The 72089-nt window shown below is 42.0% G+C and overlaps 1 protein-coding gene and 1 long non-coding RNA gene across 2 annotated transcripts; both read left to right on the forward strand.

Annotated features, from left to right (window-relative positions):
• The first annotated feature begins 33633 nt into the window (after positions 1 to 33633).
• Positions 33634 to 36306, forward strand: LOC133796718 (uncharacterized). Its single transcript, XM_062234366.1, has 2 exons — positions 33634 to 34103; positions 35870 to 36306. The coding sequence occupies exons 1-2, from the start codon at positions 33849 to 33851 to the stop codon at positions 36134 to 36136; spliced, it is 522 nt and encodes a 173-aa protein (XP_062090350.1). The 5' UTR covers positions 33634 to 33848; the 3' UTR covers positions 36137 to 36306.
• Positions 36307 to 36855: 549 nt separating this feature from the next.
• Positions 36856 to 48887, forward strand: LOC133796727 (uncharacterized). Its single transcript, XR_009875532.1, has 2 exons — positions 36856 to 37209; positions 48396 to 48887. It is a non-coding gene; the product is annotated as an uncharacterized LOC133796727 (long non-coding RNA).
• The last annotated feature ends 23202 nt before the right edge of the window (positions 48888 to 72089 follow it).

Consider the following 72089-nt stretch of genomic DNA (forward strand, 5'->3'; position numbering starts at 1 on the left):
TGTTAGATTAACCCCATAAGATTTCTAGATCTACTTCTTCACATGCATATATATATTGAATCAAGGACATGAACAGAAAAATTACCTCAGGTCCTTCCTTGCTGCTATCTTTTCGTATGGCTAAATCCTCGAGATCTCACACCAAGATCTTCCAAAATGTTCTCAGGCACACAAAGAATGAGTGTGGGCTCGCTATACAAATAATAGGCAATAACGATTTATCAGATGTTCTCAACACATGAGATCTGATAAAGTTTGGACCTAGGTTTTGTGAAGAACAATGACTTTAGTTTTTGTCACTGTTCTCTTTCTTTGAGAGAGATTCCTAGATATTTTTCTATCCCTGAAAAGTTACGTTCTGTGAAAAACTGATATCCAATATTTAATAATATCCAATATATTAAAATATTTGTTATTTTAAACAAATTCAAAATAACTGATCAGTTATCAGATTTTTGTTTAAATAATAATATTGTAATCATATTAAAATATCTCATTATTTATTTAATATTTAAATAACTAAAATTGTGGAATCAAGAGACTGAGTAAACTCTCTTATGCGTGTAGCACAGTGCCTGTGCACTGTGCCACACGTGTACCACATGCCTGTGATGGCATGTGATGTTTCCCAATTTTTGTTATTATTTAAATACCAAAAATCCCAAAAATAAATTAATTCAAAATTAATTATATTTTTGTTAAATCAAATAATTAATTAATTCTTAATTAATTAATTACACATAATTAAACAATAATTATGTTTGATACATAGAAAAATATTTTACTTATCACATAAGTCCTTTTTGCCCATTTTTTGTATTTGCCTTTGACAGTGATTGTTTGAGCCAAGTCGGGGACCATGGACCTATAACATTAAGCTCCAATAAATTGAAACTAAATAATTAAACTCTTTAATTATAATAGTTAATTTATTAATTTTGATATTACTCCACTATAAATTCAGAATTGCACTCTTTATGTTATAGATATACTTTTATAGAAATCTTTTTCTTAAGTCGTCCATTGATATAACCATTTTACAATAGTTCAACCCTCTAATTAATTAGTTCATAAATTAAAATGGGAGAATTACCATTTAACCTTTCTAATTTACTTCTTATTCCTTAAGTTCCATTAATTCACTAGTGAATAATTAATCTATAATCTAATTATAGATTTGAGCTCAAAATCATTCAGTTCCAGAATTAACCCTTAAGGGAACTAATATACGATTCGTTAGGAAAGATTAGATTCCGTATTGTTGATACATTTTCCCAGCCATCCATGATATTAAATCTCCAAAACAAAAGTCATTAGCCTCATTCTTTGAAGAGACCTTAACGAATGAATCAAAAGATTTAATAAACATGAACAGGAGTTCATGAACACTCAAGATTTAGGTTGATCTATAAATGATCATTAGTTATGATATGAATTACAAGTCTTTATTATTAAATGGTTTTTGGATAAAGACTTTAATTCATATCGGTCCATGTCATATATAATCATATTATATAAAGCACATTTACCAAGATGTCTTCCCACATCAATAATCCGAATCTATATTATTTGTATCATTATGATACTCAGTAAACCGTACTTACAACTCCAATTAAAGATTTCCATAACTTTAATTTGTTGTTGTTGACTGATTTTATTCATTCATGTGATCTTAATTCTCTCGTACTAATACAATATCACATCCTCAATAATGAATATGGAATTTTTCTGATATTTACAAAACTATTCAAACAATAATTTAACAATCTAAATATAACAATAATAATAAACCATTGTATTTATTTATTCACAGAAAAAAAAAATTGTCTTTACATGCTTTTAGGACACACTCCTAACAGTATTGTGCAATAAGGTTTGGATTTGAGGCTTCGAACAACAAAGCAAAGTATGAAGCACTTTTGGCTGGCTTGCAGTAGCCCAAGGAATTAAAGGTAATGCATTTACACATTTGTAGTGACTCACAACTAGTAGTGTTACAAGTGAGAGGTGAGTACCAAGCGAGAGCCTCAAAGATGGTTGCATACCTGACAAGAGTAAATGACTATTTGGATCATTTGGAGAGATATACCATATAGGAAATCCCAAGGGAGAAGAATTCCCATTCTGATGCCCTTGTAAAGTTGGCCTCCACCAAGGATGGAGATACGCTTGAGTCTGTCCCTGTGGAATACTTATCCTAGCTGAGTATCACTGAAGCAGAGGTTCACATGGTCAGCACCCCCACGGAGTCATGGATCGACCCAATTATGAGATACCTAAAGGATGGAGCTCTGCTAGCAGACAAGAAAGAAGCTTGGAAGCTGGCGTACAAAGCCACCCGTTACACCCTAGTGGATGAGGTCCTATGCAAGAGGGGCTTCTCTGTCCTGCTCCTGTGATTTATTGGGGAGAAGGAAGCAATGAAGGTTCTATATAAGATACACGAAGGCAAGTGCGGAAACCATCCAGGTGGGAATCCACGGCCAAGAAGGCCATGTGACAAGGGTATTACTGGCCATCCATGGAGAAGGATGCCAATGACTTCACAAGAAAGTGTGACAAGTGCCAAAGACACACAAACTACCCCTGACAGCCCCCAATTGAGCTGGTTAGCATGACTAGCCCTTGGCCTTTTGCTGTTTGGGGGATAGACTTGATTAGTGCGCTCCTCGTAGGCAGAGGAGGAGCAAAGTACGCAGTTGTAGGGATGGATTATTTCACCAAGTGGGTTGAAGAAAAACCTCTGGTCAAAATAACGGCCAAGCAAACTGTCACCTTTATTAATAGGTCCATCACCTGTAGGTATGGAATACCCTATAAGATCATATTCGATAACGACACTCAATTTGAAGGAGGGTTGTTCGAGGAATACTATGAGAAGAGATGCATAAGGAAAAGTTTTTCTGCTGTGGTACACCCACAAGCCAATGGGCAAGTGGAATCCATTAACAAGGTCCTCAAGAAAACCTAAAAACAAAGTTAGAAAAGTTGAAGGGAGCTTAGGTTGATGAGCTACCCAATGTACTTTGGGCTTACAGAACCACGCCGTGTTTTACTACCGGGGAGACCCATTTTGCCTTAGCATACAGGTGCGAGGTTGTTCTCCTAGTGGAAATGAAGATCAGTTCTTTTAGGGTACAAACTTACGATGACCAAGCCAACCATATAGCATTGGCTGAAAATTTAGACCTACTGCAAGAAAGAAGACAGAGGGCCTAGCTGAGGTTGGCAACATACCAAGAGTGAGCTGAGAGGTACTACAACTCTAGGGTGCAAGAAATGACATTCATGGTAGGAGACCTAGTGTTGAGGAAATTCCTCCCTAATACCCATGACCTGGGGGCAGGTGTGCTGGGGGTAAACTGGGAAGGACCCTAACAGGTCGCCCATATGATACTTCTTAACACCTACAAGTTAGCACATCTGGATGACACCGTTGTACCCCGAGCATGGAATGCGGAACACCTCAAGAGATACTACCAGTAAGACTTTCACATCCAATGCAAGAATATTTGTACTTTGTTTTTTCACTTTATGTTAGTTTTAGTAGTCAAAAATCAAAGAGGTTGCCCATATAACATTATAGTAGATGCAATGTTGCCATACGTGCCTTTGTAATCTTCTTGCTATCAATGAAAGTGTTTCCTATCTTGCATATTACATTCCTTCTCTATGCAAGCACTTATATAACAAATATCCACACATGGTCAAAGTCTATGTTGGGAGCGAAATGATCAAAGCGCTCAATGGAATGAATCCCACCAAGCACTTGGGGGTAGGACAGAAGGCATATATATTGCAAAAAAAAAAAAAAAACTTACAAGGCATCTCTTGAGTTCATAAGGGTTAGCTACCCTTATGGATATCAAGGGAGCCAAAAGGCTCTATAGGGATAACCTTGCGACAAAGGCTAGATACCTCCACAAGGGGTACGGTCTCAATGAGGACATCTGCTGATAAGCCTAGAGCATTTCTTGAATTCATAGGGATTAGCTATCCTTATGGATGCCAAGGGAGCCAAAAGGTTCTACAAGGACAACCTCGTGATAGGCTAATACCTCCACAAGTGGTAAGGCCTCAAGGAGGACGTCCACCAATAAGCCTAGAGAGGCCACCAAGTCATCTAGCCAAAAAGTGTCCGACAAGAGACTCTTGGGAAAAGAAGTCAAAAGATTTCACAAGGACAATCTCCTAATAAAGGCTAATACCTCCATGAGGGGTAAGGCCTCAACAAGAGCATCCACCAATAAGCCTAGAGCAACCACCAAGTCATCTAGTCAAAAAAGGTCCTAAAAGAGACCCTTGTAAAAATAGTACTATGAATAACGACGAGAAGAACGCTTCTCATACAAAATAACAAGCACGCATAAAGAATATAAAAGGATTACAAGAACCCAAAGGGGTAAGATGTCCTTACAAATATAGTCAAGGTGCACCAAAAAGACTATCATTGTCAGTATGAGGAAGACATAAGGAATTCATCAAAAAAAAGGGACTTATCAAAGTCCCTTACGCATGATAACCAAAAAAGGATGACAAAGGCTCAAATGGCCAATACATCCTCACAGTCAATACAAAAATAAGCAATGACCTAGAGATAAAGAGTTCTACATATAATCAAAGACATAAAGAAGTTTCATATAAAAGAAAAAATATAGAGGGTTACACAATAGCAATAAATATATATAAATAAGCTTTAGAGAGGGGCCTATGGGTTTCCACCCTGACCTTTCCACTCATCAATCTTCTCGGTCACATACTCTCTAAAGGGGGATAGGTTGACATCAGGATTAGTCCTCCACACGGCATGCAATGTGCACTTGACTATGCCATTGTCAACATTTACTAGCTCAGCCTCAAGATCGTTAATCTTCTCGTTCAAGGTATGAACATTGGCTTTGAGCCTGGTGTTGGACCGAGAGGTTGACGTGGCCTTGGCCAGTGCAGCATCCCTCTAGCGGACCACCTCAGCCAGCTAACCCTCCAAGTCACTGGCCCATGCGGTCAACTCATATTTTTCTGCCTTGGCCAAGGAAAGGTCCTTCATCACTCCCTTAAGCTCGAACTGTAACCATTGCATGGATGAGGAGCTCGAGGCGTCAAAATGGTGACCCAAGATGGAAGCTTAAGTAAAAACAAAGAAACAAAACAAAACATCAATGATCGAGCGATATCAAAACTAAAAAACATACATTAAGTGTTTTGACAAGCACCTTCATCAAGGCTAGCATATCGGCCTCACCCAACTTGGCATCTGGAATGCCATACATAGACCCCCATTCACCTTTGAAAATATTCCCCATGTAATGGCTCATGGCCTCTCCATACTGGGTCGCTAAAGGATGCCCCTGGAAAGTGGAAGCATGGGCTCGGCACGGGGAGACATGTATACCTATTGATGCATGCCTAGATAAGGAAGGGGACCGGGAAGGTCCTAATCCGTAAATGGAGGCACGGGGAGCGAAGGAGCATGGAGTCACCTCTTTAGGAAGCGAGGCACTCGTGGACGCCTATCTCAAATGCGCCCCAAATTGTGGAAGAGCATCATCAAATGAAGGTAGGAAAAAATTCCTCTTCGAAATAGGAGGAGCTGGAGGAGGGGAGGTGAAGGCAAACTCTCCACCTACTATTGGTGACGGGATCTGGGAAGTGACATCGTCTGTTCATCCATCGCTGGCAACCTTTCCGACCTCGTCAGCCAAGGATCTTAAACAGGAATAGTTCTCGTACTCTACCCCAACCTCATCTTTTGTGTCCATCAAGTCACCCTTTGAGTAGTAATAGTCTTCATCATCATCATCATCATCATCATCATCATCATCATCGTCTTCTATGTTCTTCGGGATGGTATACTTTGATGAGATGAAGCACAAGGAAATGGCTCGGTCTAGAGATAGCAACTTGGACGAATAGAGATTTCCCTCGGTGAAAAGGTTGCAAGCCTATTTGAATGAATTCGGCACAGCCAGGACCTTTGCCACACATTCGCGGGCTGCCAGACTCAAAGTGTGGCCAACAACCCCTTCAAGACCTATGGTCAAGGAAAATAAATAAGTATAGGAAAAGAAATAAGTATAGTAAGGAAAACATGAGGAGAGGGATAAAGACAAGTAAAAAATAACATAAAAAAATTAATATATGTATATATGGAGGTAAAAAAGGCTTGCTTGATGTGTTGAAACGCGTATGTTGGGTAGATACGCTGTTGGTGAAGAAAATATCGCTCTTCCACGAACCCTTATTATAAATGGAACCCTCCACGAGGGAATACCTTGTGAGAGCCACAACTTTCTGGAGTTAATAGAAGCTCTAGGTTGTTGGGTTCGCCCTCAGAGTAAACAGATGATGGACCTCATTCATGGAGGGCCCCTGAAAATGCACTTGCTTGTATAACACATACAAAAACCTCAGCACAACCCAAAAGGTGGGTGACAGCTGAAGAGGTGCTAGATCGAAATAGTCAAGTATCTTAACAAAGAAGGGGTGAAGTGGCAAGATCCCTCCAAACTTGATCACTAAGTCACTGAAAGCTACAAGCTCCTTTGGCAACTCAGATACATGGTCGTTACGAGATGGTTCCTAACTAGACAGAAACAACAGGCGATTTGTGAATGACCGATTTCATCAACCCCCTAGAAGGCCCTCTACATGTCCTACGTCTACCCGCATATTGCTTGACCCTATGACGTTTGGCTGTGGATGGAAGAAGAAATGACAGAAGGGTCGTGGAGAAAAACTCAGGTTCAAGTGGATCACAATCAGCACCCCCATGGGCAGAACCCACAGCACCTGGGGCTCCATCGCCATAGGAAGATGGAGGTTTAGGTGGCAGGTTTTCCTCTAGGCAAGTGATTTCGACTATGCAATCTTGAAGGGTTGATTTTAGTTGGACGACATATGTTTCTTGCCATGGGGAGAAACCTAAACCCCCATCGCTAGTGACATATTTGAGTTCACTCTCAAGGCCCGATGCCTTTTGCTTGAGGTAGGATAACCTTTGCAGGTAAAGCATTCTCACACTCACATTTGTAGAGGGTTTGCAAGCACTGGCCTCAGAGTTGGAAGATGACAACTTGATAGGCTCAACATCAGGCAGGACTTTGAAAGACCGTCCAAGCGGCATAGGCAAGCTAAGTCTCGATAACGTGTGTGCATGAAGACAGCCCTACATCTACAACATGAGTGTAATTGGTGTAAGATAAGGACCCATGTATACGCGCCTAACACACCATGAGAATAAGGAACTCTTAAGGAAAAGTTACATACTAACCTATGGCAAATGTGAATATGGAAAAATTATCCCAAAAGAATCACACACTAAGCCGCTAAGTTCTGCCTTGCTACGCCCAAGGGTAGGGTGCACAAGACACCCCGATGTATGATCCTCACATAGGTACACAAGGCACCCCCACCTAAGGGCCTCGCTATGTGAGGTCGAGGGCATGCGAGCATCCCTATGCAAGGCCAAATTCCTAAGGGATGTCAATAGATTAAAGGTCTCGTTATGCGAGGCCATGTGCATTTAAAACACTTGTCCCGAAAGTCGAGCGCCTAAACACCGCCGAGGGACTTAAGGGTCTTGCTATGTGAGTGTGTCCCTATGCAAAGGCATAGACGCAACCTTTGGATGTAAGCTATGCGGGGCTGGACAAACACAAGACACCCTGATGAATGGCCAGCCACCAAGATACATGAAGGAGTGAGGGCCACCTACTGCGGGCCTTGTAGGAGCATGGGCCTCGCATAGTAAGGCCCGACTCGCCAGGCGCCAAGGTGTGCCCCTGATGCGTGTAAGGGCGTCTGAGCCTCTCGTGCCTTATGTCGCGAGCTTAGCACAAGGATTCCTAATAAACGCCTTAATATAGGGAATACGAGGTTTGCATTAAGGAACCTATACTACCCCATTGAAGAACCCATAAGTTCTTCAACACTTAGTAGAAAATAACAATACTTAGAACAAAGGCATATTTTGATGACCTGAGAACCACCATCGTGTACGAGGTACATGGACGAGTACGGGATGTACGAACCTGAGAAGGTCAAAGGCTGGACCCCGAAATTGTATCTGAAAAGTGGTGGAGGTACAAATTCGTATGAAGAGGGGTGACATTAGCTGCATCCTCTGACCATGTACCAAGGCCAACACCACAACCCTTTGCACCACTACAACCTGTGCCACTACCCTGACAGCGTACCTGTGTACTATCTTGTCCCCCGGGACCACTATGTATCAAGGGCCATTAGAGCCCCACTATAAGTAGATCCTCACCCGTAAGACAAAAAGGTTGGAATATTCATGGTATACAAAGGCAGTTAAGTAATATAAGTGTTTTCCTCCATAGTTACTATTCTACACTCTTCTTTTTCAAGCTTATCATAAGTTTTATTTACTTAGTTTTACTAATACCCTTTGAGTTTTTTGACCTTCTATCGTTGGCGATTTCTCACTGTCAACAACCCATACTCTCATATAAAAGATAGGAAAAGTGTGCATATACCATTGGAAAAAGGAAGCATATCGAGATGTGTACGAATGAGACCTTGGGTATGTGAGGGAAGGCCTTATAGTGCGTGGAAATGGACTCCTGGATATGCACGAGATGAATCCTCGAGTGGGCAAGGTGGACCTTTAGATGCACGAAGATGAATCCTCAAGTGTGCAGGGGCGGCACTTTGGATGTGCGAAAATGAATCCTCAAGTGTGCAAGGGTGGACCTGTGGAAGTGCAAAGACGACCTTCTAAGTGAAAACACCTTACGCTCCCTGCAATACAGGCATGGGACAAGGAAGAATAAGTAAAAAAAAAAAGGAAATTTAAAAGGGGCAAAAATTACTTCAAGAGTGCTTCTATGGAGGATAGAACCTCGGAGCCCTTAGAAATATCTTCAAAGAGATACCACTAGGCTAAGTAACTTTTGGTGTGAAAAAATGAATCTAAACCTTGAGTATTTATAAGGTGGGCCAAGACTTCCTAGCCTTTGAATTAAATCTAGGGTGAATGGAGGAGATCAAAAGCATTGGAAACTTTAGGGTATGCACCTAAAAATGATTGGCCCCTACTTGATTACAAGAATGCACTTGGATCACCACCCTAGAAATTTGGTTTTTGTCTTTCTTTACACACTACAAAGTAACACACCGACCAAATGTATTTTATGAATCTCCATACACTACAAGGTAAGGAAACTCCCTTAAGTCTTCCATATTTCTATACATGAAGCAAGTCGAAGGCAAAATTTTTGTATATTTCATAAGAAGAACATATTAAAGAGTTTACAAGAACACTTGAAAGTGTACTCATAGACTCGGGGGCAAGTGTGAATGTGGGAATTTTTCCCTTGGGAAGTCCCATCAAGAGGACCCCTCATTACAAAGGAAGTTTAAAGACCATGAAACACATGCTAGCAGAATGCTGCCTCTAGACATGCCTCACTATGCGAGGCATGTCCCTCTATGCAAAGCCACACTTGTTGACACAGACGCGAGGTGCTAGAGGATTTGAGTAGCTCCTAGGCGACATGGGCACAAGGTATCCTCGAGGTGATCCTTGCACAAGGCTTGTAATGTCCCAATTCGACTAATAAGGCTTAATGTATTGATTAGCGTTCTGGGATGGCAATAATTGATTTAATTGTGTTATTACGTGTTTAATTGTGATATATGCGTGTGTCAGTACGTGATTACTCGAATTAAATGATTAAATGACTAGATATGCATTTTTAGGTGAATTAAATATGGGCCTGTTTTTGTTAATAAGGGCATATTAGTAATTTTGGCCCGTTGAGGGCATAAATGCGATTATGTGTGTGTATTGTGCTTAAAGCCATAGTATTGTGGAGATATATCTGTGATGTGTGGTTAGAGACAGTTCTAGGGAGCGGATTAGCAGAATAGTCACAACGGGGTCGAATACCCGACTCGGGGTGACCTAGGGGTATTTTGGGAATGTAGCACGTGTTCGGGGTTACTGGGTAACGGGTAGTTATTTAGCAGTTATTTAGGTTTGTCGGGATTAATTGGGGATTTATAGGACTACTCAAGGAATTAGCAGGTGTTGATGACAAGAATACATCAATGATATAAGGATGGAAAACTCAAAGCTTGTTACGAAAACTGCGTAGATAGAACTTAGGAAAAACTTAAGAAAGAAAGATGTAGAACAACAATGGAGGAAAATACCGTATATTGCTTCACTATCTCTGTATACAATGTGTTGACCCTCGATTTGGTCAACTGACACGGAGTCAAATGCTTGATGTGACTAGATATGTTGAAATAGATTTAATAGCAAAAACAGTAAAGGACACACAAAGTTATAGTGGTTCAGCCCCACGAAAATGGTAATGACCTACGTCCACTTAAGTTATTATTGATATGAGTTCTCAAAGGAGTGATCAAAGAACTAGGATTTTCTGAGTTTCACAGACCTGAGAGAGATGAACAATACAAGTGTAAAATAATAGCTCTAATTCTCTTATGAAGCGCAAACTTAAAATCAGCCAAAAACTCCTCTCCCTTGAGCTATTTCTCTCTATTTATAGGCTCAAGGAGGATTACATGAATCAGTTACAGATATTCTTTCCTAAATAATCGGATCATCATGGATCATGGGAGAGAATCTCGGATATGATTACAATTGTACAAAATTATCTCTAAATATATGGAGTATACGACCAGGCTGGTCGTATAAAAGCTTCAAATGTTACGCCAAGGGAATCTCACTAGTCGATGGTCGAATGGACCTTCTGCCAGGTGTCAGCCATGTGCTAAAAAAGTCTGCCACGTCACCCATGCCTGTTTTTTGGATAACACAATGACTTTTCCAACCCCTTGGTTTGAGGGGTCAAAGTTTATTTATAGATGGGCTCTAATGGCCTCTGATACAAGGTGGTCCCAAGGGACAAGATCATACATTGGTACCCAATCAGAGTAGTGGTGCATGGTGTAAAGGAGCAGAGGATCGTGGTGTCGGTTGTCGATACATTGTCAAAGATGGGTAGATCATGCTAACACTCCTCGTATGAATTCGTACCACCACCACTTGTCGGATTTTGATGTCAAAATCACGCCTCTGCCTCCCTCAGGGTCATACACCTCGTACTTGTTCACGTGCCTAATGGTCCTTCTGACGTTTCTACAATATACCTTGGCTCATGGATTTCTAATATTTTGCTAAGTGTGGGACATCCTTTCTAATTCTCCTTAGTTGGGAGGCCCGGCATGGATAGTATGCGAGAGGCAATGAAGCCCTCACTAAGCGAGGCTCTCCTCAATACCCCAACACTAGGGCCACAAGGCCCTCGCACAGTCTTGCGCATAGGTGAGGTAGCTGCATTCGGAGCAACACGACGAGGTGCTGGGACTCCGCGTGGTATCCGGGGGTGCACGAGCCTTCTCGGAAGCCTTCACTAAGCGAGCCTTCAACGTGGTTCTTGGCCTTGCTATGCGAGGCTCTCCCTTTCCATGTGAGGCTCTCCGCGTGTTGCGACACCAAGGAACCCAGGCCCTCGCATGACCTTCTGCGTGAGCGTACTGTCGTCGACACACAGCCTCGTGCATGGGCGGTGTAGCTGTGCGAGACACTTAGACTCCACGAGACACACGGATGGCATGCAGCATGTTGGGCCTCGCTATATGAGGTCGTTGGACTATGCGAGGCACTACATGAGGCCCTCTACGTATGCTAGGCCCTTTTCTCGGGTGCCTTTCTTCTTTAATGATTTTCCTGTATTCACACTTTCCCCCAAGTCTATGAGCATTCTTTTAAGTGTGTTCCTTAACTCTTTCATATGTTCTTTACGTGATATGAATGACATTTATGCTTTGTTTTGCTTGAAGGGGCGTGATATCTTGGAGTGAATGAGGAAACACAAAATGGACCTTGGTGGTGTGTTTCTTTGTAGTTCATAAAGAAACACAAAAACCAACTAATTTTGGTGGTGATCCAAGTATATCCTTAAGATGTGATGAGGACCAATCATTTCTAAGCTCGGATCCCAAGGCTACCAAAGCTCTTGATCTCCACCATTCATCTAGATTTGATCCAAGGGCTAGGAAGTCTTGACTTTCCTTATAAATACCCCAATACTTGGACTCACCTCTTCACACCAAAACTTGCTTCATCTAGTGGTATCTCCTTCAAGCTATATCTATGACCTCCAAGGTTCTATCCCTAACAGAGGTATCTTTGAGGTGAATTTTGCCCCTTTTTCATTTATTCATTTTTTTTTACTTATTCTCTCTCATACCAGGTTTGCATTGTAGGGGTGCAAGGCATTCTCTCGCTGCTAAAGGTCCGTTCTTACTTGTCGCTCAGTCCTTCTTCACACGCCTAAAAGCCTGTCCTCGCACATCTGTGGATTCACATATACGCACCCAGGTATACCTTCTTTCCCAAATGATATACATGTCTCCTTTATATTTTATATGAGGGTAGGGCCATAGGTTGGTATGTACCTATTCCTTTAAGGTTTTTCCCCCTTTTATTTTTACGGCTCATTAGGCACATATGGATGGGTCCTTTTCTTACACCCTTTACACTTATGTTGTAGATATAGGGTTGTCTTCACACACAAGTCATCGATTCTTAGCTTACCTATGGCGTCTGGACAGTGTTTTAAAGATCCGCTTGGTGTTGAATTTATCGAGTTGTCATCCTCCGACTTTGAGGCCGACGTCCACAAACCCTCTCTAAGTGGGGGTGTGTGAATGCTCTACCTACAGAGGTTATCCTACCTTAGGTAGAAGGCATGGAGCCTTGAGAATGAACTCGAATCTATTACTAGTGACAAGGGTATAGGTTTCTCCCCTGACATGAAACGTATGTCTCACAGCTAAAATCAACCCTTCAAGATTGTATAGCCAAAATCGCATGCCTGGAGGAAAACTTGCCACCTGAACCTCCATCTTTCTATGGTGATGAATCCTCAAGCTATGGGGGTCCTGCCCGTGGGGGTGGTGATTGTGATCCATTTGAACCTGAGTTTCTTTCTATGCTTTTTCCCACATTTCCTCGTCTGTCCCCAGTCGTACATCATAGGGTCAACCAATGTGCGGGTAAACATAAGACATGTAGAAGGCCCTCTAGGGGGTTGATAAAGTCAGTCGCACACAAACTTTATGTTGTCTCTGCTCAGGTACCAAACATGCTAAGGGGAATCTTTGACGATTCTGAGGACGCGGGCATCGTATCTACTCTTACCCAGGTTAAGCTTTCCAACACGCTGAAGGCCCACCAATTGTGGTCGGACATCAACTTCATCATTCCATCTCGCAATGACCATGCATCTGAGCCACCGGAGGGGCTTGTTGCTTTTAGCAACTAAATAATCAAGTCAGGTGGGGTCTTGCCACTTCACCCTTCTTTGTTAAGTTACTCAACTATTTTGAGTTGGCACCCCTCCAACTGTCTCCCAACTCTTGGGTTGTGCTTTGTTGACGCGGTTCTTCGCCAATTGGTAATTAAGAGAAGAAGAGAAAGGGATTAGTGCTTAGGTTGAACCGAAACAGATATATGATCTTAGAAAATGGAATGGTGACTCAAAATACGTTTTTTGAGTGGTTCAAAGGTTAAAATCATTCTACTCCACTAGTCAGTATTATTGCTATATACTGGGTATTTGATTACAGGGTATTTTTTACAATCGAGAATCCAACCCCTATTAACTCCCAAGGTCTCCATATTTATAGGAGAGGGGACCTGGGAGTTGGTAAGAAGGTCATCCCGTGACCTTCTTACCTATCATGTCCAACTTTGTGACATTCATGATTAATTCCTAAACCTGACACATAAGTGTGGTCAAATCAATAGGTAAGGGGATAATGGGTCGCACGGCCCAAACTAGTCGTGGGAGTCTGAATACGCACGTTCCTGCTGCGTGTCTGAGAAGTCAGTGATATATCAAACACGTGATGTCTGATATATGCACGTTTACCTTGCGTGGTTGACTTTATAAGAGGTCACAGCCTCCACATCCAGCTCGCACCACGAGCTGGATGCTTACCTCGACCCGCGGCCTTCAGGGTCGAGACTCAGTCCTTTGAGAAATCTTAGTGGACCCTTAGTTTACCTCGAGCTAAAGAGGTAGGGCCTCACGATGGCAGCTCCGGTTTCGGGGAGGTCCACATGGTAGTCATGATTAGGTCGTATCTCAGCTCGTTAATTAGCCCGTGGGAAAATCAGGGCGTACATCTGCCCCCCAAGCCTTTGCTTGTGGTACACGACGTCGTGTAGGGCCACAGTAGGGGCTTTTAGGCTTCCCCATGAACTCTTCATATTCCACATTCTACGCAGGCGCCGAATACGTGGAACATCGTGGTTGGTGACGGTACGTCTTCCGAGAACCGCATTAAATGGCCTAGCCTATGCCCAGCCGTCGTTTCATCTTTCGAGTGGAGGGCCTTGGATCCCACATCAGGGCAATCCAATGGCCCTCTTCACATGACCCTTCACGCATATGAAAAGGGGTGGCCACCTTACGCATGGGCCACCCGTTCATTTGCAATTTTTCAGAAATTTTTCCCTTCTTCTATCTTCATCTTCAAGAGAAAAAACCCTTTTCTTCCCGACCGCCATTCCTAACGTTCAAGAGGTTCAGGCGCAAAGACTCCTTCGAAGCCTTGGAACCAACTGCTCCGACGAAGCCCCAACCCAGTCGATATCTTCATCCACTTCCCAGCCAAACACTCTGTAAGTCTCCTGACTGTGCATGTTTGAAGTTATTTTTTACTGTAGCTTAGGTAAATATTTACTGTAGCCGCATGCAAGGGTTTGCTGGGTTTTGTGGGAATGAAGGGTGAAAGCCTTTTAGGTTAGGGTATTGTTTGTAGTAGGAAGCCGTTTAGGAGCATGGTTTATAGGATGCATTTTCTGGGGAAATTTTTTGGGTATGACTCTTGGGATATTAGTTCAAAATATTCATTATTTTGGGTGCGAAACCGGGTAGCTTAGGGGACACGCTTCACAGGCGGTTTTGCCTTTCATGCCTATTGGAACTTTCCCTCCAAGGCAACATTTTAACCTGACCCTCCTGACACACGAATTCTGAGTAATCGGGGATCTGTTGGGAGCACAGGCGCGTGTTCATAGAATTGCGTGGTCTCACTCTCCACGGGCTGGGCTTACCTCAGCTCGTGCAAATAACACTCTTTTTGACTCTTCCTTATGCTTGGGTCGCCTTTTCTGTAATCCTTTCTTTTGTTCGCTAGGCGACCAAATGGTACTGAAGAAGAATGCTCCAAAGAAGACCGCGGGCAGCTCGGCCTCCCAGCAAGACAAAGGAAAAGCGGTGATGCCCGAATCCCCGATCCCCAACTTTGGGCCTGCGGTGGAACAGGAGCTCGAGGTGGCTCCTGACGCGTTCTTTGAGGAGGAGAGGATCGTCTCAAAGATTACCGACCAGACAAAGGTCAACAAAATATTCCTCTCCCACAACATCGGGCTGGGGAGAGCATCAGTGATTGCCCGACCTCCCGCAGAGGGCGAGCGGAGCTGCGCGCTGCTCGAAGAGGCATTCGCGGCCTGGAGCGACGAGCACTTCAAGGCAGGGGCCTTCCTCCCATTGGACCAGTATTTCGCTGACTTCCTCAATTTCGTGAGGTTGGCCCCATTCCAGCTCCCCCCAACTCTTATTGGTTGTTGGCGGGGTTAAGATATTTATTCTTGAAACACAAGTGGGAGGTCCCCACTCCTACGGATATTTTGTACTTTTTCTGCCTCAAAGCCATCCCGGAGCAGCGGGGGCGAGGCGACGGGTTTTATTACTTAACCCGATTCCCCAACACGGCTGCGATCATCGAGCTGCCCAGCCACCCCAACGACTTCAAAGATCAATTCTTTATGTCGACGGGGTTCAGAAACTGCGAGCTCCATTACTTCAATCGTCCTCGTAAGTGCTTTTCAACCTTAGCTCGTACGTTAAGTGTCGTTTAGCTCCTCCTGTATTCCTTTCTAACTTAGATTAATCCTGCAGCTATCTTCGCGAGGACAGAGAAATCTGTGACCCTCGGGGCCCAATACGAGACACTGGCGGGCTTGCCCCTCAGTGAGAAGGATTACCGCGTGCTCGTAACAGACGAGACGATGGTGGCCTGCGAGCTGATTTTCCCAAATCAGACTTTGAACCTAAGGAGGCCCCGGGGGCTTCCCCCAGCTCCCGACATCAGACCTACCATCATGGAGGAGGTCGCGGGGGATGAAGACGAGGAGGACGAGGTTCCCCTCGTGAGGAATAAGAAGCGGGCGTTGGAGATCGCCCAAACAGCGAGCGAGGAGCGGATCCGGTCCGGAGCAGCCGCGGGTCCTTCTGGCCAAGGTAACCCTTATTTGTTTACGAACTTAGATAGGGCCATTGCCGACCCCCGGCTAGCTAGGTTCAATCCCAGACAGATCGTCCAACGTCACCGAAGAGATCCGGACCTGGATACAACCCTGCTCCACTGTGTCGGCCAGCTCGTGCTGGACTACCAAGATAGCCGGCCTAGGGGTACCGTAGTAGTAGATAACACCCTAGCCTTTAGGTCGATCCTTTTTTAGGAGTATGGGACCAACCTTCGATCATGGCCATCACTCTGGAGGGGTGGCGTAGCTCCGGGACTTAGGCAATATGTAGAATAATCTAGCCCTGAATCAGCCTCGGACCCAAAACTTTTGCCAGCTCGGGAAGTAATTGACTTAGATTCTTCTTCTAGCTCGGGGGGTAGGATTCCCTTTAGTATACATATACTTGAATTTCTCTTTTTCCCTCTTTGTTTTTGTTTCTGCATGACTGCTAACTTTTGTGCTAACCAATTCTTTATTTTGACAGAAGAGATGTCTCAGACCGAAGAGAGTCTGTGAGGTGCGTTCGCCGGGGGGAACCCCTCAGCTGGGGCCGCTGGGCCAAGAATGAAGAGGCTCTGGACGTCTAAGCATGCCGCCAGGACCCCCACCAAGTCTCCTGCAAAGGAGAAAGAGCAACCCCCGGCTGCCCAGGTCGTGGGAACGGTTCCTCCCGCTACAGGGGGAAGCAACATGCCCCCACCTCCTCCGCAAGCTCCGGCCCTCGTTAGGGACGCAGGGGCGGAGCTCGAGGCTTTGGATATTGTACCCTCCAAGGTACGCATCCCAGTCAATCCCCAGGACCTGGAGAAGATTCCAGAGGCCTTTCGGGGAACAGTGTATGAGTCGGCGAACTACGTCGTCAGCCACATATACAAGTTCAACGAGAAGGAGCTCAGGGCCATCGAAACCAGGAGCCTGGTGGGCGTGCTGGAGTCTTCTCTGGGCATGGCCATGACGATAAGAAGACCTTTACCCTTTTATGGTTTTTTATTATTACACTTTGCCCTGTTTTTTCTTTCTTCCTTCTTTTTTCCTAAGGAAATTGCCTCTCCACTTTCGTAGAGCATCGTTGCCCTTCATCGGAGCATCGCCAGGACCAAAAATTAGCTCGAGGAGATGAGGAACGAGCACCAGACGGCCGTGGCCACCCACCAGGCTTCTCTGCAGGCGGCTAAGGATGCCTTGGCGGCCTCGCAGAAAGAGCTGGAAGAGACTCGCCCCAAGCTCCAAGAGCTTGAGACCGCCCTCGCCACCGCGTGGACAGACCTAGATGCCGCGAAGGCTGAGGCCAAGGCTGCCCTGGAGGCCGAGCGAGCAACTTCAGACACCGCCATGGAAGACATGTTCTACCATTGCTGGGCTTACAACCCGGACGCCGACTTCTCCTTCCTGGCAGCGAACATCTGGGAGCGCTTGCTATTGAAGTTCAAAGCTCGCCTTGATAAAGAAGCACCCTCCGAGGCCGGGGAAGGCTCCGGCGCAGCTGAGCAGGGTGAGACGGCGACCTCTAAGGGGCCACCTGGCGGAGCTTAGGGCCTTCCTCTTTCGTGCCCTTTCCTTCAATATTTTTTAATTTTTTGTGTAACCTTTGCATGAGGTGCTTCCACCTCGAGACAATTTAACTATCAACTTTATTTTTAATTGATTTACTGCCCTTTGCCTCTACGAACTTTAGTTACTATTTTTGAAAAACTTAGTTCGCGTTAATTTTTGTCAATATCTCGAGCTCTTTAGGAAGAACAACGATCAATAGACTTAAATCAACTTCTAAGTTTTATGACCTGGTTATATCCAGGAACTTAATTTGAAAACTTAGTTCGCGTTAATTTTTATCAATATCTCGAGCTCTTTAGGAAGAACAATGATCAATAGATTTAAATTAACTTCTAAGTTTTATGACCTGGTTATATCCAGAAACTTAATTTGAGAACTTAGTTCGCGTTAATTTTTATCAATATCTCGAGCTCTTTAGGAAGAACAACGATCAATAGATTTAAATCAACTTCTAAGTTTTATGACCTGGTTATATCCAGGAACTTAATTTGAAAACTTAGTTCGCGTTAATTTTATCAATATCTTGAGCTCTTTAGGAAGAATAGCGATCAATAGATTTAAATCAACTTCTAAGTTTTATGACCTGGTTATATCCAGGAACTTAATTTGAAAACTTAGTTCGCGTTAATTTTTATCAATATCTCGAGCTCTTTAGGAAGAACAACGATCAATAGATTTAAATCAACTTCTAAGTTTTATGACCTAGTTATATCCAGGAACTTAATTTGAAAACTTAGTTCGCGTTAATTTTTATCAATATCTCGAGCTCTTTAAGAAGAACAACGATCAATCGATATGAATCAACTTCTAAGTTTTATGACCTGGTTATATCCAGGATTGGACTTAGTTCGCGTTAATCCCTATCAATATCTCGCGTTTTTTAAGAAAAACAACGATCAATCGATATGAATCAACTTCTAAGTCATTAAGGCGACCTGGTTATATCCAGGTACCATATGCCCCCCAAGTAACTGGGAAAGGGTCTTTCGTGGTTACTTTAGATTACACTTGAAAAACATGTACAAATATAAACGAAGAGTTGATTCTCATTGCTTAATACATGAAAAATGGCCTTTCAGGCCTTACAAGGGAATCATTGGTAGTATTTCTTTAAATGGATGGCGTTCCAAGTTCATGGGACTGCCCCTCCATCGAGCCGAGCTAACTTGTAAGTTCCCTCTTTAATGATTTCGATGACCTGATATGGCCCCTCCCAGTTCGGTCCCAAGACTCCATCTTTGGGGTCCTTACTGGCCAAGAAAACTCTCCTGAGGACCAGGTCTCCAACGCTAAAGGCGCGATTCTTGACTTTTGAGTTGAAATAGCAAGTGATCTTCTGTTGATAATGGGCAAGCTGGGGTTGCGAATCTTCTCGCCTTTCATCAACTAGGTCAAGGGAAGCGAAAAGTAGCTCGTGGTTGCGGTCCTGGTCATAAGACTGGACCCTATGCGAAAGCACCTTAATCTCCACGGGGAGGACTGCCTCACTACCAAAGGTCAGGGAGAAAGGATTATTACCCGTAGGAGTCCGATGTGAGGTCCAATATGCCTAGAGAACCTGGGGGAGCTGTTCCGGCCAGACCCCCTTCACTTCATCTAGTCTCTTCTTGAGGCTCGCCTTGAGAGTCTTGTTGACAGCCTCGACCTGGCCGTTCGCCTGAGGATAGGCCACGGAGGAGAAACTTTTCACAATTCCGTACCTTTCGCAAAATTTGGTAAATAGGTCGTTGTCGAACTGAGTCCCATTGTCGGAGACAATCTTCTTGGGCAGGCCGAATCGGCAGATAATGTTCTTAACCACGAAGTCAAGGACTTTTTTGGAAGTTATCGTTGCTAGAGGTTCTGCCTCAGCCCACTTCGTAAAGTAGTCGATGGCTACCACGGTGTGGCGGACCCCGTCCTTTCCAGTAGGGAGGGTGTCGACCAAGTCGATCCCCTAAACTTGCAAACGACCATGGGGAAGAGATCATCTTTAGCTCGATTGGGGGAGCTCGGGTAACTGTGGCGAATCGCTGACATTTGTCGCACTTCTTCACGTATGAGATTGAGTCTTTGGACAGAGTTGGCCAATAATAACCTTGCCTCAGGACCTTTAAGGCCAAGCTTTGCCCCCCAGTGTGATCTCCGCAAAAACCCTCATGCACTTCCTGCAGGATGGCTTTTGCTTCGCCTGGAAGAACATATCGTAGGAGAGGTAGGGAGTGCCCACGCCGGTACAACACCCCATCTATTATAGCATACCTGGGAGCTTGATATAGAACTCGTCGCGCATCATTACGCCCTTCAAGTAGCTTTCCCTCGACGAGATACTCAAGGATGGGAGTCATCCAGGTCGGCTTGGCGTCGATCATCTCGACCTCCGTCCTGGCTTCCTCTATACTTGGTTTCTCCAAGAATTCTACCGGCACTAACCCCAGGGTTTCCGTCTCCCCAGAGGTTGCGAGCTTGGCGAGAGCGTCTGCGTTAGCGTTCTGCTCCCGAGGTATCTACTCGATCGAGCCCCGCCCGAACGCAGACAACTCAACCTTTACCCTCAATAGATAGACAGCCATCTTAGGTCCCCGTGCTTGATATTCGCCCAGAACCTGGTTTACCACGAGCAGGGAGTCACTGAAGCACTGGACGGAGCTCGCCTTCAGCTCTTGAGCTATCCTTAGCCCGACCAGCAAAACTTCGTATTCGGCCTCGTTGTTGGAGGCCTTGAACCCGAACCTCAGCGCCGAGTGGAATCTATGTCCTTCAGGGGATATCAAAATGATTCCAGCTCCGAAGCCGTTCTCATTGGATGAACCATCCACAAATATCCTCCACGACGCCTGGGCCGAGGTGACCTGGGGTGAGTCTTCTGCAGGATCCTCCCGGAATCCTGTTCACTCGGCTACAAAATCGGCCAGGGCCTGACTCTTTATAGCAGTTCGCGGGGTGTACAAAATCTCGAACTGGCTAAGCTCGATTGCCCACTTTAACAAGCGTCCCGATGCTTCAGGTTTTTGCAAAACCTACCTTAAAGGCTGATCGGTCATGACGTGTATTGAGTGGGACTGGAAGTACGGACTGAGCTTTCGCGAGGCCGTGATAAGGAAGAACGCCAATTTATCCATCAACGGGTACCGAGATTCAGCTCCGAGAAGTCTCTTGCTGATGTAGTAGACTGGCTTCTGAATCCGGTCTTCTTCTCGGACCAACACGGCACTGGCTGCATCCTCCGTGACAGCCAGGTAGAGAAAAAGAGGCTCTCCTGCTTTTGGTTTGGATAGTACGGGTGGCTCGGCCAGATGTGCTTTCAGGTCAAGGAAAGCGCTTTCGCACTCTTCTATCCACTCGAACTTCTTATTTCCTCGGAGCAGGTTGTAGAATGGGAAACATTTATCGGTGGACTTGGAAATAAACCGATTGAGGGCTGCTATTCTCCCTGTTAGGCCTTGGACATCTTTGCGCGACCTGGGTGAGGGAAGCTCGAGCATTGATCTTATCGTGTCGGGGTTTGCCTCAATTCCTCGGGTATTGACGATGAAACCCAGGAATTTTCCCGATGCGACTCCAAAAGTGCACTTCTGTGGATTTAGCCCCATGCCATACTCCCGTAGGATCTTGAAGCATTCTTCCAAGTCGGAAACATGGTTATCGGCAGCCTTTGACTTGACTAGCATGTCATCAACGTACACTTCCATGTTTTTTCCGATCTGGTCTGCGAACATTCTATTCACCAACCTTTGATACGTAGCCCCGGCGTTCTTCAGCCCGAAGGGCATGACCTTGTAACAATAAACGTTAGTTGGGGTCATGAAACTGGTGTGCTCCTGGTCCGTCGGATTCATGGCGATCTGATTGTAGCCTGAGTACGCGTCCATAAAGGACATGAGCTCGTGCCCCGCTGTGGCATCCACCAACTGGTCAATCCTTGGCAGTGGAAAACAATCCTTGGGGCAGGCTTTATTCAGGTCAGAGAAGTCAATGTAGGTCCGCCATTTCCCGTTGGGCTTCAGGACCAGCACGGGGTTGGCGACCCATATTGGAAACTTGGCTTCACGGATAAAGCCGCATTTTTTGAGCCGGTCCACCTCTTCCTCCAAGGCTTCAGCCCGGGTTGTTCCTAGACGTCTCTGCTTCTGGGACTTCGCAAGAACGCTTTTATCCAGATGAAGTGTGTGCATGATGACACTCGGGCTGATTCCCACCATGTCCTCGTGTGACCACGCAAACACATCCAAGTTATCCTGCAGAAATCTGACCAGCTCTGCCTTCCTCTCGCTGCAGAGGTTTTTTCTGAGCTTGACCACCGTGATGGGTTCTATGGATCAATGTTTACTTCCTCGAGCTCCTCAATATCTTGGAGCTCGGATCTGTCCTCGCCTATTTGGGGTTCAATATCCTCACTTAAGATGATATTTTCCCCTTCGGCGCTTTGAGGTTTTTCAATCTCAGGATCAGCCAAGGGTTCCTGAGATTCCTCTTCACCACTTTGGATGGCCATTGCCAGTTGCCCGGGTTTAGATTTTCCCTTCATGGAAATGATGTAGCATTCCCTGGCAGCGAGCTGATCTCCATGGATAGTGCATATTCCCATGGAAGTAGGGAATTTCATCGCGAGGTGGAGAATGGAAGTGACGGCCTCAAAAGCTATGAGCGTAGGTCATCCCAAAATTGCATTGTATGCAGCGGAGCAGTCGATGACCATGAACTCGAGGAGTTTGGAGACTGTCCGAGATCCTCCTCCCAGGGTGATCACTAGCTCGATCGTCCCTATGGCCGCCGATCCTTCTCCCGAAAAACCATACAGCATCATGGAGGTCGCCTTCAGCTCGACGACAGTCAAACCCGTCTTTTCTAACGTGGACCAGAATAGGAGGTTCACTGAGCTCCCATTGTCGATCAGCACCCTCCTAACCCTCCGATTAGCGAGCTGAACCGCTACGACCAGAGGGTCATTGTGCGGGAACTTGACATGGCCTGCATCATCTTCTGTAAAAATGATTGGTTGCTTCTCCAATCACTGTTGCTTTGGTAGGCGTTGTTCCGGGACGAACTCTACTCCATTGTGCGCCTTAAGTTCGTTTACGTACCTCTTCTGGGCACCCCTGCTCGTGCCAGCCATATGCGGTCCTCCAGAGATGGTGGATATCTCTCCTCCTACCACGGGAGGAGGGACGTCCTGATCTATCTGAGGCCCGGGCTGACTGGCCGGGACTTCTGGAGCTGGTCGACTTGCTGGGACCCTATTCCACGCGTACTGAGCCAAGGGGCCGGCTCGGATGAGAGTCTCAATCTCATCCTTCAAATGCCTACAATCATCAGTATTGTGGCCAACATCGTTGTGAAAGCGGCAAAACTTGGAGGTGTCTCTCTTCCCCTTTTGGTGCTTCAATGGCTCTGGCCTCTTCCAGGGGAGGCGAGTAGAGTTAGCTAGGAAGATATTCTCCCTAGACTGGGTGAGCTCTGAATAAGTCGCATAGACAGGCTTAAACTTATCTACGGACTTATTCTTCTTTTGGCCGTGCTGGCCGCCTTCACCATTCCCCTTTCTTTTGCCTCCACCGAGCTGGTTGTTCTGTGTGACATTTTGGGTCGCTGCCACGACCTCCGTCCCCACTCCAGCGAGCTGATCAGGGACCTGGCTGGTTCCTACGGCTTCGGCTTCCTCCAAGTTGATCCATTCCTGGGCCCTGTTGAGGAATTCGTTAACCGAGCTAACTCCCTTTCCTTGTATATCTTTCCAGAGATCCCCTCCAACAAAGATTCCAGTTCTCATGTCCATGAGCTTGGAGCTATCATTCGCGTCTCTGGCCCGAGCAGCGACGTTCACAAATCTGCTCAGGTAGGCCTTCAGAGTTTTGCCGGGCTGCTGCCTCACGTTAGCCAGAGAGTCGGCCTGAACGCGGGCATCCTGGGAGGCTCGGAATGCCCTTTTGAAATCAGCCGAGAAAGTTTTCTAGGAGCTGATTGACTGTCTTTTGCCTTGCTTGAACCACTGCCTGGCCGGTCCAGTCAGTGTGGAAGGGAATATCAAGCATCTCAGCTCGGGGCCAATGTTGTGGGCCATCATCAGGGTGTTAAACATCCCCAGATGATCCGACGGATCTCCGTCTCCATTGAACTTAGACAGGTGCGGCATACGAAAACCAGGTTGGTACGCCGTTGCTGCTATGCTGGGGGCGAAGAGCTCCATCTCGTCCCCTGAACCATATTCATCTTTTTCTTATTCTGACAGGAGCTTCCTCATCAGCTCCTCCATCTGGGCCAGGCGCTCGAGGGTTTGGTCCTGATGTCCTTGGTTATTCTGGGGCTGTTCAATAGCTCCGGATCCATTGTACATATTTGGTGGGTTATTGCCCCTCCTATCTTGAGATAGGTTATTTGGGGCATTCCCGCCGTTACGTACTTCGGACAAGGCTCCCCCTGAGCGAGCATGGCTGTCTCCTCCTGTAGGCTCCCCTCTATGAGAGTTAAGGCGATCTCGCAGGTCGCCCCCCTGGGTGGCTTGTGGACTTTGTGCCGAACATAGACGCTGACATAGGTCTCCACCAGAAAGGTCACTCCGGTGACTGCCGATCCAGTAGCTCCTGCTAGAGAGGCTCGGAGCTCGCCTTTGGTGGTGAGGATCTGGGCTTTCTCTCAGCGCCCTGCTACGTCGGGAAGGTCCGGCTGATGGTGGGTTTCTCCTGCTACTTCCATAGGCTAGGATATCTCGGACGGGCCGAGGAGGAGATGGAAATCTGATTGGAGACGGAGGATGCCTGACCGGAGAGGTGATCCTGGTTCCGTCAGGACGGATCAAGTTCGGTGGGGGCCTTTCGGCCCTGCCAACCTGCTGGTCCCGCGCCTGGTGATCTGGACGAGGCGCAGGACGGTTGTTGGGGACGGGCTGATGCTGCGAGCCCTCCCTGGACCTCCTTCGGGAATTTCTCTGAGCTGCCCTGGGCGCGCTCGAGGCTGGTTGGGAGATAGGAGTCGAAGTTATGATCGAACGGCTGTACTGCTGTTGTCCGGCTCTAGGCACTTCTTCGAAGTTTGCCTCTCGATGGTGTGATGAAGGAGTGGAGTTGGCTGTGGGAAGTCTGTCCGAGCGGCTGTGCCTGGACCGATTACCCCGGCGAGACTTAGGAGCCTCGCCTTGCCTCTCTCCAACGTTAGCGTTGGTTGTGAGAGGGGGTAGTCGGGCCAGCACATCCTTGATCTGCTGGTTAGCTATTGCTAGCTGGCTCCTTAGCTGAGCATTCTCCATCTCCACCGCAGTGTAATAACATGGGTTTGGATTAGGTGGCCGGGGCGCCGAACTTCCGGTGTCATCTTGGCCCGCCGGCTGTTTTCCTGGCCGCTGCTGGACTTCAGGAACTTGTTCACCAGGGATGGCAGTATGATGAGCCTCCTACCCATCATGTTGTTCTGTCTCATTACCGTGCCTGGATCGAGTAGTCACCATAGTTGGATGTTTGCGACAGCACTAATCGAATTTGCTCTCAATGAAAGCACCAAATTGTTGACGCGGTTCTTCGCCAACAGGTAATTAAGAAAAGAAGAGAAAGAGATTAGTGCTTAGGTTGAACCGAAACAGATATATGATCTTAGAAAATGGAATGGTGACTCAAAATACGTTTTTTGAGTGGTTCAAAGGTTAAAATCATTCTACTCCACTAGTCAGTATTATTGCTATATAATGGGTATTTGATTACAGGGTATTTCTTACAATCGAGAATCCAACCCCTATTAACTCCCAAGGTCTCCATATTTATAGGAGAGGGCACCTGGGAGTTGGTAAGAAGGTCATCCCGTGACCTTCTTACCTATCATGTCAACTCTATGACATTCATGATTAATTCATAAACCTGACACATAAGTGTGGTCAAATCAATAGGTAAGAGGATAATGGGCCGCACAGCCCAAACCAGTCGTGGGAGTCTGAATACGCACGTTCCTGCTGTGTATCCGAGAAGTCAGTGATATATCAAACACGTGATGTCTGATATATGCACGTTTACCTTGCGCGGTTGACTTTATAAGAGGTCACAGCCTCCACATCCAGCTCGCACCACGAGCTGGATGCTTACCTCGACCCGCGGCCTTCAGGGTCGAGACTCAGTCCTTTGAGCAATCTTGGTGGACCCTTAGTTTACCTCTAGCTAAAGAGGTAGGGCCTCACGATGGCATCTCCAGTTTCGGGGAGGTCCATGTGGTAGTCATGATTAGGCCGTATCTCAGCTCGTTAATCAGCCCGTGGGAAAATCAGGGCGTACATGCTTAGTTGTTTATATGTATTATATAAGCAATTGCATTCTAGGGGGTCTTCCATGAGTGAGGTCCATCATATTTACACTCTTAGGGCAAACCCAACATCCCGTGGCTTATATCAGCTCTAGAAAGTCGTGGCTCTTATAGGGTACCCCCTCGTGGAGGATTCTATTTCCAATAAGGGCTCTTGTAAGAGTGAATTTTTCTTCACCAATAGTGTATCCATTCAACATAATCATTTCAACACATAAAGTAAGCTTAATCCCACCTTGAGTGCATATATAAGAAATTTTTCTTTACCCCCTCTTCTGGTTTGTCTAACTATAATTATTTCTTTTTCTTGATCATAGGCCTTGAAGGGGTTGTCAGCCCTACCTTGAGTCCGATAGCACGCAATCGTGTGGCGAAGATCTTAGGTGTGCCAGCCTTGTGCAAACAGGCCTATGGCCTTTTTACAAAGGGCAGTCTTTATTCGCACAAGCTATTGTCTCCCGATCAAGTCGTTTCCTTATGCTCCGTCTCGTCTAAATCTACCATCTCGAAGGTAGTAGGTGATGATGAAGACGACGATGATGATGATGAAGATGATAAATATTATGACAACTCAGGGGGTAACCAGATGGATACGGAAGATGAGGTCGAGGTGGAGTCCGAGAATTATTCATGTTTACGGTCATTGGCCGGCGGGGCTGGGGATGTTGCTGACGAAATACATACCGACGGTGTTAGTTCTTGGGTCCTGCCGTCGGTGCTTGGTGGAAAGTTTTTTTTCAACACCCATTCTTCCACCCCTTCTATCCCGAAGAGGAATTTTGTCCTACCTTCTTTTGGTGATGCATTTCCACCCTTGGGGGTGCGTTTGGGGGAGGCATCTTCTGGTGCCTCGCTTCCTAAAGAGGTGACTCTGCGCCCCTCTACCCCTCATACCTTTGTGGATGGATCAGGACCTTCTCAGTCTCCTTCCTTGTCTAAGCATGCATCGACAGGTATACTTCCTTGTCTCCCCCTGTCAAGCTTATACTTCCGCTTCCAGAGGCCATCCTTTGGCGAGCCAGTACGGAGAGGCCATGAACCGTTACATGGGCAATATTTCTGAAGGCGAGTGAGGGTCTATGTCTAACATTCTAGATGCCGAGTTGGGTGAGGCTTATATGCAAGCCTCTATGCAGGTACTTGTCAAAACATTTAATGTATGTTTTTTGGTTTTGATATCGCCTGACAATTGATGTTTTATTTTCTTTCTTTGTCCTTACTTAGGCTTCCATCTTGGGTCACTGATTTGTCACCTCAAACTCCTCATCCACGCAACAGCTATAGCTCGAGCTTGAGGGCCATTAGAGCCCAATTATAAATAGGCTTCCACCCCTAAGACTAAGGGGTTGGAAAATTAATTGCATACAGAGGAAGTTAAGCAATATATCTGTTTTCCTCCATCGTTGCTATTCTACACTCTTCTTTTTCAAGCTTTTCATAAGTTCTATCTACTTAGTTTTAGTAATACACTTTGAGTCTTTCGACCTTCTATCATTGACGAGTTCTCCCTGTCAACAAATGTTCTTTCAAGACAGGAGTTTTTTCATCTGCTCCTCCATTAAGGCTAGCCGCTCGAGGGTTGGATCCTTGGTCTCTAGGTTATTTGGGAACTGGTTTCCAGCTCCCACCCTGTTGTATGCGTTAGACGGGCTATTATCCCTCCAAGCTTGAGCTGGGTTAGGCGGGAATTCCCATTGTCATGTACAATAGACGAATCTCCCTTGGCGTGAGTATAACTTGAATCATAATGGTGAGCTGGATGTCCTCTTTGTGAGTTCATATGATCACGTAGGTCGGATCACGGGTTGGAGCGAAGACTTTGTGCGGAGCTTAAATGATTCCTCAGGTAGCTCTCATGCCTCCCTCTATGCTAGCTCTCTGTCAAATAGCTCCCATTCGCGAAGCTTATATCTCATGGCTGAGATCGAGGATCTGGATTATTGGCATGAGAACACGGGATGTAATAATCTTCTGAGAGGGGGGGGGGGGGGTGATTTCTCCTACTATTCCCACGAGTTGAAGCGTTCCTTGGTGGGTGAGGTGGCGTTGGATGTCGAATCGGTGATTGAGGATGCCTTATCGGTGAAGCTGTCCTTGATTCCATCAGGACATACTAGATTAGCTCGTCCTTGATCTACTCCTATTTCCTGAGTTGGAGGCAGTGCAGACTCATTTCCCATGTCAGAGCTGATGGTCGTAGCACGGGTGGATTTGTTGGGACTTCTCTTCTCCTTGAGTTGGCTTCAGCTCGCCCTGTCTTGCCAAGCTGATTCTTGGGAGTGTGAGTTAAATTATCATTCCTGCGAAGGCTGGTAGGTTGAGCATTTTATGGAATCCGTTCAGAAGGTACGGAACTCGAGGTCGCAGTTCAGACAACACAACTAATGTTAGGTCGATGATTCCTGTGGAATTGACAGGTTGACTATTTCGCGGAGTCTGTTCAGGAGGTACGGAACTCAGGGTTGCAGTTCGGATAGAACGATGTATACTAGGTCGGTTATTTTTATGAGACCTGTGGAACCCACTTTGCCTCCTTTCGACGTTAGCATCAGTTGCAATAGGGGGTAATCGAGCTAAAATCTCCTCAATTTGTTTATTGGCCTGGGTAAGATAGTTCCTTAACTTTGCATTTTCAATCTTGGGGGCTGTCAGGTACCCAAATGGGGATTCAGTGGGCGTGAGGCCGAACTCCCAGCATCGTCCTGGTCCACATGTTGTTTTCCTGGGCAACGTTGTGTAGATGTACCTTCTCCGATGGGGATGGCCATATGGTGACTTTCTTGAGCATCTTGTTCCTCCGTTTCTTTGTCGCGCATAGAATGGGTGATCACCATAATGATTGTTAGATTGAAATCTATGTGAGAATTCAAGCCTAATATGCTCTCAACGAAAGCACCAATCAGTTGACGCGGTTTTTCGACAACAGGGGATTTAGAAATCTAACAATAAAGAGATTAGGCTTTTTGTAAACTGAATGGATAAGAAATAACAAAAAGCAAGAACACAAAGCACTCATACAATTTTACATCAGTGGTTAAAATCCACCTAGTCCATGGGTCACTTTATGGATCTGTTTAGGACTCTTGGTGAAATTTTTTATGACAATTTCAGCAGATTTTTTGCATATAGAAAGTTGATCCCTTTTTTTGTCCATTCCCATTGTGTTTTTAGGAGATTCCCATGGACATTTTTGGGTAACCGTACGTTAATATGGTAACTTACAAATTTGGGTAACTTCCCGTTTACATAAATACATGATTTCCTACCACTTTGATATTTATTATATCGAGTAATAAATACATAATACAATCTGGGCCTTTATGAGGCGTATAAAGAATCTCCAAGTCTTTTGAGATCCTTCACTATGCGTCATGGCCAAGATACCGCGAGCTGGACACATTTTTCGAGCTGGGTACTGTAGGACTAATCCGAACTGACATGGGTCACGTTCAGAGTTTCACGAAAGCGATCCAGGCGACGCGTACCTCGAACTAAATTGTTGGCATAATTGGCGATCTAGAGACTATCTGGTTGTCGTATGATATCAAGTTGGCTTGAGCTGGTCACTCCAGAGTTAACAGAATACTCTATGTATGCTTTTCTTCACACGCTTGTGTGCCAGTTATACCCCGTGCTAAGTAATTCAGCTCATATTTTTGGAGTACAACAAAAATAAATTAATATCCTTTTAATAGAAAACTACCCAAGCACTCCAAAATAACACTTCTGTAACTACTTATTTTTTCATGGTGTTAATTTTGTTGAGTAGTTAGGTAATTTTTCCATAAATATATATAAATATGATAATCCTTATCTTCCGAAAAACTAGAAAGCTTTTGAACTGATGTTGCCTTTAGAAGAATGAAATATTTAAGTCAATAGGGTTCTTTTTAACGAAGAAGATGAATAACTAATTCTAGGTATAGTTGTTGGTTTTCTGGATCATGAGGATAAACTCATTTAGCATTTTACAAAATATGGGGAGTATTTGATGAATAGTAATTATAAAATTGTAGTTGAAGAAAAGGTACGACCTCGAGCATCAAATATATTAAAAAGAGGTATATTTGGAAAATTAAGGTTTCTCATAAAGTAAAACATTTTGCTTTGAAACTGAGCCATAATTGGCTCTCTACTAATAATGTTTTAGTTCGCAGGGGCTTACTGGTTCATGAAGAATGTGGTTGGTGTAATGGAGGAGATAGCAAAGAGGATATTCACCATGCTTTTTGGAGATGCCAAGCAGTAAAGGAGATATGAAAAAAGAATGGGTTTAGGAAACTGACTAAAGATTGTTAAGATAAAGAGACTATTACTTTTCTTGATAATATTGGTTGTACTCACTCTATTGACGATTTAAATCTTTTCAAGATGACAACTTTTTCAGATTTGGACTAGTACAAACAACTTTATCCATGGTCAGTTTGTAAAAAGAAAAAGGATAGTACATGTGAGGTGCAAAGATGGTCTCCTCCTCCTTTAGGAAAATTGTATGTCAATGTGGATGCAACTTTAGTCAAGGGTGATGGTAAGGGAAAGAAGGGCAAATGTTGTTGTGGTGCTATCATTAGAGATTCAAGTGGTATGAATGAAGTTGCCTAATTTTGTATATATTAAGGTGTCTATCTTCTTTAGTAACAAAACTACATGTGATCTGGGATGGAATTAAGTTTTGCAAAAGATTTGCAATGTCAGAATGCTTATATCATTTTAGGCTGCTTAGTGGCGGTTACAATGCTTATGTAGTGTCCCGAAAATTCTAATAGAGTTAAGTGCTTTGATTAGCGTGTCGGGAGGACATGTGGGGTAATTATGTTTGAATTAATTGATTTATGTGATTTATATGATTATCTGATTCAATATGCGTGAATATGTGTATTAAATGTGTTTAAAGACCCACTTTTGTTAAAAAAACATTTTCATAATTTTGACCTGTTGAGGGTATATTTATAATTTTTATGTGTTATGTGCTTGAGACAATATTATTATATGGATATTTTTTATATTCGGCATGAGTGGGTCCTTTCGAGCAAGTTTAGCGGAAATGTCACAATAGGAGTAAATGCCTGGCTCGAGACGAGCCTAGGAGTATTTTGGGAATTTTGCATATTTTGGGAATTATTGGTAAATGAAATATATTGGGAAAAATATTTATGTTTGGAAGTTTAGAGGATTAAATTGGGAATTTAAGGTGTAATTTGATGTTTAGTGGGAATTTAAGTTAAATGAGCATTTTTCCCTTGGGGTACTTTGAAGAAAAGTTAAGAGAGGAGGATATAATGGTCATTTGACCAAGGGCTTAGAACAAAATAGGCAGCAGCCTGCCTTTCACGTTCTACACACTCTCACTCTTCTCCTTGGTCATTTTCAAGAATTCACTCAAAGAAACTAAACACAATAGCTAAGTCTCTTGGAATTTGAGGAATTTCCTAGAAGAATTGAAGTATTTGGGAGGATTAGGAGCTGCCCAAAACACATCCACATCTGGGATTTTCGAAAATTCAGAGGTATAATCACTTAACTTCAAATTTCTTTTAAGCTTTCTTGGTGTTATGAGTTTTGGAGATTTTAGCTCAATTCTTGCAAATTGATGGCACCGGGTTGTTTTTGGATGTTTCATAAGGGTTAGAATCAAGTTTTGTAATTTCTTTAGGCTTTGATTTGCGGTTGAGTTTATGAATTTAGTTGGATTTTTGGGATAAAAGTTGAGTTTGAAACTCAATTATGGAAATTTGTGATTTTAAGGTGTTTTAGGTGTGTTTGGTGGTGTCTTGTTGTTGTATATGAGTTGTTTTAGCTATATGGAGGTTCAATTTTGTATAAAACTAGTTGGAATTTTGTTTTAGGTCGAATTGGTTGGGTCTTGAGGGCTGAAATCACAAGGGAAAATCCCAGGTTTCTGGGTTTTTCGCGGTGGCGCCTCTGGGTGAGCGCGCGCGGCACAGATGCATTTCCTCAAAAGTAGGGTTTGCTCTCTGACTTCTGTGGTGTTGCTACCATTTAGGAGGGCGCCGCGGCGCTACTGCCAATTCAGGGTACAATTTTTTAGGGTTTCGGGAATTAGGCTTAGGGGACGATTCCATTACCTTATGGGGTGGAATTTGAGATTGCGAGAGCTAGGGCTTAGTCTTGGAGCCTGTTGTCAGATATAGTTCCTCATAAGTGTACCTTTTATATTGTGACTAGGGTTTTGGGAATTAGGCTCAGAGTCATTTTGTTTTCTACACATAACTCGAGGTAAGAAAACTGGCACATAACGCGGTTATAACTGTGTGCTGATTCTGATTAGAATTATATATTCCGGCTATTGTGATTGCATCAATGGTATCTGTTGTCATATATTTGTTTGTGTGTGATTGGCAAGAGGGTCATAATTGTCGATAATCATACAAATTCTAGGTCGTTATGGCAGGGCCATTACGGGGGTGCAGTATGCACCTATTCGACATAGGTCGTATAACTTGTTGGAAAGTTAGTCTGAGTCTATTTATAATCTGTGAAGTATATATTTGATGTTGATGCTTAATTGAATACTTGTTTTGCCTTGTTGAGTTTTCTTGCTGGGTCTTGGCTCATAGGTTCTTTGTGGTGCAGATAAGGGCAAAGGAAAATTGGACCAGTCATGAGTTGCAGGGCTCTAGGGCAGTGTGTACATACTCAGCCTGCTCGGCTACCACACTCGAGATATATTTTGAGGGACATGGGGTTATAAGTCCAGCTTTGTTGCTTAGGTCGGTTATTTTTGTAACCTTGTTATAATTGTATTTTGTTTGAAACTTTTTGGGATCCCTTGTAACATTGGTTATAATTGTATTTTGTTTAACTTTTTAATGAAAAGTCTAATTCTTTTGACCAAAATTTTTGGTACCTAAACTATTGTTTAATCGTAATTACACTTTTGAGTTCAAATGACTCAATTAACGAGTTAAGCACAATTTTAAACACACAATGTAACGGTCATAGATTAATAAGGCGTTACAACTTACTTTGGAGAACCATTGTTATAGAGATATGGATGTGTTTATCAAAGATATCTTGCTAGATTATCAAAACTCACGTTGTTTGGGTATCTAATATAAGCCTAGCACTACTAATGACAAAGCTCATTGTTTAGCTAAATATGCTTTGGATTGTAAAGTATCAACTTATTTGAAGGAGGGTATGCCCTCTTGTGCATTCTTAGCTCTCCTTGCTAGTATGCAACATCTTACTGGAAGAAGGGTGTCCTTTCTTGTGCATTCTCAACTCTCTTTGCCTGGATGCCTCGTGTAAAAGGTGGCCTTTCTTGTGCATTCTCAACATCCTTGTGTTTTTTTTTTTTGGGATAGAGTACCTTATTCCACCTTAAAATAAAATGAAAAATGGTGTTTGATTACTTTTGTAACTTGTTTCACCTTAAAATAATAATAAAATAAAAGTTTCAAAAAAAAAAAAAAAAAAACTTAGTCTCTATCTCTACAAAAATAAATAAATAAATGAATAATACAAGCAAATATTCTTAATAATAGGAAGAAAAAAAAGTAATGAGAATGGACCAAAGTATGCTTGCAAATAAAGGTGGCGTAGGAACGGCTTGTTCGAATTTATGTCAGTGGCGCTAAATTCCTCTCCTTCGAAAACTACACTTCCATTCGAAATATAATATTCTGCGATATTGAACTCAAACTGTAAGTGCTCAAATTCGATTCAAAATTTAGGGTTTTGAAAGATCCATATGTCGACGACGGGTGGACCTAAAGATAGGGGCTTGCAGCTCATGGCGGCGCCGGAGAAGAGAGCTCTTGCTCTTCCTCCGAAGCCACCGTCAACGTCTGGATCTATGGCCCTTGTCGAGTATAATCCTCCCGTGTTCAAGGAAGAGGAGGAAGACATAGAGATTAAGCTCCGCCGAATCATCGAGAATGTTCCCGTTCGCGTTAGCAACACCTCTGGTAGCTCAGCTGGTTCTGGCTCCGGCGACTTTCATCAGGTACTAATTTCTGAAATTGTATTTCTACTGTTCCGAAACCATGGACTGATCAGCCTTCTTAAATTTAAATGCATGTAGGGTAGTTCTATTTATACTGATTTCGGATTTTGGGTACAATGATTTGGGAATGCATTACTTGTTGCGGTGCTTGGATTTTGAATTTTCCGAGATATAGTTTTGTAATTGTGAAGCATTGTGCCACTATTTTGGGTTTCAAATAGGATATTGATTTATTATGTCTTTGAGTTGTGTATATGTGTGTTATCTATCGAGAATGCAGAATAGATAATTATCTATTGGCTTCCAGAGTTGTCATGGTTGCAATAATGATTGGCTCCACTAAAAACGTTTGATTATCATATAATGGGCTTCTTTCATTCTGTAACTCAATTAATCAGGGGAAAAATACCAGGTTGGAAAAGGAGTTAGGACCTCAGGTCATAACTTCGACTCAAAATGCACTTAGCAATCGCACCACTATCATATTAGACAGATAATAACAATTTTCTTCATAAGATTTATGGATTTTTGATCCGACCCCTTAGATGGCAATGAAATGCTATAACAATGAATGTATTCTGTCAATACTCCAGAAGTGGCTTGCCTTAGACTGTTGGAATATATTTTGTTTACTTATAGTCTATTACAGTCCCTACCAGAATTAGAAGCGAATACCAGTCCACAATGAAATAAGGCTGATTATATGCTGAGAAAGCTTATGTTAGATCACACATATCTTCTATGAAGATACTCTTCTGAGTCAATTTGGGGATAGGAGAATTAGTGGTAGATTTGGTATTCTTGTTGATGTATTTGATGAATGTTTATCCGAAGTCCAACATCATAGTGATTGGCTGTAGTTCAGTAGTTTTAATAAGACTGTTTCTTTTTTGGAACTAGGCTCCTTGCCTAATCTTTCAATATTTGGGAACCAAAAAACTATAGCAATTGCTATGTAGGTACAAAAGAAGAGATTCCCTTGAATCTAATACCTCATAGGAGCAAACCACATGTTTGACTATTTGAGCTATCCCTCGTTGGTTAGTTTGGATAAAGCTATTGAAGGAAAGTAAATGTATGTTGCACTACTGATACAGTATCATATCAGGATTTTAGTAAATTTTTCTGTTATATGAAGGCCAGCGGCACTTCGTGCTACGTTTCTTCTTGGTCTTGCAATGGACCTAGGAATGGCATGTGCACACCAGCTTGCAAATAATTGGTGTTGGCTGACGAGACTAATAGAGAAGTATGGTACTCACGAACTTGTGTTTGACAAATCAAGTGTCTGCCAATCAAGGTTGCTTATTCATGGAAAAAAAATCTGCGGTATAGTTGTTGGCTGTGCTATGAACGATTGGTTGGCATTATGAATGATCACAATCTTCAAATTGATATGTACACATTAGGCAGTTAGCTCTATGAGCTAAATTGCTAATGAATATTCCTTTCCTAAACAAAAAGTACCTGCTCAAATTCGGGGAGCTTTTTTCACAAAATTGTAATAGCACATTAAACCTTTTAACATGTTATTAGGTTATGTCTTGGAAAAAATCGAAACTTTAATAGTTGTAGTACAATATGTTTAACTTCTGCGAACATTTACTATCTTTTGGAACTTTTCATCAATGATTATTTTTCAGTTTAAGGTTAAGAAAGCTTTTCATCAATGACTATTGTTATTAAGATACTTTGGTTTGAATGTATATTTCTATTAAAATATAAATTCCTTATCCACAGTTCTTCTTTTCTCCTGCTTGCTACAGTATCGACAAATGAGACGGAAAGAGCAAGACAGGCTTGCCCGGATGGATGTAGATTACCAGCGAAGGAAAGAAGAAGCTGAATTCAATATGCGAAGGGAGGAAAGATTGAAAGCTGCTGAAGAACGAACAGCAAAGAAGCGTTTGAAACGTCAGAAGAAAAAGCAAAGGAAAAGGGAGAAGAAGAGGGTGACAAATGCAGATGGGGAAAAGAATAAGAAAGAATCTTCAGATGAAGAAGTGGAGTCCGATGATGAAGGACCAAAATGAACAGTTTGTATCCAATACTGAGTTTTATGTCTCGTTAAATTATGTTTCATACTTAACATACAGCATATTTGTAGCAAGAAGAACAACAGAGTCATTTGGTGTTCTGGATTTTTGTATCTAAATTCTTTAATCTCTTTTTTTAGGATAGAAAAAAAATTAAATTCTTATTCTTTTTTGGATCCAAACAAAAAAGGATAAAATCATTCTTTTGAATATATATATATATATATATATATATATATAGTTAAATAGTGTAATTTACAAAATTTAGAACTATATAAGTATATTCAAAAAGAGAGAAAAAAATTAAATTATACATGTTATAGAACTTTAATAATATTTATATATTGTTTTTTTTTATAAAAGTCATGTTCTGAACAAAGTTTCATGTTATTTTTAGAGATTATTTTGAATAATTTATTTTCGTGTGTATTTGTAAAGATTTTATAGAATACATTAGAAAGAATAATTCAATTATTAAATTAATTGGATTAATCTTTCTAATGTTTGTTTTTGATCTTAGTAATTTATTATTGTTTGTCAAACAACATAGTACTCATTGGTTAATTAGTACCATTTTTTAGTACTTGTAAACATGACAAATTAGTTTGAAATTGTATCTTCTCACCAATTTTGGTACATATTATTTTTTATTTAAAAAATTTATAAATATATATTTTAAATATATTTATCAATTTTTTTTCCTTACTAAATTTAGTAGAAATGTACAATTTTGATTTAGGGAAATCACCCATTACGTGGGGTTATACACTTTTTTTTTCTTTCTATTTTTGGTTTTTCATTTTTATATATATATTTTTATGTTAAAATTAATTATTTCAATTCATCTTTAGTGTTTCTTCTCTCCTTCTCCTTTCCTCGCCAAACTTTCAAAGCCCCTTTCTCTGTTCTTCTCTTTGATAACCACATCCACTCCCCACCTACCCACTCCCATCCCCTTCTCTCCATCATACTCAAACACTCAGTCAAAGCACAGAAGTCTGCCCAGCCGACCATGCCCTCTTAGATTCGACCCTTTGTCTCCTACAGAAGCTCCAAGCCTAAAATGAATGGTATGGATGGAGTCCTGTTATCTTTCTTCTATATTCTGAGTTTCAATTTTTCTATAATAATTTTCCTATTTGTTATCTTCTAGCAATCTGGTATTGTGTGTTTATTTACTTATCTTCTAGCTATCCAATGGGACCTGTTTACATTTTTACATATTATTGGTTCCAGTTTCTAAACATCCAGTTTCACTTTCTTTCTTTGGTTGTCCTCGAAATAGCAATAGTAATGAAGCAACTTCTCTACACTTTTATGCAAGTTATAGCTCTTTATATTTATTATTCAATGTTAGCTCTTCACATCTTCTATGGTGGGTTGAAGAATCAAGTCATTTTAATTCAGAAAGCCCAAAACTGCTCATTTGATTTTACGAATTTGCTTCTGTTGACTTTCCTTTCTCTTTGCATTAAATAATATATTTGAATGTAATTGATATCTGAGCTGTCAAATGCTAATTGTTGCTTCTATTTCTAAGTTCAAGAGTGATACAAGCAAATATTAAGGTGAAGTTGGGTTCTATACATAAATAATGTAATTGATATGAAATGCAGTTGTTCTCAACTTGATATTCCAATACTAGCAGTACCCCACCTCTACGTTCCTTTAATAGATTAATAAATAGTCTTGAAGCTTCTCATTTTTCAAATAAATTGTTGTGTACACATACATATATTCTATGCTTGATGTATTTATATATATGTTTCACAAATATGTCATCTATCTAACGATATTATTTGTATACATATTTATATTAATATAAATTCTATTGTTTTGTTGCAGCCATTACATTTGTTTTATATATCAAACTCTCATCTATCATATTTCTTTACTCATTATTGTCGCAGCTAGTAATATTAATTAATAGCTTATGCTAATCATACATCTTTTTTATGAGGTTATAACTATGCTAGTTTTCTAGTTGTATTGTGAGAACCCCTTATTCATAAATATGGATCTCTTTATTTTCTTTCTTTATTTTTAGAGTTAGTGTCTCTCCCATGAGGAACATCACCTTTGAATTTTTATGAAAAGTGAAAAAGTGTGTACTTCCAATTGTGGATGGTAGAATTATACATGTTCACTTTCTTCAATCGCAGTGTAAGTAAATTTTTATCTATTATAAGGTGTAGCAGTGTGCTTATAAGCCATAGTCGAGTTATTTTTACTTTTGTGATCTCGACTAAATTTTGGAGACTAGGAGAATCCTTAGTCTTTACTAGACAACAATCAATATGTTTGTATTTTTTTATATATAAATCTTTTAAGGTAAACCCTCCTTAGTGAGATTGCATATACTAATTTTTATATACTAGGCTTATTAGGTTAGTTGTTTATTATCTATTTTCACTTAAATTGCTTAATGGGTTTCTAAAGAGGATTGTTAAATAGTTTTAAGGGTTGTTATAGAGTTTTAATAATTGTTAGAGAGTTGTTATAGTCTTAAGAGTTGCTATCAAGGGCTCCTATGTAGTTTTAAGGGTTGCTATATAGTCTTTAGGGTTGTTTTATGTGTTACTTATGAGGTCCATGGGTTGTTTTACGTGTTGTATAATGTTGCTTTAGACTTTCCTGAGTTTCTTAATATGTTGTTTTATATGTTGCTTATTAGTATTATAGTTGCATATGAGTTTCAAGAGTTGTTTAATTGATTGTTGTATAGTTTTAAGATTGTTATAGGAGGTTGCTTAGTAGTTTTATGGGTTGCTAAGGAGTATCAATAGTTTCTTAATGTGCTGTTTATATGTTGTTGATTAGTATTATGGGTTGCTTATCGGTTTCTGTAATGCCTTGGATAACTAAGACCGTTACACTGTGTAGTTAAAATAGTGCTAGACTTGCTAATAAAGTCATTTGATTAAAAACGTGATCCTAAGGTCAGCCATCAGATTAGGGTTAAAAGATTTTGAACATAAATAGTTAATTTTCATAAAAACAGATGTTTAAGACATGGGATCCCAAAAAAAAAAGCAGGGTACAAGTGATAGTTACAATCCTCAACAGTTTTAATACAAACAACAGTCATTCTAATGGAAAAATACAAATTTTAGGCCTCTGTCCCTATACTTTCCCTCGGCTGTGGCGGTCGAGCAGCTGACTATGTACACTCCGCCCCCAGAGCTCTTCAACTCATAGTTGGTCCAGCTTCCCTTTGCCTTTACCTGCACCACGTAGCACCCGTGAGCCAATGCCCAGCAAGAAAACCAGAAATAACAAACATATGTAGCAATAAGAACATTCAATCAAGCTTATCTCATTCAAACGTAAAACAGAATACGAATAAGCAACTAATCAATGATAAACACATAATCTCAAGTTCTCATATAATCAGGGTCGGCACACTTAGGCTGAGCCCCCTGTTGATCTTGCTAGGCCCGGCTCGCTTACCGAGCTGCACTTAGTTCGCTTACAGTCAGCCTCGGCTCCCTTAGGCCAATCATTCTTGTGTATCACATCAATCTTACAAACACATAGTACAAGTAATCAATAAATGGGAATCTCAGTCCCATTCACAACCACAGAGGGGTGCAGTTTTCTTACCTTGAATTCTGAGTGGAGGATACAAAATGGTTCTGAGCACGATCCTCAATCCTGAGCCTTGGCGATACACCTAGTCACATTGGTCAATGGGTAACCATCAATTTTTATTCCAAATAAATACTTGGGAGACAAAAAATAGCCTCCAGGACCTCGATTTCTACTAAACCGGGCAGTAGAAATTGTCCCAAGTGCCTAGGTTCGAACCCCCGAGCCTTATTGAAACTAGAACCCATTCTTAAGCAAAATCCCCTAGGCAGGCCACGATCTGGCCTTAACGGTCGCGGCGTGCCCCCAAGTCAGAGTCTAAACCCCCAAGCCTCAAGGGGAGGCGGGCCGCGACTTGCCTCCTAAGGTCGCGACGCGTCCTCAAAATAGAAAGCCACCCAGGGTGTTCTAGGCACGCGGGCCGCGACACCCCTGACCTGTGTCGCGGTGCGCCCCCCTCGCACCCAGAATCTTTGGGTTTCCTCTTCCTTCTTCCCAGCCAAATTCCCATTTCAATCCTAACAATTCTCTCAACCCAAACCAAGCTTAGCTACAAGTTTAAGACTTTTAATCACCCAATTTAAACATCAAAACCACAACAATAATACTGAAGCTAACACCCTAATTCAACAAAAATTAATTACCTAGAAACCCAGTCGAATTCAACCCAAATAAGTAGAATTTCTTTACACAACTAGGGACAAGAACTTACCTCAATTGCTTGTAGAATTCCCACAAGCTTTCTGCCTCCTACTCTTGAGCTTAAACCCCCAAGTTTCCCAGCTTCAGCTCAGCCTTTCCCATTCAATTCCCTTCCAAAAATTCCAGCCTCAAGCTTAAGTTCTTCTACCCTTTTTCCTTAGCTTCAAAGTGTAAAGAGAGGAAGAGTGAGAGAGCGAGAGTACGTGAGGAAGAGAGATGAGGGAGAGCTAAAAGTTTCTACCACTTTCTGGCTAATCCTAAGTGTTTTTCTGAGTATATCCTTTGCTTAACAAAAGATTATTTTGCCCCTTAAGCCTATTAATCTTCTAAGGGTACTAAAGGGTAAAATGGTCATTCTGCTCCCAGTTCCTGCTAATTCCACAAGTGTTCCTACTATTAACCAATTAACCCCGTCATGTCCAATCAGTCACCAAATATTTATTCCATATCTAATAAATCCACATGCATATCTAATACTCGTAAACATGCATATCACATATTCATATAATCATGTTAATCCTGCATGCCACGTAATCATGCATTTAACCAATTAAACACACATATAAACCAATTATGTCATCTCGACATACTAATTAAGGCCCTAAGCCTTATTAGAAATTTTGGGTCATTACAACTATCCCCTCCCACTGAGAATTTCGTCCTGGAAATTTAACTGAATAATTCGGGATACTGACCCTGCATCGATGACTCAAGCTTCCAGGTCACTTTCTCGACCTTGCTATTCCTCTGCAATACTTTGACTAGAGGAATTGTCTTGTTTCGTAGAACCTTGTCTTTCCCGTCTAGCACATGAACTAGTCGCCCCTCATATGACAAATCTGTCTGCAACTCCAAGTCTTCATACTTCAACACATGAGTCGTATCTGAGACGTACTTCCGAAGCATACAAATGTGGAATGCGTCATGAACTCCTGACAACGACGGTTGTAGAGCCAATCTGTAGGCCACCTGTCGGATCCTCTCCAGGATCTCAAATGGTCCCATGAATCTAGGGCTCATCTTGCCCTTTTTTCTGAAACTTCTCACCCCTCACAGTGGTGAGACCCGTAAAAAGACGTGGTCCCCTACCTGGAACTCCACGTCCCTACACTTAGGATCAACGTAGCTCTTTTGTCTGCTCTGTGAAGTGAGCATTCGAGCTCTGATCTTCTCAAAAGCCTCATTAGTCTTCTGAACCATGTCCGGTCCCAAATACTTCCTCTCACCCATCTCATTCCAATGAATGGGCGATCTACAACTCCTTCCATATAACATCTCATACGGAGCTACTCTAATCATTCATTGATAACCGTTGTTGTATGAAAACTCAATCAACAGGAGATACTTACTTCAAGACCCCTCAAAGTCTATCACACACGCCCTGAGCATGTCCTCCAAGACCTGAATTGTCCTCCCAGACTGTCTATCAGTATGAGGATGAAAGGTCGTGCTGAACTTCAGCTGAGTCCCCATAGCCTTCTACAAACTACCCCAAAACTTGGAGGTAAATATAGGATCCCAATCTGATACTATATACTTGGGAACCCCATGGAAAGAGACAATCTCCCTCATGTACAGCTCCGCATACTGATCCACAGTATAGATCGTCTTCACCGATAGAAAGTGAGATGACTTTATGCATTTGTCTACTATCACCCACATCGAGTCATGCAGCCCCATTGTCCTGGGTAAACCTCCCAAAAAATCCATGGTAATATTTTCCCATTTCCACTCAAGAATACCCAAAGGTTGTAGCAACCCCGCTGGTCACTGATGCTCAGCCTTCACCTGCCGGCAGATCAAACACTTGGCTACGTACTCCACTACATCCTTCTTCATCCCAGGCCACTAATATAACGTCCGTAAATCCTTATACATCTTTGTGGTGCCTGGATGGAGTGAGTACAGTGTAGTGTGGGACTCATCTAATATCTCTCGTCTAATACCCATATCAGTCGGGATACAAATCCAACCCTTATGCCGTAGCAAACCAATCTCTGAAATGGAATAGTCCTTAGCCACTCTAGCTAAGACATTCCCTCTAGCCTCCTGAAACGATGAATCAACCATCTTACCCTCTCCATAAGGGTCGACTGTAAAGTGATATTGGCCAGTCGGCCCACAACTAGCTCTATCCTTGATGTGGACATTTTCTCTGCCAACTCTCTCGATATCTGTGCAGAGCTAAACATCTGTCCCGGGACCTTCCGGCTCAACGCATCTGCCACTACGTTGGCTTTCCCTGGGTGGTAAAGGATGTCACAATCATAGTTCTTTACCAGCTCCAGCCAACGTCTCTGCCTCATATTCATATCCTTCTGGGTGAAGAAATACTTCAAGCTCTTATGATCGGTGTATATCTCGCACTTCTCCCCATACAGATAATGTCGCTAAACTTTCAGTGTGAATACCGCCGCTGCCAACTCTAGGTCATGGGTAGGGTACTACTGCTCATACTCCTTCAGCTGTCGTGACGCATAAGCAATAACCTTATCATTCTGCATCAGCACGCACCGTAATCCCAACCTCGATGCATCACAGTATACCACAAATTTCCCTCCCTCCGAAGGAAGACTCAACACTGGAGCAGTAATTAGCTATTACTTCAATTCCTAGAAGATATTCTCACACTTGTCTGACCAGATGAACTTTGGATTCTTTCGTGTCACTTCTGTCATCGGTGTAGCAATCTTGGAGAACCTTTCCAAAAACTGTTTGTAATAACCTGCTAAATCAAGGAAGCTCCTAACCTCTGAGGCGTTCCTTGGCCTCGGCCAGTCTCTCACTGCCTCTACCTTAATCCTATCCTCACCAACAATATGTCCAAGAAATATCACTTCTGGTAGCCAATATTCACACTTCTTAAAATTGGCATACAACTGGTGCTTTATCAATCTCTGTAAGATCTGTCGGAGATGCTGCTCATGCTCTACCTCTGAACTAGAGTAAACCAAAATGTCGTCGATGAAGACAATCACAAACTGATCTAAGAAGTCCTTGAACACCCTGTTCATCAGGTCCATGAATGTTCCTGGGGCAATGGTCAAACCAAACGACATGACCAGGAACTCATGATGCCCATACCTCGATTGGAAGGTCGTCTTTGGTATATCCTCATCCTTGATCCTCAACTGGTGATAACCAGATTGAAGATCAATTTTCGAGAATACCATCTTTCCCTGCAGCTGATGGAACAGGTCATTGATCCTTGGTAAGGGGTTCTTAATAGTCAACTTGTTCAACTCCCTGTAGTCTATACACATCCTCAGAGTCCCGTCCTCCTTCTTCACAAACAAAACTGGAGCACCCCATGGCAAGAAACTAGGCCGGATAAATCCCAAATCAAGAAGCACTTATAACTGTGTCTTCAATTCTTTCAGTTCCACCAAAGCCATCCCATATGGTGCCCTTGACACTGGCTCTGTTCCCAACACTAACTCAATGACAAACTGAATCTCCCTGTACGACAACAACCCTTGTAAATCCTCAGGAAACACATCCAAAAACTCACGTACTAATTTGGTCTCTCCCGGCCCTACTGACATAACCCTGGTGGTATCCACCACACTAGCTAGAAAACCTATACAACCTCCCTGCAATAGGTCCCTAGCCCTCAATGCTGATATCATGGGTATGCGGGGTCCATGCACAACACCCACAAAAACAAAGGGATCCTCTCCCTCGGGCTCGAAAGTCACCATCTTCTTTCTGTTGTCTATAGTAGCCCCATATCTGACCAACCAATCCATCCCCAAGATCATATCAAATTCATCCATACCCAACTCGATCAAATGTACTGATAGTTCCCTACTATCTACCATTCTGGAAGTGCTCTAATTCATCTCCTAGAAACTACCAGTTCCCCTGTAGGCAGTATAGTCCCAAACCCCACAGTATAATACTCACTAGGTCTACATAATCTATCAATCACTTTACTAGATCAAACGAATGTGTAGCACAAGAGTCAATCAATACAGTATAAGAGGAGCCATCGCTAGAAAGCTAACCTATCATTGCCGAGGGACTAGCCTCGGCCTCTGCCTGCATCAAGGTGAACACTTGAGCTGGAGTCAAGTTGTCCACCTTCCCTGGTTCCTCCTTCTTCGCTGTTGGGCAGTTTTTCTTGAGGTGTCCCACCACCCCACACAAATAGTAAGCCTTTTCCCGACATTCGCCCAAATGGCGCTTCCTGAACCTCGTACATTATGGGTAACTCCTCCATGTCTCACCGCCTCCCTAGCAGCCACCCTGAGCACCCCGACCCCTCCTATCAAGACTAGCAGTGGTCAAAGTGTCAAGGGTCTTCCTCTTCAGATCACTGGGGCCTCCCCCTACCAAAACCTGTGGATGGAGGCACTGCCCTGCAAACATCCCGTCTCGTAATGTTCTCCCTCCAGATCTTGTTTTTTGCCTCTTCAGCGGTCAGAGCCTTCTTAACATCCTGGGCATAAGTCATCTGCCCAGGTACTGACATAATCCTCACGTCCCGGGCTATCATAGCATTGAGCCCTCGAACAAACCTGTGCTATCTGGTCGCATCTGTAAACACCAAGTCTGATGCAAACTTTACCAACCTATCAAACTTTAGGGAATATTCTGTAACTATCATGCTGCCTTGAACCAGCCCTGTGAATTCATTTACATTCGTAGCCCTGATGGCAACATTGTAATACTTCTGGTTGAACATATCTCTGAACCCAACCCAACTCAAAGTAGAAATATCCTTGGTCTGTGATGCCACCTCCCACCAAATACAAGCATCCTCTCTGAGCATATAGGTGGCATAGGCCACCCTGTCATTACCTTCCACCCTTATGAAATCCATAATAGAAGTGATCATACTCATCCATTGTTTAGCATTTAGTGGATCTAGTCCTCCCTCAAAGATTGGAGGATGTTGTCTCCTGAACCGCTAATACAATGGCTCCCACTTGCTCCCAACCTCAGGTGTTTATAATACTGGGGCCACAACAGGTGGCATAATAGGTGTAACACTCCCTGACGGAGCCTGTTATCTCAAGAGGCAAATCTGCTCTTCCTGCATCTATAATCGGACTTGCCTGTCTGCAAGTATCTGCTGCCAGTTCTCAGGGACTGGCGGAGGGTTCTGGCCTTGATCATCATCTCTAGCCTCAGACCCTGTGTCGGCTAGTCATATAGATTGCCTTGGACGCATAGCTATCCAAGCTTATCTACAATCAACGACTCAACGGTCAGGAAATGATGACAGGTTAACTATCCTTCCATAGTTCACCATAGAAACTCAACCAACCTCAAGCAATCAAGATGAAAACAATCATTCAAATATTCATTCACATGCAACAACAATGCTAATAAGCACGCCTCGTTATAATCACATAGCAGTCAAGAGCCAAGCCCTATCAGTATCTCATGCTCCCTATTAATCACACAAATTAGAACATTTATATTTCATTCAGGCGTTTAAACATGTAATCACATATATACAGTTACCAAACCTTGAGTCGAGCTTGTCTTTAGTGGTGAGTGTACATGCCCAGTCAGTCTTCAGGAACCCTTAAACCTAGACTGCTCTGATACCAAGTTGTAACGCCTTGGATAACCAAGACTGTTACACTATGTAGTTGAAATATTGCAAGACTTGTTAATCAAGTCATTTGATTAAAGACGTGATCCTAAGGTCAACCATCAGATTAGGGTTAAAAGATTTTGAACATAAACAATTAATTTTCATTAAAACGGATGTTTAAGACATGGGATCCCAAAAAACAAACAAGGTACAAGTGATAGTTACAATCCTCGATAGTTTTAATACAAACAACAACCACTTTAATGGCAAAATACCAATTTTAGGCCTCTGTCCCTACACTTTCCCTCGGTCGTGTCGGTCGAGCAGCTGACTATGTACACTCCGCCCCCAAAGCTCTCCAACTCATGGTTAGTCCAGCTTCCCTTTGCCTTTACATGCATCACGTAGTACCCGTGAGCCAAAGCCCAGCAAGAAAACCAGAAATAGCAAACATATGTAGCAATAAGAGCATTCAATCAAGCTTATCTCATCCAAACATAAAACAGAATACGAATAATCAAATAATCAATGATAAATACATAATCTCAAGTTCTCAAATAACCAGGGTTGGCACACTTAGGCCAAGCCCCCTGTTGATCTATCTAGGCCCGGCTCGCTTAGGCCGGGCTGCGCTCAGTTCGCTTAAAGTCAGCTCCGACTCCCTTAGGCCAGTCATTCTTGTGTATCGCATCAATCTCATAAACACATAGTACAAGTAATCAACAATTGGGAATATCAGTCTCGTTCACAACCACACAGGGGTGCAATTTTCTTACCTTGAATTCTGAGCGGAGGATACAAAATGGTCCCGAGCACGATCCTCAGTCCTGAGCCTTGGCGATAAACCTAGTCACATTGGCCAATGGGTAACCATCAATTTCTATTCCAAATAAATACTTAGGAGATAAAAACTAGCCTCTAAGACCTCGATTTCTACTAAACCGGGTAGTAGAAATTGTCCCGAGCGCCTAGGTTCAAACCCTCGAGCCTTACCGAAACTAGAACTCATTCTTAAGCGAAATCCCCTAGGAGGGCAGCGACCTGGCCCTAAGGGCCGCAACTTGCCCCCAAGCCTCAAAGGGGAGGCGAGCCGTGACTTGCCTCCTAAGGTCGCGGCGCGCCCTCAAAATAGAAAGCCACCCAGGACGTTCTAGGCATGCAGGTCGCGGTGCCCCTGAGCTGGGTCGCGGCGTGCCCGCCTCGCACCCAGAATCTCTGGGTTTCCTCCTCCCTCTTCCCAGGAAAATTCCCAGAATTTCAATCATAACAATCCTCTCAACCCAAACCAAGCTTAGCTATAAGTTTAAGACTTTTAATCACCCAATTTAAACACCAAAACCACAGCAATAATACTGAAGCTAACACCTCAATTCAACAACAATTAATTACCTAGAAACCCAGTCTAATTCAACCCAAATAAGTAGAATTTCTTAACACAACTAGGGACAAGAACTTACCTCAATTACTTGTAAAATTCCCACAAGCTTTCTGCCTCCTACTCTTGAGCTTAAACCCTCAAGTTTCCCATTTTCAGCTCAACCTTTCCCATTCAATTCGCTTCCAAAAATTCCAACCTCAAGCTTAAGTTCTTCTGCCCTTTTTCCTTAGCTTCAAAGTGTAAAGAGAGGAAGAGTGAGAGAGAGACAGTACGTGAGAGAGAGCTAAAAGTTTCCACCACTTTCTGGCTAATCCTAAGTGTTTTTCTGAGTATATCATTTTCTTAACAAAAGACTATTCTGCCCCTTAAGCCTATTAATCTTCTAAGGGTACTAAAGGGTAAAATGGTCATTCCGCTCCTAGTTCCTGTTAATTCCTCAACTGTTCCTACTATTAACCAATTAACACAGTCCTGTCCAATCAATCATCAAATATTTATTCCATATCTAATAAATCCCAAAATATCCTCTAACTTCCCAAAAATACCCCAGGCTCCCCCCGAGCCGGGTATTAAACCCCGCTGTGACTATTTCGCTAAACCACTCACTAGGACCGTCTCAAGCCATATACTGCAAATATATCAACATAATAATGTTGACTCAACAATATATCTTATATAAACATATTTATGCCCTTAACGGGCCAAAATTACAAATATGCTCTTAGAAGCTATAAATGGCCCACATGCATATCTAATACTCGTAAACATGCATATCACATATTCATATAATCATGTTAATCATGCATGCCACATAATCATGCATTTAACCAATTAAATATACATATAAACCAATTATGCCCTCTCAGCACACTAATCAAGGCCCTAAGCCTTATTAGAAATTTTGGGTCATTACAGTTTCTAGGGTTGCTTAACAAGTTGATACATGGATTGGTGAGTGTGACTAAATTTATTTACTTGTGTTTTGTAGTTGTATTTTGTTGTTAATTTGGCGTGTTCTTTTTTTTTTTTTTTTTTGGTAGGGTTTGAAGTTCATCATTCCTCCCAATAATCGTTGTTCATCAAAAATTACTTGCTCGATCAAACATTCATTCATTAAAAGTTGGCACAAGCAACTTTTAGAGAAACAAATTTTCGATTTTGTTGATTCGTGTTTTGGGCAGTTTCTGGCTAAACTTGATTGTACAATTCAAAACTAGCTTATCCATAATATGCTGCTTAGAGAGTTGCAACACTCCAACCCACTTTAGATTTGGGTTGGCATTGATTTGAGCTCAAGTGATAAGTTGAATTATGCATAGTATGATAATGGTATTTTTTCAATATATTTTAAAGTTAAATCGAAGATCACTAATAAATTGCTAAAGAAATGTGGATACGAGTGGGAGTGAGAGTATCATTGTCGTTATTAGATAGTTAGCAAAGCATTACCCAAGAAGACAAAGGGAAAGGGTTTTTAAAATTTGTTGTTGTTTACCATATTATTGGCAAGACAAAGGCTTATTGACTGTGCATATGAGCTCCACATAACTTTTCATATAGTTCATGTTTTTTTTTCTTTATAATTTGTTGTTAAAGTTTTATTTTTCAATTTTGTTATAATTTAATGTATTTCTTTGATAATTTAAAAGCAACTTAATGAGCAACTCATAAGCAACACTTAAATCAACGTACAACTCACACTAATTTTAAGCAACTTATGTAACAAATTTTATAATTTCTTAAGCAACCTAATCAACATATCAAACAACCCTTAAGCAACCTATTTAAGAAATCACAATCATTCGAAGCAACCTACACAACAACATCTACGCCTACCTAAACAACTAATAAGCAACAAATGAAGCAACCTATTCAACAACCCTTAAGCAATATATTCGATAACTCACACTTATTTTAAGCAACTTATATAACGACCTTAACAATTACTTAAGAAACCCTTATGCAACATTATCAACATATCAAACAAACCATAAGCAACTTATTTAACAAATTACAATCATTTAAAGCAACCCACACAATAACTATTATACCCATTTTTGGAGTATCGCTACGCATTAGCCCAGATCATGCGTAGGGCCTAGTCAATTGTAACTTTGTATAATTTTTGGGCCAAATCCAATAGCTTAAGCCCTCACTTAAACGTAAATCTAACTCATCAATATAAATAAGAAGAGTAGGGACCAAGAAATGAGGGATTGAAAAAGAGAAAAGGGGCGAGAGCTTTGTACAGAGAGAGCTATTTGTCTTCAAAATAGTCAAATAGCTAAAAACTAAATACAAATGTAATCCATGGCTTGCAAGATCAATGACAGTGACTAAGTGGATGTAGGCCATCTTTTTGGGGCTGAACCACTGTAAAATTCTCTCTATATCCATTCTTTTAGGGCACTGGATACATCTCATATACTTTATTTAGCTCTCAAAAATCTTCTCAATATTATTCTTTGTGTTAGATGAGTTAATAAAAAAAAAAAGAGTCAACATTTTGGTGCTTTCATTGAGAGCTGAACACAAGGAAAGAGACGTTGCTGTCATTGAAATTCACCCTTGCAATGAGCTATCCCAACCATTTCTGTTTGGAAATATTTTAGACACATCACTACAGTAGCTAGCAGATCCACATGTCTAGCATTGCTTGGGAATTCCTGAAAAGAGGAGTTGCTTTGGAACATTCTTGTAGCTGGGTTCCTGTAGGACCTAGGACCTTGAGTTCCTCAGCCCTGGAGGACCTCAAACCTGGAGGACCTAAGACCTGGAGGACCTCGAACCTAGAGTTCCTTGACCCTAGAGAACCTCGGGCCTGGAGGACCTCATACCTGGAGGACCTCAGGCTAGAAGGACCTCGGGCCTAGAAGACCTCAGAACTAGAGAACCTCGACCTTGGAGGACCTCAACCCTGGAGGACCTTGTTCTTGGAGGACCTCAACCCTGGAGGACATCGGCCTCGAAGGACCTCAGACCTGGAAAATCTCAAGTTTGGAGGACCTCGAGACCAAGGGAACTCAATAAGAGGATGCTATATGGAACACCTTAGAGTAAACCTAGTGTCACTAAGCTTCTGAGAAGCCCCAAGTCGCCTAAACACAGGCACAAGTCCTAAGTTGCCTAAACTTGGGTATACACGCCCTAATTCACCTAGACTCAGGAACAAGTTCCTCGACCTGGAGGACCTAGGAACCTGCAACATCAATCTTGTTTGGTTCTTTGAGGTCGTAGGTCCCTGTAACATTCATCTTGATTGGTTCCTTGAGGTCCTATGAACCTAGAGCAGTTATCTTTCTCGGACCTAGAGGACCTTGGAACCTACAACATTCATCTTTCTTGGTTCCTTGAGGTCCTAGGAACCTAGAGTATTCATATTGCTCGATCCCAAAGGACCTCAAAACTTGGAACAATCATCTTGCTCGGTTCCTTGGGGTCCTAGAAACCTGGAGCAATTATCTTGCTCAATCTTGGAGGACCTTGGAACTTGGAGCATTCATCTTTCTCAATTACTTGAGGTCTTAGGAACCTAGAGCAGTTATCTTGCTTAGTCTCGGAGTTACTCAGAACTTGTATCATTCATCTTGCTTGGTTCTTTGAGGTCCTAGGAACATGGATCATTCTTCTTGCTTGGTTCCTTGAGGTCCTAGGAACATGAAGCATTCATCTTGCTTGGTTGAAATTGGAACCTGGAGCATCCATCCAGCTGGGTTCTTGGAGGACCTAGGAATCAAGCAGGATGAATTTCGCTCATTGTGTAACTTGGTTATTCGAGCATAAGATTTGGCTCAGATCTTCGAGCAGCTCAGATCTTTTTACTGTCACTATTTTCTACGCTCAGGTCTGAAGCATCTCAAATGCTCTACTTGAAAACTTGTGAGGATATACACACCAGAAGTGCTATTAAAAGATTGGAAAAGTCAAGTAATGATACATCCAAGGTCAGCCTAAAGGTCTGGTCCTTGTGAAGAGAAACTTGAAGAGAGTTCACATGATAAGTTAGCCTTATGTAAACATGAAGATTGACTTGGGGGACAACTGTTATACCCATTTTTGGAGTATTACCACCCATCAGACCAGATCATGCCTAGGGCCTAGTCAATTGTAACTTTGTATAATTTTTGGGTCAAGCCCAATAGCTTAAGCCCACACCCAATTGTAACCCTGACTCTTCAATATAAATAAGAGTAGGTACCAAGAAATGGAGGATTGAGATAGAGAAAATGGGCGGCATATTTTTACAAAGAGAGCTCTCCATCTTCAAAAGAGAAAAATACCTAAATGCTAATTATAACATCCCAAATTTGCTAGTAATAAGGCTTAGTGTCTTGATTACTGTGCTAGGAGGGCATAATCGATTTTTATGTGTAAATTGTGATTATACTTGTGCGATTAGGTGAATTATATGAGTTATATCATTATATGACAACTTATGTCTAACGCCCTGGGTAGCCAAGACCATTACACTGTGTGTTTAAAAGGTACCAGACTTGCTAATCAAGTCGTTTAGTTGAAAACGTATCACTAACAATTAATGAACAAGGTTTAAAAGGTTTTGGTCACAAAAGATACATTTCATTTAAATAAACGTTTTATACATGGGATCCCAAAAGTAATTAAGGACAGTTTACAAAATTTCCGGATATATACAACCATTGGCCACTCTAAAGGCAAAACAAACATTTAAAGTTCTCCTGTTCCTGTCCATCCCTCGACTGTGGCGGCCGAGCAGCTGACAATGTACATTCTGCCTCTAGAGCTCTCCAAATCAAGGCTGATTAAGCTTACCCTTGCCTTTACCTACACCACGTAGCACCCGTGAGCCAAGGCCTAGCAAGGAAACCATATTATCACAACATGATGAATGACAATAACCAGATAACTTATAAAACATAACCGTAGACTGAATCATACATAGTATTCACATAGTCAAACATTAGGCATACCCAAACTCATCAAATCAACATTAACAACTAAGTCATATAATAATCAGGGTCGATGCCCTTAGGTTGTACCCTCTGTTAACCCCACTGACTCCGGTCCGCTTAAACCGAGCTCAGTGAATATTAAGCTGTCCTCAGCTACTAGTGGCTGAGCCGCGCCCTGTGCGCCAACATTAACTCCGACACTCTTAGACCATTTGTTTTATATTCACATGGTATAATACCATCATACAATAATGAATTCAGGTATAGGTAACCCTTAGTCCCATCATAACTCACAACCGGGTGCAGTTTTCTTACCTTTAACTCGGAACGCTTTGATTACAAGGAATGACCCTTGAGCATGATCCCTTTCCCGAGCCCTAGCGTACACCTAGTCACAGTCAAGATAAGGAATTCCATCAATAATAATTGAATAAAGGTTTTCGGTTCCACTAAACACAGTTGTGGAATCAATCCCGAGCACTCTAGGTTAGGTCCCCACACCTAAAACCTCCTCAAAGCCAAAATTTCCCTTAAGAGCCATGACCCTAAGCCCTCTGTGCCGTGGCCCGCCTCCATCCAGAGGCCCAGCCTCCTCAAACAACAGACATAGGCTGCAACCCAGCACTCCCCATGTCACGACCCACCCTTTTTCTTTAGCTCCCACTAGTTCTAGAGGGCTGCAACTCACCAAGAACAGAGCCGCGGCCTGACCCCTTCGAACCCAGAAAAATCACCATTTCTAACAGCCAAACCTCACTCAATTTAACCCAAAACCATCCCAAATATCATACTTTAATTATCACAATAGTTCTAATATACTCCCAGCCACAAAACCCATAGGAAAACAAGCTTAAAAACTCATCAAAATCACATTTCAATCCTTGAAACCCCAAAGCTCAAAAAATACCTAGAACAACCAACAATTCCTAGAATTCAAGTGCTAAACCATAATTAGAGACTTACCTCTACTGAAGAACAAGTCCACCAAGTTGTTGCTGGGCTAGTTCCCAAGTCCTTAGCCTCAATTCCATCTTTAATATAAAGAACCCAAGAACACTTAATACCCAGCCAAAACTACAGAATTTAGACAGCTAAAATCATAATTCAATGCTTACCTAAATTATTGTCTGAACCTTCACTTTTCTACTGAGATATTCCCCAAAATTCCAGCTCAAAATCTTGAGTTTCTAGCTGAATCTTCCTTTGGTTTCCATGGTTTCCTTGAGAGAGAAAGAGAGATTTGAGTGAGCTGAAAGAAGAGGGAAGGGTCGGTTTAGGTGGTTCTATTGATTTCCTTGGTTTTGTTTTATCATCTATCCTTAGTTAATTAAGTTAATCCCAAGACTCGGGGTACCAAAAACGTCCCCGATGGAAAAATGGTAAATTTCCCCAATATTTCCTCCTAAACTCTCTAACTTCAAATATATCTCCAATTATTTATTTTCATAACCCGATAACCCAAATAAATATCTAATACCTAAAATACCCCTTGACTCGCCCCGAGTCAAGTATTGGGTCCCGTGGTGACTTTCCCGCTAACTGGCTCCCTAGGATCGCCTCAAGTTGCATGCTGCAAATATATCAACATAATAATGTGGTCTCCACAATTATAACATATAGTTGCATAAGCATGCTTGTCACAGAATCATGCATTACAATCATTTAAATCACATATAAACCAATTATGCCCTCCCGGTACACTAATCAATGCCCTTAAACCTTATTAGTGAATTTTGGGTTGTTACATTATGCGTGTTTAGGTGTATTAAATGTTCTTATAGGCCCGATTCTGTTAAAAGGATATTTTTGTAATTTATGACCCGTTGAGGGTATATTTGTATTATATATGCTTTATGAGTACAACCATAGTGTTATGTGGATATATTTGAGATGTGTGGCCCGAGGCGATCCTAGTGAGCAGTTTAAAGGAGAAGTCACAACAGAGATTTATACCCGGCTCGGGATGAGCCAAGGGGTATTTCGATAATTTTGCGTATGTTGGGAATTATTGGGATAGTTTTGAGGAAAATATTTGTATTTAAAAGATTAATGGATTAATTGGGAACTTAGGGTATCAATTGAGGTTTGGCGAGAAAGTGGTGTCAAATGACCTATGTGCCCTTGACGGGCTTCAAAAGAGACTTTTAAGGAAGGGGCGTTTTAGTCTTTTGGGACCCTTGGAATGATTAAGATAAGTGTTGAGGGGATTAGCCTTGTTCTATAAGTTCTCTCATTTTCTAGAAAAAGAAGGTTTTCTCTCTTGATGCTTTTGTAGAGAGGTTCTTGAATTCTAAGCCTAGAAGTCATCTTTGGTGGGATTTGGATGCTTGTGGCTGGGAATTGGAGGCTGCTAGGATTGTATCAGCTAATGGATTCAAATTTTCATAAGGATTTCAGAGGTAAGTCCCTTGTTCTTGGCATTTCAATGATGTTCTTGGAGTGTTGAATGCTTTTGGATTATGAATTGTTAATTGTTTTAGTTTTGAGTATTCTGAAGTGTGTGGTAGGTTTTGCTAGTGATTTGGGGATAGAATTATGGTCGAAACTATGTTAGAACTCTGGTTGAATCAATTTTGAGTCTGGTTTTTGAGCTGGGAAGTCGCTGAAGTCGCAGGGATTAATTGGGGAAGAACACTTTGAGTTTCTGGCAACCTAGCGCGACTATGCTAGGATGTGGCTGCAGAAAGTTTGGGCTTTCTAGGGTACTAGAGCGGTCACTCCCTAGCCCAGCGTGATCACGCCCCTAGGCTCGGTACCCTAATCCCAACAAAATTCTCTGGTTTCTGGGACACTAGAACGGTCGTACTAGGTTGCCAGAAACTCAAAGTGTTCTTCCCTAATTAATCTCTGCGATTTCTACGACTTCCTAACTCTAAAACCAGACTCAAAATTGATTCAACTAGAGTTCTAACATAGTTTCGACCATAATTATACCCCAAATAACTAGGAAAACCTACCCCACACTTCAGAATACTCAAAACTAAAACAATTAACAATTCATAATCCAAAAAGATTCAACACTCCAAGAACTTCATTGAAATGCCAAGAATAGGGGTCTTACCTCTGAATTCCTTAAGGATTTAGTTTTGATACCCCAATTGATACCCTAAGTTCCCAATTAATCCACTAATCTTCTAAATACAAATATTTTCCTCAACAATATCCCAATAATTCCAAACATACGGAAAATCATCGAAATACCCCTTGGCTCATCCCGAGCCAGGTATAAATCATTGCTGTGACTTTTCCTTTACACTACTCACTAGGATCGCCTTGGGCCACACATATCAAATATATCCACATAATACTGTGGTCTTACTCATAAAGCATATACAAGACAAAGATACCCTCAACGGGACATAAATTACGAAAATGTCCTTTTAACAGAATCGGGCCTATAAGCACATTTAATACACCTAAACATGCACAAGCTATCATATAATGATATAACTCATATAATTCACCTAATCACATAAGTATAATCACAATTAACACATAAAAATCTGATTATGTCCTCCTAGCACAGTAATCAAGACACTAAGCCTTATTACTAGCGAATTTGGGACGTTACAACTATCCCTTCCTTATCGAAATTTCGTCCTTGAAATTTATTCAAACATCTCGGGGTACTGATCCTTCAAATCTGACTCTAACTTCAGAGTCAAGTCCTTTAACTTGCTATTTCTTTGTAACACCCTCACTAAAGTGATAGTATTATTCCGTAAGACTTTATCTCTTCTATTGAGGATTTCCACTGGCTTTTCCTTACATAATAAGTCCTACTAAAATTCCAGGGTCTCTTCACCCAAACAAGGGTAGTACTCGACACCTCTTTCCTTAGCGTTGGCACCAGTAGTACCTTATGAACCTCTACCCATGCTGGGGTAAGGCTAATCTATAGGCCTCTAGCTTAATCCTTGTTAGGATCTCAAAAGTCTAATAAACCTAGAGTCAAATATTCTATTTCTTTCCAAATTATCTTATCTTTTCATTAACCACACTCAAAAGAGGCACAAGGTCTTCTATCGTGGAACCCCACATTCCCATATTTTAATTTGCGAACTCTTATGTCTTTTCAATAAAGCAGACACTCCCGCCCTAACAATCCTTAATAACTTTATTGGTCCTCCGGACCGATTCTGAACAAGAATACTTACTGCCTCTCATTTCATTCCCTGGAATGGGTAACTCTCATTTTCGATCTCACAATATCTTATCCAGAGTCACTCTAGCCGTCGACCGTTATTCATCATCATGACAATCCATTCAAGGGACCGTACTTGCCTCAATGCCCCAAAAACTTACATATTCAAAGTAAAATGCTTAAAGTTTGAGTTGTTCCTTTAGGTTGTAACCAATAATTCAAGATCCCACCATTATACTCATCACCCTCAATGACTCTTTCCAGAACTTGGGAAAATAAATAGAGGGTTTCAACCCAATACTATCGACTCTGGTGCCCCAAGGAGACGTACAATCTCATTTCCATATATTTATTCTTATGATAACTCGCTCACACATACAAGAGTGTGTTAACTTAATATGTCGAGTCATAGTTTCTCATACCCAATCATCTTACCCACAATCTAAGGTGATCCATCCATACGGTTCATAATTATATCCCTCCATACTAACTCTGGGATGCCCTAGAGTCATAATAGCATCTATGGCTTTTGATATTCATCTCTCACTTGCTAAAAGGTTAGGTAGTCAGCCCCCCCGATATACAGATTTTAGGTCTTCACACACATTCAAAATTCTTGGCTATAACAAGCATAAGGGGTGGTATAAGACTCTTTTAGAGTCTCCACCTTCATGCCAGTATCCATCGGAACATGTATCGGATCCTCATATCTTAACCTATCCATGTTAAAATAGTAGGGTTATTAGCCATTCCTACATGATTTTCTTTCTGTATTTTATTATTTGTAGAGGTATATCTGTCAATTATCAATCACAGATCATATACCAATCCTGATCATTTTCTTATTTGACTTTGTTGTAATTTGTTGCAAATCATAATACTGGCATGGACCTTTCCAACTCAAGACATCATCCTCCACATTAGTTTTCCTTGGTAATAACGGATTTCACTGTGAGTCCTTCACCAGTTCCCACTAATGCCTTATTTCATGTTTAACCTCTAAGGGTGACAAAAAACTCTAACTTTTATGCTAGTGTATACACTTCTTTCCCATAAGTGTGGTCGTCTCACCCTAACCACGACTATTTGGAAAAACTGTCAACTCAAATTCTCGTGTAAAACACCTATGTTCTTATTCCTTTATCCACTGTGAAGCACGAACAATTCCCTGTTCCGTCTACCCACGGGCACACCCTAGTCCTTGATGCACCGCACTATTAACTTCTCGTTTTAAGCAAGGATAGTGTCCACCGTACCATCCTCCTATATATGTCAATCACATGCATAATATAATACCATGGTGTGCTAATCAACCTTTATTTTAATTTTTGAAAATCTGGCACGCAACTATCCATTCAAGCAAACTTTAGGTCCTTATGTTACTTCAGCCAAGAGTATGGCAGTCCTCGAAGATGCTTTAAGTAAAGGCCAATGTGTTTTGCTAGTAGCACAATAATTCTAACATGTAAAACGTTCCTTTAGAAAATTCCTTACTGTTTCTATCTTAACTAAATCATACATGATCCCATCACTTCCCATAATGTGACCTTGAATACCACCTGGAGAAATTGGAACTCATCCCTTCTTGAACCTTACATGTAATCCATGCTTCCTCAGCCTCGGTAACATCAACGAAAATGTTACTTATGTTCTATTTCTAACTTGAAGTAGTCCCAAACATTCTCGATCGATCCAAATACAACTTGTCCAAATCATCCCTCTACTCACTGCTTGTTGAATTTATGTGGGCCGCTGGAGCATTGGTCAATTCAAGAGCCCTCACTTAAAATCTATCACACCATACTTGGTGCGAGAGGTTATTCTTGAAATGTTCCTTTCCTTGATCCTCAACTAGTAATAACCAGATCGAGGGTCAATTCCTGAGAGCAATGGCTTACCTTGCAACTAGACAAATGAATCATCCATCCTTAGCAATGGATACCTATTCTTGACAATTACTTCACTCAGTTGTCCATATATGGTACACGTTCCCACAAACTTGTCCTTCTTCTTAACCCATGATATTGACATGCCCAGTGGCAAGAAGCTCTGTCTAATAAATCCCCAAATCGAGTAACTTCTTTAACTAAACCTTTAATTCTTTTTACTCAACTGGTGTCATTCTGCATGATACCTTGGATACCAGTTCTATCCCTGCATTAGTCTGGTAACACACTCAATTCCTAGACGCGACAGCAATCCCAAAGAATTCTCACAAACCCATCTGAAACCTCACTGGCTGATCTAGTTTTCCTCTGGTCTAAGTGATATAACTCTGGTGGTACCTACCACAATAGCTAGGAATCTAGTGAATGCAAACAAGTCCTTTCATTTTAAACTCAGAAGTCACTATCTTTCTTACAGTCCATGGTTGTCCCTTATTTGGAAAACTAATCCATACTCATGATCATATCAAAATTCTCATATAATTAGCTCAATCAATTTTACGGTTAACTCTCTACCAGTAGTACTCTAACCCATCTCCTAGAAACTACCAACTTCCCTCGGCAGACACTAAAATCTCAAACCCCGTTGCATAATAATCATATAGTATGTACAACATATCTATGCCTCTACTAAGAGATATGTAGTACCGGACTCAATCAACACAATATAAAAGATCGAGAACTAGAAAGTCGACCTGTCACCTCTGAGGGACCTGCCTCTTACTCTGACTGTGTTGAGATGGACACTCGAGCTAGAGTCAAGCTATTTGTACTCCTTGGTCCTTCCTTCTTTGATCTCAGGAAATCCTTCGTGAAGTGCCAAACTATTCCACATAGAAAACATGCCTTCGCTCGGCATTCTCCCAGATAGAGTATCATGCACCTGGTGCATATCGAATAACTTCTCCAAGCCTCGTTGCCACCCTGGCGACCACCCTGAGTACCATGACCCCTCCTGACAGTACCAGGGGTAGTAGAACTGTTGGGGGTCTTTCTGTTCTGGTTGCTAGGGCCTCCGCCCCTACCAAATCCCCTAATTGGGGGTACCATTATCCAAGCTTCTTGCTTTACGACACTCCCACTCCATATCTCATCTCTTGCATTCTCAATAGCAAGGGCCCTCCCTACTGCTTGAGCGTAGGTAGAAATCTCATTTACTGGAGCAATCCTAATGCTCTAGGATATCCCATATTTCAATCCTTGGATGAATCGCCCCTTTAAGGCCACATTTGTTGGTACAATATCAAAACCAAATTTGATCAACCCATCAAATTCATTGACATATTTTGTCATTGTCTTACTACTCTGAACCAAGTTAAAAAACTCATTGGTCTTCCCAATTTGAACTGCATCAAAGTAATACCTCTTATTGAAAAATTGTCTAAATTCTTCCCAACCCATCATGACAACATTCCGGGTCTGGGATACCACTTCCCACCATGTTCGGGCATCCTCCCGCAGCATGTACGTGGCACAAGCCACTCTATCATTGCCTACCACTCCCATATAGTCAAGGATGGAGCTAATCATGCCCATCCACTGTTCAGCTCTGAACGGATCCAGGCCTCCCTCAAAAACTGAAGGATAATGCTTATGGAATCTTTCATACAGTAGTTCCCATTTGTTCCCACCCTTGGGTTAAGTCGAAACTGGTGCCATTGTTGACAAAACATACGAACCAATGTTCCCTGGTGGAACCCTCTATCTCAACCACCTATGTAGCCCTCTGGATAACCAAGACCGTTACACTGTGTAGTTGAAATAGTGCAGGACTTGCTAATCAAGTCATTTGGACAAAAATGTGAACCGAAAGTCAATAACCAGGTTAAGGTTAAAAGATTTTGATCGTAAATAGTTAATTTCCATTCAAATAGATGTTTGGTACATGGGATCCCAAAACAGGGTTTAATAGACAAATTTATAATTTTCAAAAGCTATATACAACCAGTGCCCATTCTGATGGAAAAATACAACTTTCCGGTTTCTGTCCCTGTACTTTTCCTCGGACGTGGCGTTCGAGCAGCTGACTGTGTACATTCTGCCCCCAAAGCTCTCCAACTCATGGTTAGTCCAGCTTCCCTTTTCCTTTACCTGCACCACGTAGCACCCGTGAGCCAAGGTCCAGCAAGAAAACCAGAAATAGCAACATATGTAGCAATAAGAACATTCAATCAAGCTTATCTCATTCAAACATAAAACAGAATAGGAATAATCAACTAATCAATGATAAACACATAATCTCAAGTTCTTAAATAATCAGGGTTGGCACACTTAGGCCGAGCCCCCTGTTGATCTTGCTAGGCTTGGCTCGCTTAGGCCGGGCTGTGCTCAGTACGCTTACCATTAGCCCTGGCTCCCTTAGGCCGGTCATTCTTGTATATCATAATAATCTACAAACACATAGTACAAGCAACAAATATCTGGGAATCTCAATCTAGCTCACTATCACTCGAGGGTACAGTTTTCTTACCTTGAATTCCAAGCAGATGATACAAAATGGTCCCAAGCACGATCCTCAGTCATGAGCCTTGGCGATAAACCTAGTCATAGTGGCCAATGGGTAATCATCAACTTCTTATCTAAATAAATACTTAGGAGACAAAAACTAGCCTTCGGGACCTCAATTTCTACTAAACCGGGTAGTAGAAAATTTTCCCGAGTGCCTAGGTTCGAGTCCCCGAGCCTTACCAATTCTAGAAACTAACCTAAGGTAAAAAACCCCAGGCAGGCTGTGACCTAACCCTAAGGGTCGTGGCGCGCCCCCATGTCAGAGGCTAAATCCTCAAGCCTCTGGGGGAGGCAGGCCGCGACTTGCCCCCCTAGGGTTGCAGCGCGCCTTCAGATCAGAGAGCCACCCAGGGCCATCTGGGCATGCGGGCCGTGATGCCCCAAAGGTGGGTCACAAAATGCCCCTATGAACCCAGATTTTCTGGGTTTTCTCCTCCTTCTCAACCAAAAGCCTCAAAAATTCCACCAAACCTCCAGCCAAACACAAAACCAAATCAAGAATATTTATTACCACAACCTAAATATCATAACTAAACTTGTAGAAACTTCATACTCTTATAAAACACCAAAAATCAATCCAAACCCAGCTAACAGAACCAGACCTCATGCAAACTTAACCTTTAACATAACTCAACATAATTTAGAGGTTTCAGTCTGAATTTCTTACCTCAAGTGGAAGTCTAATTCCTCAACAAATTTCTCTAAGTAATCCCAACTGAATTCCCTGGTTTGGTGCATGAATTCCTCAAGATTTCCCCCACAGAATTTCCCTAAGCTTGATCACCTTAACCCTCCTTCTATGTTTTTTCTTCAACTTCCAAGCACAAGTGAGAGAGATAAATCGTGAGATGGAGAGAGAGCTGAGAGTATTCCACCACTTTCTGACTATTCCTAAGAGTGTTACTGAATATATCTCTTGTTTAAACAAAAGACCATTATCCCCTTTAAGCCTATAATCTTCTAAGGGTACTAAGAGGTAAAATGGTCATTCCGCTCCCGGTTCTCGCTAATTCCTCAAGTGTTCCTAACATTCACCAATTAATCCCGTCGAGTCCATTTAATTTCCAAATATTATTCAATATCTATAAATCCCAAAATATCTTCTAAATTCCCAAAAATACCCCTAGGCTCCCCACGAGTTGGGTATTAAACCCTGCAGTGACTATTTTACTAATCCGCTCACTAGGACCGTCTCGAGCCATACACTACAAATATAACCTCATAATAATGAGGTGTCAACAATTTATCACATATAATCACATTTATGCCCTCAACAGGCCAAAATTACAAATATTCCCTTATAAGCTATAAAGGGCCCACATGCATATCGAATACTCTTAAACATGCATATCACATATTCATATAATCATATTAATCATGCATGCCACATAGTCACACATTTAACTATTTAAACATTCATATATACCAATTATGCCCTCCCGACACGCTAATCAAGGCCCTAAGTCTCATTAACAATTTTGGGACGTTACAACCTAATCTCTTCCTCTTGCTTTTGAAATCTTAGTTGCATGCCAGCAAACATCTGCTGCCAATTCTAGGGGCAAATGGAGTGTTCTGACCCTTACTATCACTTGCAATCCCAATATTAACAATGCCTAATCCAATTGACTACCTTGGGTACATAACTTCTTAATCTATCTGCAGTCAATGACTTAACCTATCAGGCATGATAATCATTTCCAGAACTATCCCATGAGAAAAACCAAAAAACACAATAACCACATGCAGTATGCATACCAAGACACAAGTATATAACGTTCATGCATCAATTAATAGGCCTTACTCCCAGAAGATATATTTATATAGGTCATGCTCTTTATTCTAGCATGCATGTAAGACACATATGTTCAATTAAGCAGTTATGCACATTATCGCGTTATTAGAGACCAAACCATGAGTCAAGCTTATCTTTAGCGACGAGTGTACATGCCCAACCAGTCTTCAGGAACCCTTAACCCTAGACCGCTCTGATACCAAGTTGTAATGCCCTGGTTAGCCAAGACGGTTACAATGTGTGTTTAAAATGGTGCATAACTTGCTAAGCCAGTCATTTGGACTTAAATGTTTAATTAAATACTAAACCAAGGTTAGGTGTTAAAAATTTTGGTCAACGAAGTAATCATTTTTCATTAAAAGTGTTTAGTTTATATAGGGGATCCCAAAAAGTGGTTACAGATGGATAAAAGACAAATAAAATACACACTAGTCGTTCTATGTGGCGAAACAGAGTTCAAACCTAGTTCCTCCCAAGCTATCCTGGTCGTGGCGATCGAGTAGGCTACATATGTACACGCCACACCCAAAGCTCTCCAACTCATGGCTGGTCGAGCTTACCCTTGCCCTTACTTGCACCACAAAGCACCCGTGAGCCAAGGCTCAGCAAGAAAAGTTAAATCAACAGATTCAACAAGTAATAGAATATAAACAACAAGCTTAGCAACAACAGCCTGCTCAAACAAATACATAATCCAATTTAGCAATCAATGAGTTAGACAAGTGAAATCGACAATTTTGAATATTTAGGACATGTTCAGACCCGACTTTCTTAGGTCGAGCTTTCTGATCATATTGCCGACCTCGACTCTCTTAGGTCGAGTTGTGTTCTGCACGCTTGATGTCGGCCCCAATGCCCTTAGGCCAGGCTCTCAGATTAGATATAATCAAATATATAGATCGCATAATACACATTCAGATGCATCATATACAAGCATGCCTAATCGAATAATCACATTTATAACCACAGTCATATCCCTTAATAGGGGTCCAAACCCCGATTACAACCCAGTCCAGTTCTCTTACCTCAAGTTCTATGCGATAGACGATACGGCCTCAAGTACGATTCTGGTCCCGAGCCTTGCGGTAATTTAGTCACAACATAAACACAATTTTATTAGGGATTAACTCCAAATCCCGAGCCTCACCTTAGACCTAAATTCTTAAGATTACTATTCCTAGTTGACAAGATGTTAGAAACATCCCTCGAGCCCCTAAGTGGGCTACTAAATGGTTTCCCAAACTCCCCGAGCCCTAATCCTAAAAATCAGCAAAACCACATTTCGGGACATCTGGCATGGTCGTGCTTGCAAAAAGTTTGGGCTTTCTGGGGTACTGGCGCAGTCGCTACCTAGTCAAGCGTGGTTGTGCCACTGGGCTTGATACGCCAATCTTTGATATTAAAAGATTGGCGAAGTCAAGTAATGATACGTCCAAGGCTAGCCTAAAGGCGTGGTCCTTGTGAAAAGAAACTTGAAGAGAGTTCACATGATAAGTCAGCGTTATGCAAACATGAAGATTGAACTAGGGGACAATTGTTATACCCATTTTTGAAGTATCACTACCCATCCACCCAGATCATGCCTAGGGCCTAGTCAATTGTCACTTTGTATAAATTTTGGGCCAAGACCAATAGCTTAAGCCCACACCCAAATGTAACGCTAACTCTTCAATACAAATAAGAGGAGTAGGTTACTAAGAAAGGGAAGGGGGTTGAGATAAAGAAAATGGGCGGAAAATTTGTGCAGAGAGAGGCTCTCCATCTTCAAAAGTGAAAAATACATAAAAGCTAAATACTAATGCAATCTATATCTTGCAAGATTAATGATAGTGACTAAGTGGAGGTAGGCCATCTTTTTGGGGCTGAACCACTATAAAACTCTCTCTCGCTCTCTATCTGTTATTTCACGGCACTAGATACATCTCATATACTTTATTTAGCTCTAAAAAATCTTCTCAATATTAGTCTTTGGGTGTTAGATGAGTTAAAGAAAAAACAAGTCGACCTCGGACTTGGAGGACCTCGACCCTGGAGTACCTTGGCCCTGAAGGACCTCAGACCTGGAGTTCCTCGGACATGGAGGGCCTCGACCCTAGAGGACCATGGACCTGAGGACCTTAGGACTGGAGGACCTTAGACCTAGAGGAACTCAGGCCTGGAGAGCCTCATCCTTGGAGGACCTTGACCCTGGAGTACCTCGGCTCTGGAGGACCTTGACTCCGGAGGACCTCAGGCTGGGGGACCTCGAGACCTAGGAAACTCAGTGAGAGGAGCCTATATGGGGCACCTTAGAGTAAACCTCATGTCACAAGTCCCAAGTTGCCTAAACTTGGGCATACAAGCCCCGAGACACCTAGACATCGGCACAAGTTTCTCGGACCTGGAAGAGCTCAGGCCTGGAGGACCTCGAACGTGGAGGACATCAGACCTAGAGGAATTCTGCCCTAGAGGACCTCAAGACCTAGGGAACTCAATAAGAGGAGCCTATATAGGGCACCTTAAACCTAGTGTGACTAAGCTTCCGGGTAGCCCCAAGTCTCCAGGACTCGAGCACAAGTTCCTTGGGCCTGGTGGACCTAGGACCTGGAGGACCTTAGACCTAGAGGACCTCAAGCCTAGAGGACCTCGGACTTGGAGGAACTAAGTTTTAGAGGACCTGAGACCTAGAAGACCTCGAGCCTAGAGGACCTCAAGACCTAGGGAACTCAATAAGAGGAGCCTATATGGGGCACCTTAGAATAATTATAGTGTCACTAAGCTTCCAAGAATCCTTGAGTCGCCTTGAGGACCTTGGATCTGGAAAACCTCCGGCCTGGAGGACCTCAGACCTAGAGGTCCTCAAACTTGGAGGATCTCGACCTTGAAGGACCTCAAGACCTAGGAAACTCAATAAGATTAGTGTATATGGGGAACCTTAGAGTAAACCTAGTGTCACTAAGCTTCCAAGAAGCCTCGAGTTTCCTAGAGTCGGGCACAAGTCCCAAGTTTCCTAAACTTGGGAATCAAAGCACCGAGTCGCCTAGACTAGGACACAAGTTCATTAGGCTCGGAGGACCTCAGATGCTGCAACATTCATCTTGTTTGGTTCCTTGAGGTCGTAGGAGCCTGAAGCATTCATCTTGCTCAGTTCCTTGAGGTCCTAGGAACCTAGAGCAGTTATCTTGCTCGGTCCCAAAGGACCTCGAAACCCGCAACATTCATCTTGCTCGGTTCCTTGAGGTCCTAGGAACTTAGAGCCGTTATCATGCTTGAACCCAGAGAACCTGAAACCTGCAACATTCATTTTTGTTGGGTTACTTCTGGTCCTTGAATCCTGGAGCATTCATCTTGCTTGGTCCTAGAGGACCTTGGAACTTGGAGAATTCCTCTTGATCGGTTCCTTGAGGTCTTAGGAACCAGGAGCAATTATCTTGCTCGTTCCCAGAGGACCTCAGAAGCTGCAACATTCATCTTGCTCATTTCCTTGACGTCCTAGGAACCTGGACCAGTTATCTTGCTTGGTCTTGGAGGACCTCAAAGCTTGCAACATTCACCTTGCTTGGTCCCTTATGGTCCTAGGAATCTGGAGCATTCCACTTGCTTGGTCTCGGAGGACCTCAAAACTTGGAGCATTCATCTTCCTTGGTTCCTTGAGGTCCTAGGAACCTAGAGTAGTTGTCTTGCTCATTCCTAGAAGACCTCGACACTTGCAGCATTCATCTTTCTTGGTTCCTTGAGGTCTTAGAAACCTGGAGCAATTATCTTGCTCGGTCTTGGAGTGTAGCACACCAAATTTTTTTAATTTAATTTTGTGCTTTATATTTTTTTTATTAATTGTTAAGTGTTAGAAATTTACTTTTAAATTGTTTGAATTTTTTGGTAGAAATTATGTGAATTACAAATTGTTAATTTTTTTATTTAATTATTTTATTTGTGAGTTCTAGAGATTTGATTGTGTGCAAGGAGGTGCATGCTTATTAGTGATGGAATAAAGCACTTGTGTGTGTGTGCATGGTATGCATGGTGAGCATGCATTAGTTTCCATGCATATTGTATATTTTCCTATTGATTAATTGTTTATATTTATTTAGTTTATTTAGAAAAAAAGGGAGAAATAATTGGGAAATAAATTGGATGAGGGAATAGAGAGAGGGGGCGTGAGTGTGAAATGAAAATGGGAAAGGGATTTTTCTCATATTTATTTTAATGTAATATAGAAATATTGGTGATAGGGCTATTAGTTGTCTTCTAGCAATTTTGGGTAAGTAGACTTGAAAAGAATTTATGGTGTGTGTGTGTGCGCTAGCCGTGTATAGGGAGAGAGCGTGAGAGGTGTGTGTGTGTGTGTGTGTGAATGGGGTAAGAGAAGGGTGATCTAGTTTCCCTTTTTGTTTGATTGACTTGATTTCTATGCAAAAATTAAGGAAAATATTGGAGCCACAATTTTGGGTAATTGTCTCTAGGGTGTAGCTAGGTTAAGAGGGGAAACAAATGATCTTTGGAGGCTCATTTGTGGTGGTTTCCGAGCATAGAGAGAGAAAGGGAGAGAAAGAGCACGAAAAGAGAGAGAGGAAGAGAGAAAGAAGGAGAAGAAGATTAGGGTTCGAAAATCCCTAGATATTTGAATCTCTAAGTCTAAGCTCACTTCTTCTAAATCATAAGAATGTTTGGGTGCCGAAGGATTGGTTAGCTTTTGTGTTCTTGAACACTACCAAGGAGGGAATGAGAATTCTTGCCTCCCCCCCGCCCTCCTTTTTTTTTGCTAATATGATGATGAGTTGTGATGTCTTGATTAACGTTTTGTTTTGTTGAATAATTGGATTTTTATGTATGTTGATTGTCTTCTATGTTTTTAGAAACATGCTAAGGATTTTTGTTTATGGGTTTGTAGGGTTGGTTGATGTCTTGAGCCTATAGGGTTTCGGCTAGGGTAATGGTTTTCATGTTGCTATTGAATCTTTATTTTATTTTGCTCTTAGAAAGCATGTTAGAATTGTTAGATGTTGTATTTTGTTTTGGGTTCATATGATTTTAAGAAATTGGATTTGTTGTTATTGGAACATGTGGGTTTCGACTATGGTATATTATGTATAGGGTTTCCTTATTCTATTTAATTATGAGCATTTTTGGAATACCAAGTGATTTTAGGCTTGTTGGATTTTTATGGTCCTCGGATGTTGAATTGAAACAATGGTTTAAAAAGAGATTAAATTATGTCACAAGTTATGCTATATGTTAAAATAAGAAAAAGTATAAAATTTTGTACATGTGTTCATAAACTAGTTGAGAAACCATATGATTTTATGTGAGAATGCAAGTTTTAAGAGATAAGGAAACTAAATATAACATGTGCTAAAATTTTATTTTAAAAACATGTACATGTTCTAAGCTTTCGAGCACGACTAGTGCATCTTGACCAAACTAACGGTAATTCATAAGTCAAAAGAGAAAAATGAGTTATTATGTTTTCACTTATGGAGTTGAGATCTTGTCTCTAGATTAATTCGTGATTAGTCTGACCTACCCTAAGGCGGTTCATTAATTTTCAAATTAATCTATCGTGGACTAGTAACTATATTTTGTGTGTGTTATTTTATGTGTTGCATTCGTGCATCATGTTTACTATTCCAAATATAAACTGATATTTATTATATGCATTAATTCATTATATTTTATTGATTTAATTTTCAGCAACATGTCAAATCCAAACCCTGTAACTGCTTTACTTGCTAATGAGAAATTGACTGGTGATAACTACATGAAATGGAAATCAACATGAATATTGTGTTGAAATGTGAAAACCACATGTTTGTCCTTAATGAGGAATGTCCTAAGGTTCCTTCTCTCACTACTGCCAAAACTGCTATAGAAAAGTATGACAATTGGATCTTATCTAACAATAAGGCTAAATATTATTTGCTTGCTAGTATGAGCGATGTGCTCAGAAAGAAGTTTGAAAATGTAATGCCCTACTACCCAGGGACCATTATACTATATATAATAGTGCAAAACTCACTAAACGAGTCATTTGGCCATAATTGTGTAACTAAACGTGATTAACGGTTTAGGGTTAAAATTTTTGGTCAAAGATACAAACGTTTCACTAAAACATGTACTGTATACATAGGATCCCAAAATACATTTGAAAGGTTAATTAAAATAAAAGAGTTACAACCTGCCGATTAAGCGGAAAAATAGGGTTTGACCCTAGTTCCTCTTTAAACCCTCGGCCGTGGTGGTCGAGCAGCCGCATATGTACACATCGTCACCTAAGCTCTCCCACTCAAGGATGGTCCAGCTTTCTTTTACCTTTACCTGCACCACATAGCACTCGTGAGCCGAGGCTCAACAAGAAAACTGAAACATGCTCATAAGTAGTTAAACACATGATACTAAATCATAATAAGCATGTCTAGCAGTAATAACCCTACTCATGCATGCATACAGGTACAAATAAATAATTATGGAATCATTTTGGGGCTTGCATCCCTAATCAGATGACCAGCGAGTCAACCTAGGGTCTTTGCCCTGAGTAGATGACCATAGAGTCAACATGGGGTCCTTTGCCCTGTCCCCTGTACAACCAGCTTTGGAGCTGATCTAGCGTACTCGGCGCTAAGTTTTCTCTTACCAATATCTCAGTCAAGTGTATGATGCGCTCCTAGTTAGGCTAGATCATATGGACCAGGGCTTAGCGCGCCATCTCCCTGCTTGACTAATAATTCAATGCCTTACGACCAACATTCATTGTGTTCATGTCGTCCTTGACTAATAAGTCAATGCTTTATGACCAACACTCGTTGTGCTAATGTCGTCCTTGATTAATAAGTCAATGCTTTACGACCAACACTCACCATACTAATGTCATCCTTGACTAATAAGTCAATGCTAGGTATGGGACTAATAAGTCACCCTAGGGCCCTTAGCCCTATCCTCTGTATAAGCGTACCTAGAGCTGACCAGCACCCAACGTGCTAAGGCCATTCTTGACTAATAAGTCAATGCCAGGATATGAGACTAATAAGTCACTCTGGATCCCTTAGTCCTATCCTCTATTTAAGCGTATAATGCATTGACCAACACTCAACGTGCTAAGGTCATTCTTGATTAATAAGTACATGCTAGGATATGGGACTAATAAGTCACCCCAGGTCCATTAGCCCTATCCTTTGTATGAGCGTACTTGACGCTTCTGGTTTGCCTAACCAAAACGACCAGCGCTCAGCGCTATTGCCGCCCTTGACTAATGAGTCAATGCTTTTTTATCAGCGCTCAGTGCTATTTCCAACCTTGACTAATAAGTCAATGCTTTACGACCAGCGCGATTGTCGTCCTTGACTGATAAGTCAAGCCTTTCTTAATCAGATAATGCAAACAGACATATATCATATGTCAAATATTCAGTTATAAAGCATTCAGCTTGCTTAATCAATAATCACAAGCATAATCATAATCATGCATCACATGTACCACATACTGGGTGCAGTTTTCTTACCTTTAGTCGAAGCATAGGTTACCTAGTCACAACCATAATATAGAGTCCCATAAAAAATGAGTAAATAAAGGCTTCTGAATCGAGTCCTAGCCTCCGGGACGTCAAATCCTACCAATCTGGGTAGTGGGATCGATCCCGAGTCCTTAAGTTTAAGTTCACATGACTAAAAACACAACCTGGCCAAAAATGCTCAGGCAGGCCGCGACTTGACCTTCAGGGTCGCGGCGCGCTTCCTAGATAGACAGCTCTCTACTTGGGCTTCAGGACGTGGGCTGCGACTTGCCCCCTAGAGTAACGGCACGCCCCTTAGGCAGAACCCCTCCTGGTCGTGGGTTCACACAGGTCGCGATGCCCAAGAACAAGGTCGTGACCCAACCTCAAACCCAGCCATTTTCTCTTCTTTTTTTTCCATCTCAAAATCCTCCATATACCTATCCAAACATATCCAAATCCCAAAAACAAAGTTCCCAAACATCCAATTGGCCCAAAATCATCAAAACCCGAGCCTCAAACAACTCAAAAACTCATCAAAACATAAAATCCAATCAAAGCTTCAAAAACTCAAAAAATCAAAACTTAAAGCTTGGATTCCCTCTGATTGAGTCGTTTCCTAGTTAAATACTCTGGCTAACAAGCTTCTAATCTTCCCTAGAATCGTTATGACTCTAACCTTGCTTGAATCCGAGTCCTAAAACTCGAGTTTCCTTCAAAAATGCTAACGAACGCCAAAAAGAGAACGGAAGAGAGAGAGAATGTGACTGAACGTTCTTTTTATTTCTGATAGGTTACTTCGAACTTAAGTAACCTCAAGAAAATCCTAATGCTCAAGGTCCCAAAAACGCCCCTGGGGTAAAATAGTCAAAATTCCTAGAATTCCCTCCTGGCCTCACTAACTCCCAATATATCATCAAATAATCATTCTCATTACCCAATATCCCGGTAATGTGCTAAATACCCAATATACCCCTTGACTCACACTGAGTCAAATATTGGTCCCATTATGACTTTTCCACTAGCTTGCTCCCTAGGATCGTCTCGTGCCGAGTAACCCAAATATATCCACATAATAATGTGGCCCCACACATATATCACATATATGTAAAATATACCCTTAACGGTCCAAATTACAGAAATTGCCCTTTTAAATAAAAATGGGCCCACATGCATATTTAATACACCAAAACATGCATATCAAGTCATATTATAATATAACTCACATAATCACATATTGATACATATATATATCACATAATTTCCATAATTTTCCATCCTGGCTCCCTAACCAAGGCCCTAAGCCTTATTAGGTAATTTTGGACGTTACAGAAACTGTTGAAACAACCTATGAGATTTGGGAATCTATACAAGGCATGTTTGGCCAACAATCTGATAAGTGCAGACATGATGCTACTTGAAGCTTCATGAATATGAAAATGAAGAAAAATGTTTCTGTCAGAGAACATGTCCTAGACATGATCAACATATTGCACGATGCGAAAATCCATGGTGCGACCATTGATGAGAGAACTCAAGTAAGTGTGATACATGAATCTCTCACACCAACTTTTGCAGCATTCACTACTGACTATGTTATGAACAAGTTGGAATACATTAGGACCCAACTGTTGAATGAGTTACAAACTTTTGAGTCTCTAAACAAAAGTTCCACTAAGGTTGAGGAGGAAAATGTTGTTAAAACCAAGCCTTCCACTTCAAATGGTAATTCAAAGAAAAGGAAGGGTGGCTAAGGAAAGGACAAACAGATATGACCAACAAGTCTTCCAAGAAGAATAATTCTGCAAAGAACTCTAAAAAGAAGGCACCGAAAGAATCATGTTTTCATTGTGGAGTTGACGGTCATTGGAAAAGGAATTGTCCTAAGTACTTGGCTGAATTGAAAGAAAAAAAAAAGTGTAAATTTGATTTGCTTGTTTTAGAA

Source organism: Humulus lupulus, chromosome 1 (genome assembly GCF_963169125.1).
Source record: "Humulus lupulus chromosome 1, drHumLupu1.1, whole genome shotgun sequence".
Taxonomy (NCBI): Eukaryota; Viridiplantae; Streptophyta; class Magnoliopsida; order Rosales; family Cannabaceae; genus Humulus; species Humulus lupulus.

Coding starts and splice junctions, on each gene's coding strand:
- LOC133796718 (XM_062234366.1), top strand. CDS start 33,849: ATGTCGACGACGGGTGGACCTAAAGATAGGGGCTTGCAGCTCATGGCG. Junction 34,104..35,869: donor GCTCCGGCGACTTTCATCAG/GTACTAATTTCT, acceptor TGCTTGCTACAG/TATCGACAAATGAGACGGAA.